Raw genomic sequence first — 72,089 nt, forward strand, 5'->3', positions numbered from 1 at the left:
CGCAGTAATCAGGAAATCCTTCTACGTGGCACACCTTATCACAAAAGGTTTCTCTTCCAGGAAAAAAAAGGTCATTGTTCCCCTCTACTCATCACTCATTAGACCCATTATAGAGTACAACACTCCTTTTGGTATGTACTTTACAAGACATCTACAACAACTGGAAAGGCCACAGAAAAACCTCCCAAAGAGGATTACCAGCCTCAAACAGATGCCCTATGCAGACCGTCTCAAAAAACTCCAGCTTTACTCTGTCGCATATCACCTACTCAGAGGCAATCTCTGCCTAACATACAAAGCTATGTCAAACCCAGAGCTGTTGGACATGCTCCACTTAAAGAAATCCCAATCTGTCCAAGCTACATGCTCTAGGGACCAAAACCTTGTCACCACAATAAACAGAACATGCTGTAGGGATAGATTCCTGTCCCAGAGACTTCCCATACTCTGGAACAAACTACCTATCTATATCAAACAAAGCTCCTCATTAGCACTCTTCAAGAAAAGTCTTGATGATTGGATGGGAGATAGGAAATTCACCCCGGGGATCACTTCTGTGGTTCTGCTTGACAGGGGCACAGGAAAATAATTTGCTTGGGTGGCAAAATCCAGGGTACTGTTTGGCTAGGCTTATATAGGCCTTAGGGCCAATAGCCTAGTACCTACCTATAAACCTATGAATCCATGCATAATTGAATATTGCTTTGATGTTAAAAACTTTTATTTACTTTATTTATCTTTGCATTCCTCATTATATTATTTTCTATTTCTTTCCATTACTCATTTTTTTTCTTATGTTATTAATTACATTTGTTTGGTTATGTTTATTTTTCCTTATGTTTGTATTTAATTTACTACAGCACAACAAGGTAGGCCAGTTGTAGGTTATCCACCTACCTTGGCTCCCCCAGTCGAGGCACCGGGAACCCGGAACATCTAGGCCACAGCCTGGTGGCACCCCCTTTGCTGACCCTGCACTACCTGCTTCATGGAGTAGTTCTGCACCACAGGCTGGGGGTGGTGCCCCCTCTAGGCGAGGAGGTGGAGGGAGTTCTTTTATCACCTGCGATGGACTGCCAATTATGGTGTGCAGGCTGTTGCGCAAAACTGTTGGTGCATGCCTACTCCAGATGGAGAGCATGCTGTCCATCCTGGTGGGGTAGTCTGGCCCCAGGTGCCAGAGTTGTCCGCTGTCTCCACAGGGGCAGTGATGGTTCAGTGCTGACACTGCCATGGGTGAGGACTTGAGTCACACTGCTTCTGTGTCTGACATCCATAGGACTGGGATTCCACAACACCCTCCCCAACCAAGGTGTTCAGCCCCCTCTTGTGTCACACACCAACCATGTCTGCCCCACACATACCTATGTCCCTTCCCCAACATTCCACTCTCACATTAAAAAAATGGACATCTGTCCCAAAAAAAAAATTGTCCCATACATAGATTTCCATTTCGCACACGTGTCCACTGGATGCACTTAATTTGGTCCAATTGGCTTAACAACACACTTATGCTGTCCTCACCCCCCTCTCTCTGGGGTTGACAGTCCAAATTCAGCTATAAAATCTGTTATAGTGCACGGTTGCTGCTGTATAAGTAATGGATAGCTACGGTTCTTTCCTACACCCTTCCTGCACATACCCAACTGCCTTTCACTGTGTTTTTCTCCCTGCGTGCATCCCATTTCACCACTGTCCTGTCCCCCCATTTTTCTTTTCATTAATGATTTCTTGTGTGGTGCTACACAATGTGCAGCATTGCTAAGGTAATTAAATGGTGGTATATTGATATATGTTTTAAAAATTACACACACAACATATTTTGAACCCTGGACCATTGCACCTGCAGAACATTTTATCAACCCACCAGGATACACAGCTGTTAATTAACACAGGTGTTTTAAGCAAAATATAGTAATTGTCATGTTCCCATCATTTAGTGTGTTTAAGCCATGCTGCGCATTGTGCCGCATCACACATATCAGCTATGAGATTAATAGAATAATAGGAATGTAACTGGACCTTTTGTAGAGAAATACATCACTATAAAGCCATACACATAAGACTAGCTCTACGTGTGGTACCTAATAGTAAGTAACTGTGCAATTATATCTACAACATGTAAAAATACACCTGTTACATGAGTAATGGAAAAATAGGAGTGTAACTGTGTCTCTGGTAGAGAAACACATCACTATAAAACCATACACATAATAATAAATGTTAGTGAGGTATGGAACCACATGCAAGTGTGCAATTATATGTACAACATGTAAAAATACACCTGATATAACAGTGACTCAGTAGTTTAATCTGTTAAATGCTATAAAAACATTAATTTTTGGTCCACATGGTCCTGGGTTAAAATACAGCTGTGTCTAGCATTTAAAATACATGTATCTGTACATTACCAGTATAAATTCTGATATGTATGACTGACTCATCATCTATTTATCCACCCAAGCAGTACAGTTTGAATGTCTACTTCTAAATAATGGCAGCCAGTCTGATAGGACTACATTTAAACTATTCCTATTACAACACCAGAAAGTGTAGAATGTCAGGTCATGCATCAGTATGAATTCCCAGAGGATTTAGAAGTATGTAATTCAAATGAGACACAGCTGTATCAGACTGCAGCCCTCAATGATTTGTTAGTGATATTACAGAGAACCACAGCAGCACAAGTTACATACATAAATGGAGCTCGTGCTAGAAGCAACGGTTGCAAGCACACATATTCCAGATGACTACCATGACATATCACATGACTTGGCAATTATTCTACTGGTTGACATAATAGTTAATGCATCCTCTACCTTGTTCTATGATACAACAACATGTTTCCCTTTCCTCTGTTAATGATATCTTTGGCTAACATACTTATCTTAAACACATTACCTTACTTTCCAGTAAGATGAGTTCTTTCAATCAGGCTTTGGCTGTAGACCAAGGCTGCCACAGGTCAAACAGTTTCTCTTAGGTTCATAGGTTCATAAGTGTATACTAGCCTAATGGCCCTGGAGATTTTACATGCCTAGCCCATAGGATTACCCTGACATCATGCCAACCGACCTTAGTTCCTAGTGCCTCTATTGAGTACAGCCACTGGAGTGATCCCCTAGGTGAATTTTCTATTTCCCATCCACTCATCAAGATTTCTCTTGAAGAGGGCCAGTGAGGTGCTCTGTTTTACATGTATGGGAAATCTATTTCATAGCATGGGCGATCTCTGAGTTATGAACCTGTCCGTTCAGCATGTTCTTTTGATTGTGGTAATGAGGTAGAGGTCTCTGGACTGTGTGGTGTGGAGGGATTGGGATTTCTTTAGATGTAGCATTTCTAACAGAGCTAGGTCAGACATGGCTTTGTAGTTCAAGCAGAGATCATCTCTAAAGAGGTGATATGAGACAGAGAATATTTGGAGTTTTTTTTTTTGTCTGTCCATATAGGACAAGTGTTTAAGGCCTAGGATCCTTTTTGTGAGGTAATTTTGTGGCCTCTCCAGTTATTGCAGGTGTCTAGTTTGGTACATGCCAAACAGGGCATTGTACTCAATGATTGGCCTAATGAGGAAAGAGTAGAGGGAGACAATGACCTCTTTCTTCCTGGATGTAAAACCCTTAGTAATGAGATGTGCCACATAGAAGGACTTTCTGTCCACAGTGGCAGTGTGGTGGTCAAAAGAGAGGTTGCTGTCAACCTGTGTTCCCAGATCTCTTATAATGCCTTCTGTGTTCAGTGGAAGACCATTGATGTGGTAATTCATGGGAACCAGGTTTTTCTCAAAGGGGATGATGACACATTTTTTGGCATTAAGCTTAAGGCCATGGTTCTGACGACAGTTGTTGGTCTCAGTGAGGCCTTTCTGTAGGATGTCAACATCACTTTGGGAGTTAATAATAGCTCCCAACTTACAATCGTCTGTGAACTTTGTCAGCCATAGTCCCTTTATGTTGGCCTGGACTTCAGAGAAGTAGATACCAAATAGGAGAGGACCCAGGACCAAACCCTGTGGGACTCCACTCGTGACAGATCGGCATTCTGACTTGGAGTCGGCTACTTTCACACTGTGGGTTCTGTGAGCCAGATTGCAAGCCACATAGTGATATACAGGTTGATGCCTAGCTTAGTGAGTTTTTCTATGATTCCTGAATAGAGAATGGTATCAAAGCCCTTGGCCAGATCAAGGCAGGTTGTATGAACCACCTTGCCTTCATCCAGAGCTCTGGTGACTGACTCAAAGAAGTCAACCAGGTTGAGCAGGCATGATCTTCCCTTCACAAAACTAAACTGTGTGGGCTCCAGAGTTTGGAGATTCCCTATATCCTTGTTTATTAGGTCTATGATGATGCATTCCATAGCTTTGCATATCAGACGAATCAGGCTAATAGGGCAATAGTTCCCAGGGCCTGTAATCACTCCTCCTTTATGGAGAGGGATGACTGTAGCAGTGCTCCATTTGGTAGGGACAAAGCCTGAGGTGAGGCTGTGGTTCAACCACAGCCTTACCTGTGTGCCCTGTTCAACCACAGCCTCACCTGTGTGCCCTGTTTAACCACAGGGAAGTATGGCTACTGTGGCTACAGTGACTGTCGACACTGGCCATAGCCAAACAGTTGGTGAGGTTCCATAAAGGAGGATTGATAGGGGTAATCATAGGATGTCTACTGTCCCTCCACCACCTGTTGCAGGTGTTTCCTCTCATGTAACTCAGCATATGTTTAGGGCAATCATGGAGGCACAGACACATTCAGAAAGGAACTCCAGATGAATGCTGAGGGTTATGGATGCTACATAATCTGACATCCATGACTATCTCCACCGGATTGCTGATACCCTGGATCAGTTCACTGAAGCAGTGGAAAAATATTGTCTGAAATAAATCACACACACTGCCTGTCTTGGAATATATATTGTCTGTGATGGAAGGTCTGGTTAGAGTTGAGCATTGGCCTCGTGGATGTAGTTCAACAACTACATCTGCAGAGAGTCAATGTGGCCATGCACAATCACGCTGCATTAGTGGCAGAACATAAAGCACTCCAAAGGGGAGTGTGCTGTCCACACCAAGACATGGCAGGCCATGGGCTCATGGTCCTGAGTGGTCCCATGGAGGATACATTCCCAGTAGACAGCAGTCATCCTCAGGTAGTAGCACAGCATCTGTCCTTAGGCTTGAAGGTGCCAGTGCAACTCCTGGCAGAGCTAGTTCACATGTTCGTGAGTGGAGACAATGAACTGTCAGCCCTACCATGCATTGCTCACAGCTGTCCAACATACAGATATATAGTGCCAGCAATGAGCTTGGCTGTGTACACTCAGACACTCACACACCACTGTCACATTCAGGTCACCTGCAGACACACACACACACACACACACACACACACACACACACACACACACACACACACACACACACACACACACACACACCACATTTCCATGGTTCATTCTGCCTTCATCCCTTCCTGACTCACACACAATCTTGCCAACCTATTAGGTCATCCTAGGCATCTTGCACCTCAACACAACACCCTGAGCAAGTGATGATACCTGTGCCACATCCCTCTCATCTCTCTCATGGATGCAGGGAAGTAAAGCTATGTGTCTGATGCACAGGGTGACTATCTACATTAATATGAATTTGTTGTAACTAATGTTGCTTTTGACATGCTACTTATGCCGTTCATTTTCAGAATTTGTAGACTGCCATTTATAATAACTATACAATAATAGTTTGTGTACATTATGATGGATGCTATTGCAATGGCTGTGTAGTCACACAATGAAAGGTGTCATATGGAAATGTTTGTCTCACTTTCAGGATTGTGTAGGACACACCTATGGGTATACATCTACAATTAACCTGTCAATGTCAGAGCACAGAATTGAATGTCAGCACACAAAACAAATGTCATCAGAAAGGTAACACAGTATAGGTTCCAGGGTTCATAGGTTCATATATGTTTAATAGGCTAACATATACAAAGGATTCTTTAAGCCTAGCCATGCATCCCTAAACACTGTCAAGGTGTGATGCCATTGATAAGTGTAAGCAGAATTTTGGGAGCTGAAGCATCTACAAGCCAGGGCATGGGGGCTGAACCATACACAGTTTCCCTCTGTCCATTGTAGATATTGGTCCACAAGCAGGTATGATTGTCCTGTTCACCAAACAATTATGTAACATGCACTTGACTTGGTTTGGGCACAAATGTGCTTCGCGTGGATGTGGAGGAATAAGTAAGGTAGAGTTAATATTTCTAAAGGAAGGATTGACGTCTCTGGGTTACACAGCTGTCTCTCCAGCATATCCTATATATACCACTGTCAAGGTGTAGGTCTGTAAACAGGTAATCCTGGTGTTACTTGTTTCATGGATATGCAATAGGCCCACAGTGGGAACTGACACCATCCTTTATGACAGGTGTACACCACCCCTCTGAAGCATGCATGAGACAGACTACATGGATAGGGCCTTTACGTGGTCTGCATAGAACATGTTATGTATACCATGTAATGCTTTACTGAGGAATCTCTGTGGATGTTACAGTTGTTGGATATGCCTGGCTAGTTACATACCAAAGGTGGCATTGCACCACTGATAGATCTGTCGAATGCCGATTACAGTGGAACAATGGCTTCCTTGGATTTACATGCCATACCTTTGTTTATAGGTTGTGCAACATAGAATGATGTCCACAGTATTACAGACATGTGACAGGCAAAGGCTAGATCACTATCTGTGCCCATAAGTCACTGATTACACAATCAAGTGTTCAAGGTGTGCTGGCATTATGATAGTTACCCGGGGTGGATGACTTTCCAAAGGACAGTATTGTGCATTTCTTGTTATTTAGTGTTAGTTCTTGACTCTGACGACAACTGTATGTCTGTGCCAGCCCCTCCTGGAGAACATTTGTGTCAGTGTGGGATTCAATGACAGCTCCTCATGTGCATGAAGTCAATAATGACTAGAATGTTGGCTTGTGTGTCGGCTTGACTTATGGTCTTATAGGTTGTTTCTCCATGACATGTTGCTCCATGACATGTTGCTCTATGTGTTGATATGTGTGTTGTTTATACAGAGTGCATATGGGGCTGTTGAGGATAGTTTTTATCTGGACTTTCTCTACGAGGTGTTTGTGATTATGTAGGTTACATGTCAGTGTCACAGCTCATGTCTGCTTTGGATTTTGCGCGATAGTTGCAGCATGTGTACTACTAACTACCTTATTGACATTAGGAGTACTTTTATGTGAGAGCTTTGCCTCCAGTGACATTGTGTATGTACATTTCTCACATACCATAGCAGTTTGTTTGATAATGAAGTGGTTGTCGGTAAACATGTTGTGATTTCTAAATTGCCTCAGGATGCTCATATCCACCAGGGTAGTAAAGGTCACAGTGGGAATCCTCATATCCATGCCAACAGATCCTTTATTATTGAATACACAGTTGTACAGTGAATATCACTCATTTTCACAAGTATCTGTTCTGCAACTATGGGGACAATGCTTGACAGTGCATCCTGGTTGTCCTGTGTGCAACTCAGTATTGGGGTTAATACCATCATGGTTTCCAAGAAAAATGCCACCCAAGGTGTCTGGTTCTGCACAGAACAATGCCAAGCACTGGTGGGGAAAGTAATATGTATACCCTGTAAAGTTAAGGATTCTGTATTTAGGCAGTCATTCTGAAATTATATACTAATCAAGCAGTGCATACTGGGAAAGAAGAATTACATTATGAAGAATGTTGAAAAGAGAGGAGTCACTTGAACTGGTACTGCCTGGATATTACTACTACTGGTCTTAACATAGCCTTACTGTGGTGGGATACAAAGCTCCTACTCTTTGTCTGTCACCAGAAGCAAAACGTTAGCACCAAGCTCAAGATAAGAAGTTGGCTACAGCCTGTTTGTTGATCCACACACTTGTCACACATGATGTAAGGCTCTGTAGGCTTATTGTAGCCTTTTCCAGGCAGATGCCTTATTTAGTAACCAGACTGATCATTTGCCCTTTGCATGTGTTTTACCGTGGGTTCTGAGGCTCATAGGATTTGACTAGGGTACTGACCTCATGGTGATTAGGAGCATAGCTGCTGCATCACAATATAAGGTTAAGTCTCAGGTAACTTAGATGTCCAAGGTTGATCCATCAAGCTTCACAGCATCAGTGATCCATGTTAGATGACAGTTTCACAGCAATTCATGCAGCCTGGCCTTCAAAAGCATAATGGTGGTGATCTGCAAGACATAGATGTGAGGCCTACTGCAGACAGGTAACCACATTTGGGCAACGTATCGGTCCCTTCCACATGTCCTAGGTAGTTCATACTGTACATTTATTTTCCTGGAACACTAAACTGTGTTCCCACATCATTTCACACAACATACATTTCCTGTCTAGTTGTTTGACAGATATTGTAGACTTGCAAGGCTAAACTAATGACAGAAAAGTTAGCCAAGTTGTCTGTGCATGCACGGACATACACATCTTCACCTCAAAGAGTGCCTACAAAGAGTGCGTTTGAGGCTGTGAACCCCAAGGTTGCAGTAGCATGTCCTTTACTTTGCTGGAGTTGTACATTGTCACATTTGTAAGTATGCTCTTGCAATCATGCCTAATAACAGGATTATGGGTCATTCAAGTGCCACAAGCCTGGCAAAGCAGTGTACTCAATCTGCCATGCTATCCCACACTGTCAGGTAGTTTTATCTTAGAACGACACCATAAAGGTAATAACATGTTACATGTAAGCATATGTCAAGCCACTGCCTAACCATGGCCTGTTGTGATGTATACACAAGCAAAAATCTATTGCTATTCGCATTATATATGACTGTTGCAGAGATGTGGACAGTGTCCCCAAATGTCTACTCCTACTCCACACAAACACAATGTGTGAGAGATGCATCTACATTAAAAACCTTTAATCTATGCTGTATCACACACCTGTTAGTACATATGACAATGAGCGGGGTGCCAACATGTCAACCTCACCTCCTACTCCACCCTAACCCACATTGCAGATACCTACATATGCAGAGGTCCATACCAGAAACATACCTAATCATCAGATAGCTCACAAACAGAAATGCAAACATACTACAAATAATACTATCTCTGAAGAAAACAGTACACATAGTAGCTAATGCACCACTGTCTCACTGGACAAACTCTTACCCCAAAACACAAATTCAAACATATCAGCAAGGGCGCCCGCAGGCACCCCCCTGGATTTTAAGAAAATGGTGGATCTAGGCAAGCCAGCCCCTTTTAAGTTATAACTGATGAAAAAAAAAAATCTTCCCAAAGAACCCCCGTCACCAAACATGTCAAATGCATCACGGATGAGATTGGAGGTTTCGGTCAGATGATTTTTTTCATAATGGTCCTCCAGCTGCATCTCTGTAATTTTAGGCGCTTGCCACGCTTTGATGAGAAGAACTGTCACTGTCTGTTTGTCAGAAATTTAATTTTAAAATAGTGGGGCTAACAACTTTGAAACTGCCCTGGGAGAGTGAACGAGTAATCTACATTGAGGTGATGCTAATTCTTGTTGTTGTATTTTATTGACTGGTGCCAAAAAAAGCAGTACATTTTTCTCTGGCAGAGTACAGCTCTCTGTATTCTTTAATTGACCATGGGATAGTAGTGATTTTCTTAATTCTCCCCTTAAATAATTTATATATCCATTTTGAATTCTATGATGATTAAGTGGTGCTGCTCCGTGACTCCATCGTTTATACCATTTTCAGAATTATATGAGTTACCATAACAGATCCAATAAGCTTGCTTGGATTCAATGGGTTGTTATTCTCTATTATTTGCAACAATGCTATATTGAGAACTGGCGGGTTATAATTGATGTCAGAAATATAATGTGTAAGCACAAGCCCTGAAATAAATAATTTTAACAGCTAGGGAAAAGGACTTCTTTCCAAGAACTTTTTTTTAAATAATTATGTAGTGATGTTTTCAAGCAAATATATTCTGTAGTGATGCTTTCTGGAAAGAAGGGTCCTACAGCAGCACATTTTGTCAAGTCAGATTTGTAAGGAGGTTGCAAAAAGGGGTAGTCTGCATTGGAGTAGTAATTAATATTCATTTTTCTCTGGTCAGCCTTTCTTCGTGGTGATTGTCGTTTTAGGCATTAGTAACATTTAAAGTGGTAATGCGGTTATGGAGATGTCTCATGACCGTTTATAACATATTTATAAATATATGTGTGTTTATCATGTAAAAATACTCTAGGTGTGTGTTATATGCTTGCGTATTTATATACGCTTATATATTATGTACTTTTTATAAATATACACGCGTATATACTCGTGTACATGTATTATATAAAATACAAATGTACATACTTAAGATTTATTTTATATAAAATATATAAGATACTCATGTGTTTTGTGTGTGCGTGTATGCGTGTATGATATCCATATAAGAAATGCAGATTGTATTGAATTGTTGGCTATGTTTCTTTTGGTGTAGATAAGACCAGAAGATGGCAGTATGTAATGTATGCACATTTGTGCAGAGACCGGTACAAGAGACTGTGCTAAAGGGCTATATTTTTGTGCATTCAGAGAACTGTGGACTTGCAACAGTTTTAACTATTTTATGTTAATTATCACATACTGTTATTGTTTACTTTGCTTAATAACCCAGCAAAGCATGTTACCCTAGCTGTGTGTGTATGTGTATAATATCTAGACACACTTTTGTTTGTTTATTTTGGATTGACATTAGCTATTCATTTTTGGTGCTGCTGCCTGCTGACTAGGCACAACGTCTGAACATGGTAAACAAAGACTGGAGCAGCAGTCAATAGCAACTGTTTAGAAAGTGCAAAAAATACACAAGTATTAATGCCCCAACAGAGAAGGTTGGTGGTGGTGGGGAGTGCTGGACCACTCAACGTCTGTAGTGATTTTCTTGAAGAAGTGGTATTCTTCAGTATTTCCCAAATTTGTGCTTAGAAAATGAGGAAATTGTAGAAAAATAGCTTTGGTTTGATTTTTTTTTTTTTTGTATGATATTGTTTCTTTGCATGGTGAGCTGAGAAAGACTACAATAATGCAGTGTATTTAATGATTTACTCTAATGTGGTAATATTTTGGAATAATGCTTTTTTGTATGAAATGGTTTCTTTGCATGGTGAGTCTAGAAAGACTACAATACTGCAGTGTATTTAATGATTTACTGTAATGTGATAATATTTTGGAATAATGCTGTTAGCATTTTAAACAGAAATTGAAGTGTATGAGTCATACAGGCTTTTAAACCCTTTATTTCAGAAATGATATCCACCTCCTTATTTGCCAAAGGAAGGCCAATATTTAATTGGCATGTGCAAAAATAAGCATTTTTTTTTCCAAATAATGGTGACATTGGAAGTGATGAGTAGCACAGGGTGTGGATGGCATGAGGGTACATGACCCTCCCATACAACAGTTGCATTCAGATATATATCCACTTGCAGACTTTTTTTTATTCCAGTGGTATGTGTTCAAGCAGGAATGTTAACTGCTTGAGAGATGCCATGCAGACATGGGTGCTATCAGGCATGCCTTGCACAGCATAGCATGCACATTTTTACTCAACCTAAGGATACTCTCTCTCAATTTCATATATAAAGAATGAGTTATAACCAAGGCTTTGTGTACATCACACATGTGCTTCTTTGTATAGTTGCATATTTGCATGACCTAAACCTTAAAACAGAGCAGGGGGTAAAGCTGCATTTAAGCAGTTGTACACCATTTTCCAGCCTATGACCTCCATCCATCCATTCTCAATGCACTCCTAAATGTGCTTTATATGTTGTAAACAAATTCCAGATGGTGTATATCAAACTGGAGGGGTGTGGACTGTGTGTGTGTGTGTGTGTGTGTGTGTGTGTGTGTGTGTGTGTGTGTGTGTGTGTGTGTGTGTGTGTGTGTGTGTGTGTGGCGGGGGGGGGGGCAGTAGTCTGGAAACTGGTGTTTAGTTAAAAAAAAAAAATCTGAAAACATCCTTTTGTGGGTAGGTCCATGTATTTTCCTTATCTTAACAGCTCATATAGACATGCCTGTAGCTATGACTGGAATCAACAAAACATGTTAAGGTATTTGGTTAATTAAACTGTTGATTGCATTTATGTCATTTTGTAAAAGCTGTGCTAGGGCTGTAGTTCTGACAAGCATTCTGTAGCCAGTAGATTTCTAACACGAGTAGGGGATACGGACAACCACCGGTATTTTGTTTTTAAGTGAAACCGATACAGGCATTTCCCCTGTCTGACTGTTAACATAGGAGAATGAAGTCAAGGGAAAATGCCCAGTTAAAATGAGCAATTTCTTTCCTTACCTTAGAGTTGATTCACCTTCCTGATTGTATTAAAGAACTTTTGCATGGTCCTAAAACATGTGCAAGGGGTCAATGATTTGAAAACAGCCCAAAGGTAAATTTAACCTGCCAATGGGCAGATGCATTTTCTTTGAATGTAGGTTTCAATGCTGTTTCAGTTAATGTGACTTTCAAAGGTAGAGAAGTTTTAATGCCAAGTCTGTTTTCATTGTCAAATGTCTATCAGTGTTTGTGCTAAAAAATTGTAAATTAAATTGAAATATCTGTAATATTGTAGAAGTAAAGCATAAAACAGTATGCACATAGAGTTTTGAAAAGTGTGTTTGGCAACTGGGGAGAAATAGCCAAGTAATGGGACAATGAAGTGGCTGTGTGGAGGGGGCGGGCTGCATGGGGGGGTGTGGGCAGGGCTCTGGGTTTGCACTCCTCTGCAAAAAATCCTGCGGGCTCCCTTGCATATCAGTCATAGGTGATTGCATCATGAGTCACATTGGTGTCCCTCTCACCAGGCTAGATAAGGTAAAGGTCACGGTCAGCTGTCTATGAGGTGTCAGGATATGACATATCACACATACAGTCAAATCTGTCAACAACAGGTGCTGTTATGACTACTTCATAGTTTCTGTTGTTGTGTAAGACTTGAGACGTACCTCTCTGGACTTTGTGAAGTCAGACATGACTGAGTTCTTGCACTATGTGTCTCAGGCTGGTATGCCCTTGGCCATCAGCTGAATTTTACCTTAAGCTATGAAGATGCCTCAATACAAACAGAAGATGACTACTTTCAAAAATAGGCTTAGCATCTGGTGTCAAGTCTAAGAGAATCCACTATCTGTCAGCCTGGGATGACATACTCAAAAGACCTCAGTGCTTTCCACAGATGGTCTTCATCTGTCACCCCTGGGATTTCAGATACTGGTAAAGGCTACTGTCACCCCCATAGTGCCCTTTTTAGATGGTGTGTTAAGGACAAAATTTCCAATGTAAAAAACCCATGTACAAACAACCTCAAGGTTATGCTGCTAAATGCTAGGAGCATCAGCCGTCAACAGGAGACGGCACTCACTGAAAGCTGTCCTCATCTTAGAACACCCGTATCTTTGTGCAATCACAGACCTGACTCAAGGCTGTGGAGAGCATCACTCTAACTGAAGGTATGCAAACTAATGTTGGTGATGTATAAATATTCATTAAGGATGCATACACACCCACATTGGTTACACAGTATGATGCCATGGATACAATTCAGGTGCGATTGACTGTTTATGGGGCACCTATTCAAGTCATTGCCAGCTACAGGAGCCCCTCCATGAATCAGGACACCTGCTCTGCTTATTTGGATCTACATGAGTCTATCAAGAGACATCTGGATACCATAGTTTGAGGTGACTTTTACTACCCACCAACTGGGTTGATTAGTCATGCTGAAGCTCACTTGCCCAAAGGTTACTCAACTTCATAATTTCCAATGCCCTGGATCAGCTGGTTGCCACTCCCAAAAGGAGGCTCTAACATACTTGATTGGGTGCTTACTAATACAAATGACAACTATAGCACCCCAACTGCGAGGACCCCCTGGTGAGATCTGACCACAAATCAGTCTCATTAAAAGTAGGTATCACACCTAATACCCTCCCCCTTGCAACAAATACACTAAAGGCATTCACCAAGCCAGGTTATAACCCCTTATGGGATGGTATAAATAGCTTCCCTGCACCTCCTCCCTCAGATGTAACTGGCAACTATGCAGAGCTCTACATCAATGCTTTATACAAACACCTGTATTATTACATTGACTCAGATATATCTGACATGAGCTCAGCAAGCTCCTCATGGAGAGGCAAACCTGCCTGGTGGACAACTGCCAGTAACAGGCTTTACAATAATAGGAAGACATTGCTGTCTAAGGTTAGGAGGGAGCCCCCTAAACTGGAAATACTCCCTCCTCAGCTTAAATTAGCAAATAAGTGTTGCTATGAAGTCCTACAAAACAAAGCATAGGTCCATATTATCCTCCTCCACAAAGGACAATCACAAGGCATTCTATAGTTACATCTGTAACCCAAAAGGAAAGACCCACATATGTGCTGAACTCATAGTTAATGATACCTCATATACACAACCTGTTAACATAACTAACCTGTTGGCCTACAGGTTCTGTGAAACCGTTACTCCCCTGTCCCCACCACATGTACCCCATGACATCCATATCATCTGTCCTCTACCTTGTATCTGTAAAGAGCAGGTCAAAAATGGCCTCTATATGGACAAAAACATAGCATCTATGGAACCTGATAACATCACAGGCTGAGTCCTGCATGGAATCCAACATGGAGTACTACCACCATTGGGAATTTTTTGTAATCATAGTGTAACCACCGGCTTTGTCCCAGCTGAATGGAAACAGCCACCATTATCTGTTTGCACAGAGGTGGTACGTCCACTGACCCTGGAAACTATATGCCTATTATCCTGACTAGCCATATCTGCAAGGCATGAGGCAAATCATCATGGACCTTATCAACAAAGATATAGGTAGTCTCCACACAGTTGATCCTACACAGTTTGGATTTGTTAAAGGGAGATCATGCCTGTTAAACTTGGTGGACATCTTTGCGACAGTCACCTAGGACATGGATGAGGGGAAATCTGTGCATAGAGCCTCCTGGACTTAGCCAAAGCATGTGACACTACCCCCCACTCAGCTGTAATTGACAAATGCAACTAACTAGGCATCGACCCTTATATCATTAGAGGGGTCATTCACTGCCACAGTGATAGAGGTCATATAGTCAAAATAAGGGAATCCACCTCCAGTAGTCAAGATCTAACCAGTGGTGCTCCATAGGGTTTAGTCTTGGGTCCTCTGCTGTTTGGAAACCGTTTCTCCAAAGTACAAGCACATAGTACGTCTGCAGCTGACAAGGTTTGATGATGCCTGCAAACTGGGAGCGGTCATAGAATCTCCAAAGTATGTCAACATCCTACACAAAGGTCTTACTTGAACAAATGATTGTTGTCAAAATCATGGCCTTAAAAGCAATGCAAATATATGCATTATAATTTGCTTTCAGTAACAGTGATGTTCCTGCTAAGTACCACATTAATATCAACACCTGGCATACATACTCAGGGGGGAGACCTGGGCATACAGATTGACAGCTAGCTTACCTTAGATCATCATGTCTCTGTGGTGATAAGAAGGACATTCTATCATGCTCATGTAATAAGTGAGGGCATTGTCTCCAGAAAAAGTAGACATCATAACCTCCATGTCCTCTTCCCTCTGCAAACCAATAGTTGAGTGCAATGGCCCTTTTGGTATGTACCTTTCAAAGCACCTGTGGCAATTGGAGACCACATAGTTTCCTCACAAGGGGAATTCAGGTCTTCAGCAGCTGTCCATGGTGATCATCTGATATCACTGTCACTTTAGTGTGTGTCATACAGACTACTCAGAGGTGATCTCTGGCTTGCATATGAGGCAATCTCTGACCCTGCTGTATTGGAAATGCTGCATATCCATAAGTCAAATGGTACATGGGTTACTTGCTGTATAGACATTAACCTGGCATGTAACATTACTACAACCTGCTGAAGGGAGAGAATTGTCTACCAGGTTTAACATGCCTTTAGAACAGACTCCCACATCATGTCAAACAGAGGAGTTCATTGGCCCTCTTTAGATGCAGTCAATGGATAGGTGACCATAATTTCACCATGGTGGTTCCACCTGTGTCTCTCTTGAACAGGGGCAATAAGTGCTGATCGTGTACATAAGGGGAACAACTTGGCTAGGTTTTTAAGGGCACTGGGGCCATTAGCTGAGTAAATTTCAATGAGTGGATGAACCCATAGACAGATGTAAAATGCTCTAAAACCCACATACGCCAACTTCGCTGCAGTGAGACTAAAACCTCTACTTATCTAGTCTTACACAATACAGATCACAACACTTAACACACGCACCACAGCTAGGGTTGCCAGTTTTCTTTGTGGATTAAACCGGACTAAGGTCACTCCCCTCGCATCACCCATAACTCCACCCATTCCCACCCCCTCTCCCATCCATGCTCCACCTGTTTTGTGACATCACCATGACATCAGTTGATGGGAACGCCCTCTTTTTCTGTTCCGGATGCCTGCTTTCCGCCGATTTACTATGCTTTTCTGTAAAAAAGCATAGTAAATCAGCCAGTTTAACAAAGAATGATAGTCTGTTTCCTTACCATTCACCTCAGAAGCCTCATCAAAATGCGCTACAACCTGGAAAAGGTTTGCATGACACACTGTTCTTAACAACTGTCACTTCGGCACAATGTTAAAAAATCTGTTGCAATACTGAAGCAGCATTCATTAAAAAAATCATCTACAGCCATAAATGTTTACTAAAGTGTATCACAAATTGTCAACAGGTATTTAATAAACTACAGTCGAGTAACACAGCCAGAGAAGTAGTGTTGACTATTGACTGTTGCCCTAAGTGGTAAGCATCATACATGAGTTGTTCAAGTTGCTTCAGGCAATCAAAAAACAAAAATTCTAATGCATCAAAACTTCACAAGTCAACTCATTTTTTCATAAATAAAACACTATTCCAACATAGAAAACTAATACACTGCAGGGACTGCACAGCTGAACCTGTACTGTTACTTTGGCACATTTACACAAGACAAGTGACTAAAGCAGTACTCGAAAAGTACGTGCAGCCCAAATAAGTGTTATTTCTGCTACAACTATGCACATTAAACACGTTTGCATAGGGGCATGTGTCATTGATACTGCTCCTGACAAATATTCAGCTTTTATGTTGCAGTAAAAACTATCTACAATAAGGTGTTTTAGCAGGTACAAACTATGTTATGATTTCTAAACCATCCAATGCTTTTGACCAATAACTTACAGAAAGTTTTCCATTCTGATGCTTACTAGAGACCCTTCCATAAATGAGCTGTGTTGTTGAGAGACGCTTCTCGGCTCACCACGACTATGAGAGGGTGCTCCAGGCAATGCCCCAGCCATCATAGCTCTGAGTTGCTTCATCTGTGGACTGGCTCAGGTAGTAAGTCAATAAAGATATTTGAGAACATTTCCTTCCTTTCAAGTTCACTGCCATTTTCAGTTGTCACCGAAACAACTTATGTAAAAAAGATGCAGACAGCGACAGTCAGAATCATTTAGTCTTTTGATTTTTTTTCACTGTGCCAGGAAGCAGAGGGGCAGGCCTAATAAGTTAATCTGCTTTTATTATTGGCTTTTGTTGTAGGAGGCGGAGGCAAAGGTGTAACCGTCCATAACGGTTTGTGTGTTCTGTTTTGAGAGCGTAAGCTTGAATTGATTACCGGTAAATAATGTCTTCGTAAGTACTCTGTCAAATATTTGAGAACTGCAGCCAGGGATGTAGAAAGCAGATTCCACATAACCCCTCTTAGACAAAAGTGTACATGTCTCAAAATGCTGAACCCAAGCACAGTGTTGCATTTGAAAGGCTTTCAAACAATTGTGCGGGGTATTTTGCGAGGGTGCCCTTGCTAGTGATATTATTTACTTAACATATAAGAAGGATTTTCTTACTTACCCCCTACCCTCTAGAAGTATTAATGTTGAGAACTGTCTAATAGTAAGCAGGAAGATCAAGTGAAGATCGCTACTTAATAGCATCCCCATAATGCTTGAGACGGTGGCAGCCAGTGGCACAAAACCCGGACTTCACATGTCCGGTTTTGAAGGGAATTTGTAACCGGACAATTTGTCAGAAAACCGGACAGTCCGGTCAAAAACCAGACAGCTGGCAACCCTAACCACAGCAAGTCTGACATTAGCATGGCTTTAGGTAGTCTTATGGTAAATGACATCAGCAGGTCTGATAGGAGACAAGAGTTTGGAGGCTTGTATCACCTGCTAGGCCCAAAACAGTGCAAAACACTGTTTATAAGTCAGTGTGAAATTTGTATTTGTTTTGAGGAAGTTGCACATACACATGTGACAACAGCCCCCTTATCGGGCAAATGTGTCTGTTTGCATTTTTCTGGGCAAAGTGTAAATGATATGTTAAATAGGTAGTCCTTTGAGCCACAGAGGCTGCATGACAGACAGGGAATCATTCATCACACCATTACCTGCACAAATATGTACCATGTTATTCTCAGTTAACTAACACATAATATGTAAGTTCAAATTGTACATTACAGTTCTGATGCTGTGTGGCATACTAACTGTGTGAAATGTTCATACAGCATAGATGATTTATCGTTATGGCAGTTACAAGGGGACACTGCTGTTTTGAGGGGTGCTGGAACAAAAGCCCATATTCTCCTAGGACACACACTAGTCTGACTATCATTTAACCTCACTTTCTAACATGTCCCTTGAATGAGGTACCAGTAGTCTGTTGCACCAGGAAAGCATGAATATTCCATGCATGAGGCCTATTGAATACAAATAGTGACCTGTCATTGGAATAGGTGTCTGTAGTTCCATGTGGATGTAACTTCTGTCCTAATTGCCCAGTATAATAACCTGCATAATTTATCTGATCCATAGCTACAATGACATAACATAACAATCCACTAAACTACAGTGTAGGTTATGGACTTACCCTGTAAGTGCAGCAGTTGACACAACTGTAATTCAGGGCTAACTCTGTCTGATGCAAGCAGTATATGGCCAATACATGAAGAGGTAGAGGATGTGTGATTTGGCTGGCATCAGTTTTTTATATCTATATGTAAGTAGGAGTAAGGCATTAGTCCCTAGGATGCTAGGTTGTCAGTGAATGTGCTATGTGTTCTCTTAGCTAAAGCCAGGGTGTACTGAGCATGCTTACTTCTGCCTACAGTGTGTAGCTAGTATCCTAAGGTCTGTGTAGCTAGTATCCTAAGGGCTACACATACCTTAGTTTCCACTGGGATGGGTTATCTTATGTTAATTCTGGTTCTGAGTTGAGGGTGGCAGAGTTCACTGAGCTCATGTAATATGGCCCTGTCCACCCTGTAGCGCTCTACAATTTCCAGCTCATGTAGCTCCTGCAAGGTTACCCTGGGCCTGAACACTCTTCTCCTTCTTGGCCTAGCCCTATTGTCAGCAGCACCAGCAACACTAACTTCAGCATCTAGCACATACAGATGTAGAAAATCTGCAGCAACCCCTAGCATTATCTCAGTTAAAATGTCCAAGTCTCTACTCCAATGGTTCAGAGTATAGGGGGAAAATCAGAATGTAGGATGTATGCATACTTTATACAGCTGTGGTGTAGGTCTAGCATGTGGGATTGGCTAATTATAATGCTGTCCATCTGCCTAGGATGTAAATGACATGATTTAAATGTCCTACTTTATTGGGCGACATTGCACTATATGGTGTGTCCTGTAGTATAGCTTATACAAAAGTATATATTATTACTTGAATATAGATGGTTTTCCTTGACAGATGTCTATGTCATCACTGTCATGTGTGTAGTCTGCTTGTGCAAACATGCTAAGCTATGCAGCTCACCCTGCAAACATGTGCATTGAGCACTACAAAATCCTAAAAGTAACACAGTGGGAATATCCAAACCATGTAGGAGCCTACACAAATGGGATATATGGGCACGGTTGCTCCTTTCAGCCATTTAAAAATGGAACCTCACTAGCATACATATTTGTGCTGACAGCCTGGAAACTTCATGGTTTTTAGCCATGTAAGCTGGGTAACACCATTGTACAGATCTGATGTAGGGTGCTACAATACATTTCTGTAAACTACATTATAGATGCTATTTTATTTTTTTTTTCTGTTAATGTTTGCACAATGTGGTGCACAGCGCAAACATGCAAAAATTATTAAGAAAATTGTTATTAATTTTACATATCCCCCTTCCTTTTACAAACATCCACAATGTATGTTTTGTACATGTATGTATGTGATCTACTATTTTCAGGGGAGTTATATACATATTTGTGGACTTTTGCATCCCCTTCTGTCCGTATAGACTCCTATACATGGAAAATTTCTGAGGACACTATAAACACATGCACAGAGACTACACAGATGTCTTTCACCTTGTTGGATCACTCCACCTGCCTCATTTGCATAATATTCACCTGCTTAAGCAGAAATTTGCATTGCACAGAAGTTTTCCTGTTTGCGCATACTTGCGTACCGCTAAGAGACGTTTACTGAATCTAAAAATGTTTGCGCTCATGTACGCATTGTGGTTCAATGTGTACACTGAAAAAAAAAAACATGTAGGCTTTACTGAATTCCCCCCAATAAATGTTCAGATTCTTCCGTAAAAGAACTGAAAGCCGGGCAGAGTTCTCCCACTTCCACCACAGGTACACTGAAAGTGATGTGACATTAGCTGCAATGTTAAGGCTGAATTAATCAACTGCACTTTTTTGTGGGGGTTGTATAAACAAGTAAAAGGGAAAAAAAAGAGAAGAAAAAATAGATAGGTGTGTGTGTGTGTGTGTGTGTGTGTGTGTGTGTGTGTGTGTGTGTGTGTGTGTGTGTGTGTGTGTGTTTAAAGATTGCATCTGTCTCATCCAAAGAAAAGAAATAGAAGATTAAGGCAGTAACATTAAGGTGAGATGATCCTGTGTATACATTTGGTTTTGCTCTCTGCCCAAATCTGTCAGTACTACTGTGACAAATTCCCTCAGCCCTAAAATGATGTGAACTTCCCATGTGAAGAATCGTAACTTTTGAATTAAATCAGCATGTATCTGTAGCAGTAGGGAAATATTGATATTGGATCTGGCAGATTTATTCTTAACTGAAAAAAAAAACTCTCCAACAATCCAATCCAGTGAAAATGATGTTTCCTTTATTATTATCATGTGTGGATATCATCAGCCTTCCCTTTTCTATAAAAATCATGAGTTTGTGCTGTTGCTTCATGGTGTCCTTTAGACTTGGTTTGGATATAGTCACACATGAGGAATTACTAACTGGTGAGTTACACAAGAATTGTGTCTCTACAACTTAGGTATTTGTTATTATTCATAACAAACACAGATTTTCTTTGACTTTGGGCAATAAAGTCTACCACATTTTTCTAAGATAGTCATGTACTTCTTAAAGTATTTGATCTAATTCCCTCTAGTACTGAAGCCTATTAACATCTCATATTTGTCATAATTGGAGAACGAGCCTTAGACCACCCAATCAGTTAAGGAGATACTTTCCTGACCACAGGCTAGTCAGCAATTACCTGGAAATCATTGTATAAAATAATGAAAATAGAATAATTAAAAAATATAGAAATGAAAAGTAAAAAAAAAACATCTAACTATATACATATATATACATATCAGTGTACTTCAGAAGACTGAAAAATCAAAAGATTGATCCCAAAAGACTGAAAATTCAAAACACTGAACCCATTTTTAATGCAGGAAGCAAGACCTCCTGCACCCCTCATGTGGGGAGTTGTACCACCCCCTGCTAACTATATATATATATATATATATATATATATATATATATATATATATATATATATGTATACCAACTCCAAGATTGCACAACAGTGGAGAAGGGGCAAATTCCATCATTCAGTATTTGGGATTCAGTCTTTTGGTTTTTCAGTTTTCTGAAGTAGACCCATATATATATATATATATATATATATATATATATATATATATAGATAGATAGATATAAAGAGAGAGAGAGAGGTCTGCTTCAAGTCATCAAAGTTTCAGAACTTCAGTAATCTGGTCTTCAATCACATGATGCTCAATATATATATATATATATATATATATATATACATATTATATATATATATATATATATATATATATATATATATATATATATATATATATATATATATATATATATATGTGTGTGTGTGTGTGTGTGTGTGTATGGATATGAAAAATCTAATTAATCTTGGCACTAAATACTGCAAATTCAGTATAGCAGTTTGGTCACACTACTGTGCATGTGTGTGTGTGGTTTGCCTTTCAAGCAGAGTATGTTTGTAGGACACAAAGCAGCGTGTACCACTGGAGTTGGATGGGTATAGCAGTCATCTCTGCGACCACCAGTGAATTGCAATTTGATCCCTAGCAAGGGAGAGCTTGGCATAATGGTTAAGGTCTTCACTTCACAGCCACAAGGAGCAGGGTTTGACTCTACTATAAGGTTATTGGCTTAGTTTAAAATGGCACTTCAAGGTAGTTTGCCTAGAGTCCCCTATGAAATAAACACTGTCTGCATATTCCTCAGCCTCTACTATATCTGTAATCACTTTTTGGCCTTTTGGCAAAGATCATGTGAGGTATGTAATGTCCTGCTCAATAGAGATGAGAAAAAAAAAAAATCACTGACAGAAAATATATATGGTAGCAGAGAGGAGCATGAGCTACATGAAAACGGCTAGGAAATTTTGGAATCTTTTATACACACACACACACACACACACACACATATATATATATATATATATATATATATATATATATATATATATATATGGCAAGTGCCTAATAAATGAAATTTATTCCCTAGTTTATGGTGTTAGTGAGAATGTTGTTTTGGACAAACAGTCTGCACCTGCATTTACACAAGGTTTGGGAGATGTACCGCCTTGATCCATCTTCTATTTGTGTCCTGACATCTGACTACCTCCAAATTCCTTCCCCAGACAAATAAGGCATTCTTTTCCCATTAGGTAAGATTCAGAACATATATTCTCAGATATCAGAGAACCTTGTGACTCATTTTTTTCTATCGGCCTGGTAGGATCCTATCAGCCCAGTCATTCACAAATAAGTTAGTTGTCCAGCATGGAGAGAGACTGCTGTTTTGAAGGGGTGTTCCCTAACTAGCAGATCTGTCTTTGCCATAGTTATGATTGCCTGTGTTCCTTTCAATGGAATACTTATATGGGCTAACACAAATGTAGGTCCTAGGTAATGTTGGCAAACCTGCAGAGCAGATGCAGTCATCGACTCCAAAATGGACTATTCACAGCCCCCCCACAGCCATTCAGATTCTCCAGTGGTTGGGTCTGCTAATCAAAACTGGGTTGTGTGGTATAAAGTCAGAGATGTACCCTCGTTGCTAATGGATCTGGCTGCATGCATGTTCATATTATAATTAGTTCCAAGGTAAAGAAGAGTCCTGTATGAAATGTAAAGTTCAATTACTTGAATAGTTTCATAATACATTCATTATGGCATAGGTCTGTTGCCCTGTTGTCAAATAAAAGATGTAACTGATCAGTTTGCAATCATTTACAGTTAGTCTTAATGTATTTTTAGGTGCTTGTCAGGTAAGTGAACTAGGATTCCTCTAACCACTTATACAAAATCACCCAAAATTGAAAAATCAAAAGCTACAAAAATTGTACAACGCTGAAGGTACTGCATGAAGCCCTTCACTCCAACAAATCATACTTTTCTTCATGCACTTATTCCCAAAGCAAGTACCCCACTCCATAAATTACTGTCTCACCATGTTTTAAAAAAATATTACTAGCAAAAGGAGTCAAACATCTACTCAAAAACGAATGTCAACTACAGTCATTTCTACCACACATCAACCCAAATTTCTTCATCTAGGCAGTAGTATTCTATTTAAACATTTTATCTAACACCTGACGCACGCACTCACAAACATATGTGTGTGTGTGTGTGTGTGTGTGTGTGTGTGTGTGTGTGTGTGTGTGTGTGTGTGTGTGTGTGTGTGTCTGTATACATATATATATATATATATATATATATATATATATATATATATATATATATATATATAAATATATATATATATATATAGTTTCCCTGCATGCAGTAAAATAATATTTTATCAAACCATCAAACCATTGGATTACTAAGGAAAAACTGACTGAATCTCATCATAGCAAAATTCTCAGATGATAAAACAGAGTACAGCCCCCATTGCAGGTAAAGTGCAGTCTGGAGTTACAGGACACCAAAAGAATGGGGGATAGTGAACCTGTCCTTGCTGAAGTCATGGTAAAGCTAGTTTAGGAGTTTCTTTAGAGCAAGATTTGACAGATTTCACCCAGTGATCCATGGGTCACTGAAAAGAGATTTTATTGCTTTGTACATACTCATGTGTGGGTCTATATTAGAACATCGAAGTTTCAAAACTTCGAATGTTCTAATATGAAATCCTATTCAGCAAAAGCTGAAATATCAAAGGAACAGAAATCCAAATTCTTTCCTAGGGAAAGAATTTGTTTGTCCGTTTCTGTTGCTTCGGTATTTTCAGCACTGTGGTGGAAAGTTACGGGTCGGGTTCAGTTAAGTGTGCGATTGAGTGGACATGCAGGTTAGGGCGGGTTAGCTGAGTTAGGGTTAGGGCACGGGTCAGGTAAGTGTGCGATTGGGTGGATGTGAGGGTTAGGGTGGCATAGGTGAGTTAGGGTAAGGACGCAGGTGAGGTGAGTGTGTGATAGTGACGGACCTTAGGGTTAGGGTTTGGGTTAAGGTAAGTGGATAGTTAGTGGTGTGTGTATAGTTTAGTGTAGGGTTAGGTGTAAGATTTTAGGTGTATGTGTGAGGATTGCTGTTTGTTTGGTGTGCTTGTGTGTTTGTGTTTTGGAACAGGAAATTTTTGTCCCTAGGAAAAAATTTGCTGTTCTGTATGTTCGATGTTTTCAGCTTTTCGCTGAATAGGGTTCAATATTAGAACATTCGAAGTTTTGAAACTTTCATGTTCTTATATAGACCCCTCATATGTGTATGGATAGGTAGACAGATAGTTGGATATCGATAGATATCTTGTTTTCAAATAGGCGGTTGAATGGCTGGTTTGTTAAATGTGTCAGAGATAGATTAGTTTGATCAAACATGAATTTGTGTTGAATGGAATTACATAACATTATTTTGACAGTGGGTTTCTATGTGGTCTGTGTGGCTTGTGTTTGTTCAGTGATGAGGTTATAGTACTGGTTGCTGCTGTGGCTAGTATTAGGAAATGCTGGTTTGATCACCAAATGTTGGCTTCGGTTTGTACCAGTATGTGTTTGTTAAAATGTCTGTATATTACAGATTGGGACTTTTAACTTCCACTGATGATGACTAATTTCGTCTTTGGTATATGGAAGTTATAGGTTCATAGGTTCATAAGTTCATAGGTTCATAGGTAGGTACTAGGCTATCGGCCCTAGGGCCCATACAAGCCTAGCCAAAAAATGTACCCTGGCTTTCGCCACCCAAGACATTTATCATGATACAAGTAAAATTGATATTCCCCTATGCAAAAGAAAAATCACAACTTGATTAAGGCCCTTGGCCTAATCTAACAATACCTTTTAAGTGGACACAAGTAAATAAGAGAATACTAAATGCAAAGAAAAGCTTTGCTTTAGCAAATAAATGTTCACAGTGCAACATGAGAAACTTGAAGGCAACTGTGTAGTTGGATCTCATGTTTCTATGGAGACAAGCTGATAAAAGGGCAATAAAACAGAACACTTTTTCTTTCAATGGCTAAAAAATGTTTTCTGAAAGCATTCAAGTTGTTTTCTACATCTGGAAGACAAAATCAGACAGCGCTTAGTGTATGTAGAAGCACAGTTTGTACCATGCATCTCAGCATGGAAAACCTTTACTATAGGTCAATTAAATCCTGTGAATGCAGCTGTCAATGTGGAACAATTGTTCCTATTAGGAGGGTTAAACTTCATTCTTTGAATATGTGCATAGTTTTGTGTGTTTGAATTAAGTTAACAGGTTATACGGGTGTTCTGGGGGGGTTGAGAGTTTTCATTAAAACAAAGTGTCTTGTAAGATGCGACATACTTTCAAATGGATATGATATGAAAAGAAACAACTGTATAAAACAACAACCTACCAAGCATTAGCGGACACATGTAACACAAAAGCTGAAACTAGACATTTAAAAAACTGTTACACACAGCAGGTAGGAATAACTTCTTATCATAATGGCAACACTTTCCATAATATCTTTCAATATGTATGATCTCACAGGTATATACAAAAAAGAAAGAGTACTGAACTACATTAAGAAATGTAGAGTGCAAATAGCTATGCTACAGGAGATGCATCTGGAAAGAACTGAGCATGCGAATTTGATAATAGGATTTCAGAATGGTTACTCAGAATATCTGGGACAAAGAAAAACGGGAGTACTTATATTAATTGCTAGAGGAGTTCCAATAATGACAGAAGAGGGGCGAAAAAGATAATGCCAGATTTGCAATAGTAAGGGGCTATGGGCAATGGAGGAGGATTATGCTGGCATATTTGTTTATTTTACATTTGTTGACCGGGAAAGTCCGACTGGGTATATGCCTATTTTCAGCGGAGGCCCGGGGAGAAAAGCTCCATGTATTCAGACATATGAGATTTACATAATATAAAAGAGTACAATCTAGCATATCAGATGAAAAAAAGAAACAATATAATTATAGTAAAGACACAGTTCAGCAGGAGAAATAACCTATATGTCAGAGTATAATATCACAAAGAAGGCTCCATATATTCAGACAAACAAAATTTCACATATTATAAAAGAGTATAATCTAGCATTTCAGTGGGAAAAAAACAGCGTATTTATAGCAAAGACACAGTCTGACAGGTAATGACATATGTCAGAGTATAATAATATAAGGTGCAAGACATTTGCCTAGTAGTATTAATTTCTCACATAGAGAAAAGAGTAACCATCGTACTGCAATCATCTGCTAGTTAAAGGATATGAAATACTGATAACCTGTTGACAGCTAATAGCAGAGCTGGCAGCTAATTAGTGGTACAGGAGAAAGTATATTCCACCTAAAACTGCTACAATGGAGCTTAAGAAAATTCTAGTAGAAATCATCAGCTTTGAACAGGGAATATTACTTATAGGTGGGGACTGGAATTTGATTTGCAACAGTGAGGATGTACCGGGACCTACAAGGGAAAATATAACAAAAGAAGGTAAATTTTTGACAAAGTCGATGAAAATATTTGGTATGAAAGATGTGAATTCAGTAGCAAGACCTTGGAGAGAATTTACATATTATTCCCCAAGGTACAAAAACTGGGGTACGCTAGGCAGAAATTACCTCCCAAGAACATGCGCATTTAATTACAAGTTTTGATACACATCCGGTAACTATTTCGGATCACATTCCAATAACTAAAATAAAAATGTAGAGTAATTAAACAAAAAATGATACACAGGCACTTTCCCACCTATCTGTTAAACAAAGAGGAAATTTAAGGAATGGGTAGTTGAAATTATTCAGTAGTTATTAGGGCAGATAGAAATTTCTTTCGAAAATATAGCTGGGGAGCTTAAAAATGGGGTAGAAATTACAGAACAAATGTGATATGGTTAACAAGTAACAAAAATTATTTAGAGAGTGACAAATGTTAATAATGGTTAATAAGGGAATCTCACAAAACAAGAAGAGGCGCAACTGCAGATTGCTAAGGAGAAAATAAAAAGGAATACCGGGAGAGCTGTCTGTGTATTTAATATTTAGGTTGTAGAAGGCTACAGGTGTGTCACAAAATTATAAATGTTGAATGGAATGGTTGAATGCCAATTTTCCTATGTGCTGCATACCTCTCCACCTCTTAGCACAAGAAATCTGGACAAAGATTGACATAATGGGGGGAGGGGAGTACCAAAAATTGGGACATATTTTAAATATTGCACTTATAAATTGAAAAAATTACTAGAATAACAGGGCTTATGTTAGCATGCATTTTCTGAAGGATATGAAGTCTGAAACTGAAATGCATATCATTATTTAGTGACTTTAATCCTTAGATCATCCCAGTGATGAGTAAAAAAAAATACAGTTTTTATGAAGAACAGACCAAAAATATGAGGCAACAATCTGGACATTCAGTGAAAATCTATACAGTTGAGAGGTGTATGTTCTGGTGTTTGTTTGAGACTGCTGTGCGATGAGTACTGGTACTTTTCCTTTTCTCAGAGTTGTTATATAAAGAGGGTTTTAGATTTGCTGCCATTCTAAAAAGTATGTATTTTATGTTTAGCTTTTCTGTTGGAAGTTCTGGGTAGTGAGAATAACTGAATTGTTTTAGTTGTGAGGTGAGTGTTATGTAAATTGTAAATGTTTTTTTTTTCAGAAGTTGTGTTATATTTATAGGTTTATAGGTTCATACTAGGCTATCTGCCCTAGGGCATTTATAAGCCTAGCCAGAGTGTGTTTGTCTTTCGCCACCCATTTTAAATTAATTTTCCTATGCCCTTTTTCGAGGTTAGTATACTGTGCCTCTGTCTAACAGTGACACAGAAGTGATACCCAGGGTAAACCTATGATCTCCCATCCACTCATCAAGATTCCTCTTGAAGAGAGTCAATGAGGGACTCTGCCTAACCTGGACTGGGATTTTATTCCCGAGTGAAGAGAGCCTCTGGGTTATGAATCTGTCCCTCCAGCATGTCCTATTTATTTCAGTGCTGAGGTTCAAGTCTCTCGAGCACATAGCTTGATGGGATTTGGATTTTCTGAGGTGCAGCATGTCCATTAATTCCGGGTTGGACATGGCTTTATATGTCAGGCACAGATCGCCTCTGAGCAGGCGGGTATGCCACTGAGTAGAGCTGGAGTTTCTTTAACCGGGAAGCATATGCATCTGTTTGAGCCCTTTGATCCTCTTGGTGAGGTAATTTTGGGGTCTTTCCAGTTGCTGCAGGTGTCTGGTAAGGTACATCCCAAAAGGGGCATTGTACTCAATTATGGGCCTGATGAGGGATGAGTAAAGAGGCACGATGACCTCCCCTGATCTAGATGTGAATCCCTTCATGATTAGGTGGGCTATATAAAATGTTTTTCTAACCACTTTGGCCATGTGGTTGTCAAATGAGAGATTGCTATCAACTTGGGTCCCCAGGTCCCTAATTACTTCTTCCGTACTTAATGGATTACCACCTATGTGGTAATTTCTGGGCACTTTGTTTTTGCCAAAGGGGATGACTATACACTTTTTGGCATTTAGCTTAAGGCCATGGCTCTGGCACCAGTTGTCTGTTTCTATGAGGCCCTTTTGGAGGATGCTTGTATCGGCTGGAGAGTCGATTATGGCGCCTAGTTTGCAGTCATCTGTGAACTTGGTCAGCCACAGTCCTTCTGTGTTGGCCTGTACCTCTGAGAAATATATACCGAACAAGAGAGGTCCCAGGACTGAGCCTTGTGGGACACCACATGTAACTGGTTTGGAGTCTGACATGGCTCCAGCAATTCTAACTATGTGGGTTCTGTCCTTGAACCAGTTTGCAACCCATCTAGTGACATAGGGGTTTATATTTAAGCTGGTAAGCTTATCTATAATGCCCGAGTGGAGTATTGTATCGAAGGCTTTTGCAAGGTCCAGGTAGGCTGTGTGGACAACCTTCCCCTCGTCAATGGCCTTGGTGACTGTTTCAAAGAAATTGACCAGGTTTAAGAGGCAGGATTTGCCCTTAACAAAGCCAAACTGGGTAGGATCCAGTGTTTGTAGGTCCCCAATATCTTTATTTATGAGGTCCATGATGATCCATTCCATAGCTTTGCAGACCAAACTAGTCAGGCTTATGGGGCGATAGTTTCCAGGATCCGTTGAGGCACCACCTTTGTGGAGAGGGACCACTGTTGCTGTATGCCACTCTTTGGGTACATAACCTGTAGTAAGGCTGAGATTGAACAGTAGTTTTATATTTGGGTTTAGCTCTTCTTGGAGTACATGTAGGACGCAGCCCGGGATACCGTCTGGTCCCATTGATGCTGTGTTTTTTGCTTTGGAGAGGGCGGCTCTTATCTGAGCATCTGAGATGTCAGGGGGGCAGCACTCTGCTGGGATAGATATTTGCCCTTTTGGTGGGGGGGGGAGAAGTTTGTGCTGAACCTGTCAGCTAAGATGTTGGCAATGTCTGTGGGTTCGGTGTATTTTTTGTCATTTTGGACTAATTCTGAGCATATCTGGGAATTCCCACCCAGGTTCCTAACATAACTAAAGAAAGCCTTGTGATTATCCTTAGTGTTCTGTGCAATTTTCCTCTTGAAGCTGGCCTTAGATGATTTTATGAGTGCCCGTAGTTTTTTGCTAATACTGATCAGAGATGTCTTCCCTTTTTGGGATTTTGCTCTATCATGTAGTAGCTTCCTCCTTCTATTGTATAGTTTGTTTATGGCTGGGGTCCACCAGACAGGATGCCTGCCTTTGGAGGATTGGGTCTTGGTTTTATTTGGGATTGCGTGATCCATGCATTCCTGAAGGTGTTCATAGAATGCGTTTATAAAGGATTCTGCGGTCTAGGCCATATTTTCCACAGGCCTGGGGGCTTTGAAGGATTCCACCTCGGTTTTGAGGAGTGTGAAATTTTCTTTAGAGAAGTTTTTCACTGTGGTTTTCTGGGCAGGGGGTGGGGTCGGAATGTGAATATCCAGTGAGATTAGTTTATGGTCTGATCTTACCAGTGAGGGATACACTTCTGGTCTGAAGCATAGAGTCCCCATGTTGGTGATGATCAGGTCCAGTATGTTTTCCCCTCTATTGGGAGTGGTAACAAGTTGTTCCATAGCATTTGAATTTATAAATTCTAGGAACCTTTGGGCTAGGGTGTTGGAGCTAGAGTAATGCTCCCAGTCTATTTTTGGGTAGTTGAAGTCGCCCAATATAATGGTGTTTGGAGAGACCTTCATATTTTCTAGTGTTCTCAAGAAGGCCGAGTGGGGTTCCTGGGTTTGGGAGGGTGGTCTGTAGCAGGCTATAAAGTGGAAGGCAGTTTTACCCACTGTTAGTTGCACATGGATAGTCTCTGATGCCTCGTGCTGTGCCACCAACCTGGAGGTGTGGGTATCTTTGACGAATATTGATACTCCCCCTCCTTTTGTGGTTCGGTCCAAGTTTTGGGGCCAAAAAGCATGGTATGAGGTATAACCTGGTAGTGCTGGGCTGCTCTCGGGAGCCTTGAACCAGGTTTCTGTTACTGCACAGATATCGATGTTCTCCATGCCAAGGAGAGTTTCGAGTGCATGCATCTTGAGGTTTAGACTTCTGGCGTTGAGTAGCACTACTCTTAGTGTCTTATCCCTTGTGATACCTATGGAGGTGGGTTTGTCTTTTGAGCCTTGCCTAAAAAAGGCACTATGGGGGTAGCAAGAGCCTTTGCCAATATCCGAAAGCCCAGGGGTGATAGGTGCAAGCCGTCCCTAGCGAAGCATCGTGGCTTGTCGAGCATGCCATCCCAGGCTGACAGGCATTGGATCCCCTTTGAATGACACCAATACTTAAGCCAATTGTTGAAATTGATCATCTTGTCTTCATATTGTGGCATCATTCTTGGTGAGGGTAAGATGCTACTCAAGGTCAGGGTCATACCAGCCTGGGCTACATGCTCAGAGAGCTCCTCTATGTCTCTTTTCATGTAGTCCAGGGAGGTACATCTCAGGTCATTCACACCAGCATGGACAATGACTGAGTCATATTTCTACTTGCCTTGGAGTGACCTGAGTGCTTGTGTTATGCGACGGATCCTAGCACCCGACAGACAGCTCACCATGACCTTCTCCTTGTTCAGCCTGGTGAGCGGGACGTCAGTGTGCCTGATGATAGAGTCACCTATTACAAGTGTATCAGGTGTGTTGTTTAGCCTTAAGGGCTGTGACTGTTCAGCACACTGGCTTTGTGAGCTATGTGTTGTACGTGTTTTGTTTTGGGGTAGCAGTTGCTTGGGTGTCTGCTTTGGAGGTCTCTGCTGCTTAGGCAGATTTTTATTTAGATCCTCCGAGTATGTTTTTGTGTGTTTATGTGTTTGGTTTGCTGTCGTGGTAGGTCTATGTGAGAATGGAATTGTAGTGAGTGTGGTTTCTTTCTCCTCCTGACTGGTTACGCCAGTACTGAGTTGAGAGAGCTTAGCCTCCAGTTTGGCTATATGGTTGCATCTCTCACATGTGTTGGAATTTGTTGGGAGGAGGAGAGGGTTGTCTGTGTACACGAGGCAGTTGTAACATTGCCTCAAGATTCCCAGATTCACCAGCTGGACCGGAGAGGAGATTGACAACTGACCTTTGGACATGCTAGGATAGTATTGGGAATTCCTTTATAATTGAAAAAAAGGGCCAATGGGGAACAAGGTACTCAAGGGGAGTTTGTGAGGGTGTAGTGCTTTTAATTTTTTAGTGCTGACTTATATAATTGCTTTAGTGAGCAAGTGCCAGGTAACTTAAATGCAATGTGTTACAGGTAACTTAAATGCAAAAACGACAAACAGTAACTTTCTTTCAAGTGAAACAAGGAAATAACTACAGTAAGCAATGCAGATACAAGGGAGCCCGCAGGATTTTTTGCAGGGGGGTGCAAACCCAAGCCCCACCCACACTGCCCCGCCCCCTCTGCTGCTCCGCCCACTTAGCCCCACCCCCACCCCTGCCCACACAGCCATTCCAGTGTCCCAATACTTGGCTATTTTTCCTCCTTTGTCATAGACACTGTTCAAATCTCTCAGTGTGCATACTGTTTTATGCTTTACTTCTACAATGATTATAGATATTTGGATTTCATTTACAACTTTTATTTCAAATTTTATAGCACAAACACTGATAGACATTTACTAAACCTAAACAAAGCAAAAGTCTTACAATGAAGAGAGACTTAGCATTAAAACTTCTCTACCTTTCAAACCCACACTCACCAAAACAACATTGAAACCCGCATTCAAAGAAAATGCATCTGGCCAGTGGCAATTTACCTTTGGGCCGTTTTCAAATCATAGACTCTTTGCACACATTTCTATAACCATGCAAAAGTTATTTGATTCACCTTCCTGACTGTATTAATTATACTATATAATAATTGACTTGTATCCCTTGTATAATACAGCACCACTTGTTAGAGTGTGTTTTAAATTTATAGTTCTGAACATTTTTCCTTTAAGCAATGAAACAAATCATATGAACCAATAATGACAACCTGCCCAATTCAGAACATTTCAACCATAAAGGGCCACTCTACTCAAACTTCTGTCATACAATCCACCAATATCAATCAATATGCAGAATCTTTGCAGAAGTAACTCATCTGAATAATTCCACATTAAAGAGATCTGAAACCAGTGAAGAGGTTGTTGCTAGAAAGCAACTTTATATTTCAGTGTTTCATCTACAAATTCACTGCCTGCTGCCCTTGAAAAATAAATTGCTTACGTTATATTAAAAAATGGTAAGCTGGTATATTGCAATAGGGAATGGGTGGCAAGCTGAAAAACAAGTTAATAGTTATTAGGCATCTCATCCAAAGGAGGACATACACCCCCTTAAAATACAAATCTACATGTTGTGGGAGTAGAACCTACAGCCCTCTGTATCAAGATGCAAGTATGCTACCTGCTGTGCTGCTTGCAAAATTCCATACCACAACAGTGATACTATTTGCTAAACAAAACAGTTGCACATTTTAAGTAGGCTTAGCATGAACAGCAGTAAAACTCTCTTCCCCTGAAGCTCACAATTACTTGAAAATGCACTTGAAAATAAATTCCACCTGCTAACTCTAGGACATTTCACTCTCTTTAACACACACCTCAACCTCTAAGTGCAAGAAATCTGGACAAAGCCTAAAGTAAATAGGAGCAGATTATAAATATTGCTCTCATGAACTTAGAACATTGCTAGAATAACAGGATTTATGTTGGTATGCATTTTTCTAAAGGATATGACATCTAAAACTCAAATGTCTGTCATTATTTAGCAACTTCAATGCTTTTTAGGAGGAATATGGGGCAAAATCTGGACATTCTCCAAAAACCTGGACAGCTGAGGGGTATGCTTTCTCCTCCTTATACATACATACATACATACATACATACATACAGACACACATACACATCATACCTCTCAATCTGTTAACACAAGAAATCTGGACAAAGACTGTTATAATGTTGGGGATAAAGGCCCAAAACTAGGGACACATTAGACAGTTGCTAGAATAAAAGGATTTATGTTAGAATTGAATTTTCTGAATAATATGAAGTCTGAAACTGAAATGCATGTCATTATTTATTAACAACTATATTCAGATATAGTTGGTTGTCTCAGTACTCACCGTGGCTTGCATTTTCTCCTCTCTTGAAAGGCCCGCCACTCTGCTTAACTTGTGTATTATTTCCTCAGTCACTTCACCGTGGGTTGCAAGGCAGCTTCATCACTAGTGTATGCACAAAACATAATGCCTTCAATGAGTCTTGCAAGAAATCACATGCAATCATCATGGCACAAAGGTTCTACTGAAGATGCTTCCAATTTTTCTTATACACGAACATGACAGAAGCCAGAAACAGCTGTTATTCCGCAGCTAGATGCAGCAGTAGCAAAACAAATTGCAAAGAACCAAAATAAATTGGAACCAATTGTATCTACCAGTATTTACTGTGCAACCCATGACATTCCTCTCTGTGGAAAAGAAAGATCTGGTGGAAATTTGTGTTACTTGTTAGATTTTCGTATTGAAGCTGGTGGGACAATACTGGAACAGCACAGTGAAACAGCTGCAGGAAATGCTTGGTACACATCCCATAGGGTGCAAAATGAGCTGTTGGCAGAATACGAACATGTACTTTAAAAGAAGATTGTTTGTGCAGCAAACAGGGCAGTTGGATTTAGTGTATTGGCAGATGAAACTGCAGATATATCTTAGACATTGAGCAGTTGTCATTGGGCATTTGGTTTGTTGATGATAATTGTATTCGAGAAGAGTTTGCGGTTTTTGTTCCCGTTGTTGTGAGAGATGCACAGTCTGTATCAAATGTCATTGTCAGTGAATGCATAAAGTGTGATCTAGACCTGGAAAATTTACTCAGACAGGCTATGATGGCTGCTCCATAATGGCAAGCATCCAGAATGGTGGTCAGGCAAAGATTTGTGAAAAGTATCTAAAAACAGCCTTTATCCACTGCGCATCTCACAGACTAAACCTTGTAGTCAATGATGTTCCTGAAATATGTAGTGCTGTTGGTGTTATCAAGATTATTACTTTTGTCCATGACAGTCCAAACGATGAGCATTGGTACCAAATATACCTCTTCTGTGTGAGACATGATGGACCGAGAAATATAAATCCATTCATGTGTTTAGTCAGAACTTTGAGAAAATATTTGACTTTCTTCAGAAGAGCACTGCTGGTGAAACCAGACAAAATGCACATATGATACTCAGCGCTTGCTCTTCGTGCACGTTTCTTATTTTTCTCTTCATTATTGCAAATTACTCATCAGTTCTTGAGCCTGTTGCTCAGATGTTTCAGTCTGTTCAACTTGATATAGTAGAGGCTCAACAACACATCGACAGACTCAGTGAAATATTCAAGGAGCACCGCAACCATGCTGAAGAACACTTTCGGAATGACATTCTCAGTAAGGCAAGATCAATAGCAGTTAAATTTACTATTGAGTTAGTGTTGCCAAGGATTTGCAGTCGACACACCGAGCAAACATAGTAGGCATGGATTTTGACAGTTATTACAGAACAAGTATTTATATTCCCTATCTTGACTCATTAGTTTCTTCACTGACGTCTCGCTTTTCCACCATTAACACTGCTCAGTTCAACTTATTTTATCTGCATCTTAAAATGATGCAAAACCTACAATGTGAAGAATTCTGATAACGAATTGCCGTCAGTAATAAACTATATCATATTGCTACTATATCTGAATGATCGCTTCTTGTCTGATGCATTGACTTTGAAGTTATAAGACAACCTAAAGAATCCAATGGGCTACTACTACCTTTGTAGTCAATATCTTGCAGATCTTCTATCAATGATGTTACTGAACAAAAACAAACAAAAAAGTGTCAGGTATGGGATAAAAAAAAAAAAAAAAACATTTTCTGATGTGTTTCAGCTACACCAATGATTAACACATGCATCATGCTAACCTGGACAACAAAAAATAAATACATAAAACTAGTTGATTTTTGCTTGTGTACATGTTTATGCAAAGAAAACTTAATACTGCAGTAAGCACCATTGTACCTCTCAACTGAACAGATTTTCGCAGAATGTCCAGATTTTTGCCTCAAATTTTTTGTGTTCTTCCTAAAATCTGTACTTTTCTGGCAAATAGCTGAGGACTGAAGTCATTAAATAATGATAAACATTTGAGTTGAAGAGTTCACATCCTTCAGAAATTTCATGGTAATGCAAAACCTATTATTCTATCAACTTTCTAAGTTTGTAAGAACAATATTTAAAATCTGTCCCTAGTTGTTCCCCATCATTTTAGGCTTTGTCCAGATTTTTTGCTCTAAGAGGTTGAGACTGAGGTATGAATTATGGATAGGAATATATGTTTTATGCACAGTCTTCACAGTTTCCCTTAAAATGTCAATGAACCTCACATGAACTTGTTTATATTCTCCTGCTTTGACAATCTGGCTAGTGTTTTTTTAGTTTTCCTTTCTTGTCTTATATTTAGTACATCTTCAACATTATCTCTACTAAACATACTGTATGAACAATCATATGTTACTACCTACTATACTTTTAATTGTATGTCTAAACCATTATGCTTATGTAAATATCTTATGCAATCATATATCTGCTATATTTTATAACTGTGTAAACCACAATGCTCACATAATATCTTATGTATAGTATGTTAGCAATTGTTCTGGAGCTTTTCTCCCTGGGCCTCTGCTGAAAATGGACAGCTTTGTCCAGTCAGACCTCCTCGATAAACCAATGTAAAATAAAAAAACAAATCTGACCTTTATGTGGATTCAAAAAAAAGAAAAGTACATCATGTAACAGAAACCAAACAATGGCTCTCTGTGAATTTACTATACTATTCTGTAACTGAATGCACATTACTTAATGTTAACTGATAAAACAATTAAATAAAAATACAGTACGACAGGGGAAGAAGATAATGCTTTATGATTTGTAAACTGCTCATAACTTGTCACAATCCTTGAAGGGTATAAAACACCTCTTTTTAACCTTTGGAGTCTGGAAAAAAGCTTTTCTCGATAAGCAGCAATAAAGACTCCAGCATATAATAAAAATGCATACAGACCAGAACATAACAGTTAAACATACTGTGCATGTCTCTCTGCATATCTGTAAATTAGTAAGCCATGTCTTTTTAAACCTGTAGCAAATGTTATGTTCTCCATGATAACGTTATATATGTAGTTCTTTGCATACTCTCACCTTAGTAAACATCCTGTAGTGACAAGAACACTGTCTCTTTGGGAGTTACTTTGCAATATGCTTAAATCAAAACTACTTGCAGAAGACAATGTTAATCCATCCTGAATACGACCAATACAACACTTTATTAAAATATCTATTAATCTACTAAGAAAACAGATTTCTGCCTCAAAGTAAGTAGTAATTAAAAACAGTTAATAACAACAACAACTCCCCTCTTTGGTCTGACGTCCTGTGATTTGAAATTCTAGCTACTCTCCAAAAAAATATTTGTTTGGGACTTCCTTATCAATTAAGGTAGATCACCGGCAAAAATCAGCACTCCTTGAAGATGTGACAACAATGCAAACAGCACAACATAATTCTCCTGATAAGTACTGCAAAATATTCTATTTGCCATTTCCTATTTAACCATCTGCATATGGGCAGAAGCTGGAACACAGAGGTGAAGAAATCAATACCTTTATTTGGCCAAGATGGGTTTTACAATGCACCTACTGGAGCTTCACCTTCAACAGCGTCAGGCAACAATTACTAAATAAACAAAACCCTGTGTTTAATAAAATAAACAGATCTAATGTCACCACATTTCATATTTTGAAAGTTTACTGTTACAAATACTAACCCATCTCTAAACTTGAGTACAGTGTGGTATTCTAAGAAAATAAAATCTAAAATTTGTCACATCAGGACAAAGTCCAATAAAAAGAGTTCCAAATTTCAAACCAAATTATTTATACGTAGCACAATTGAAGTTAGACACTCCCAATCCCACAGTGTCTGAAAACTTTTAAACTTAGGGTGCATACATACTTTAAATAAAAATACTAATAACTACATGTAAACATTTGAAATATGCACAGATAGAAAACAGTAGCACAACTCAATCTGGTGCAGGCTTGTATTTCAGCAGACAGCAAAAAGTTCAGGTGTACATCATAACACTCCAGCTGGAACTAATTGTTAATAGTTGTGGTACAGCTCTCTAACAAGGGGTAGACACAGGAGCAGAGCAGAAGTACTACATACTACTACAGAAATAATGGGTGACGTCTGACAGGCCAAAATTAATTCAGACAGCAGTTATACCTTCGGTAAGGCCACCTCCAGGCAGACAATAGTTAACATGGATGCAGATGCCACTCTGTCCCTAATGGGTGATAACAACCCCATAAAAAAAAGTAAAACGGACAGTATCGTTCTCTCAGAACATGCAACACAAATGTGCAACAGGCAACTAGGACACAACTCTGTTCTAGTTTCAATTGTTAAAACATATACAAGGCTCCAGAGAGCACCCCTGCATTACCAGGCTATAATTCATACCACAACCTTTGTCCACCTAACCTGGACCGAAACACTAAAGGTAGAGGTGTGTCCATATTCATTAAGGATATCCACACCTCCAGGCAAGTTGCTCAGCATAATGCATCCGAGATTATCCAAGTGCAGGTAACTTTGGGCAAGACCGCAATCCAAATTGTAGCTTGCTACAGATCCCCCACCATGCCCCAGCATTCCCACTCCTCATTTCTTGATACACTGGAAAATATTAGGGCACAACATAACACCCTAATAATGGGCGATTTCAACTACCCCACCATTAACTGGGAAAACTACTCATGTACCAACTTATTTTGCTCAACGTTTTCTGGAATTCATAAATTCCAATGCCTTGGATCAAATTATCCACACCCCCACTAGGGGCAGCAATATCCTAGACCTGGTCATTACCAACATGGGCAACCGGTGTTCCACACCAGAGGTCAGTTCATCATTGGTCAGATCCAACCACAAGCTAATCACCCTAGACATCCACATCCCAACCCCCACCCCCTATTAGGTAAACCACCATAAAAGATTTCTCCCTGCAGCCATTCCAATGTCCCATTCCTTGGTTATTTTGCCCCATTTACCATAAACACTAATGTGCATACTGCTTTACTTCTGCAATTATTTAGATTTCCATTTGAAAGTTTTATTTTGCATTTTACAGCACAAACTCTAATACATATAAGTTAAACAAAGCAATGCAGTCTCACAATGAAAATAGACTTAACATTAAAACTTCTCTGCCCTTGAAACTCACATGCATTGAAGCAGCATTGAAACTCACATTCAAAGAAAATACATTCTGCCAGTGGCAGATAAATATTAACTCTGGGCTGTCTTCACAATCATAGGCCCCTTGAACATAACATACACATGCTCTTTGATACACCTTCCTGACTGTATTACATTACCTTCCTTGTACAATACAGTACAGTTGTCAGAGGGCATTTTAAATTTGTTTTGAATATTTTTCCGGTAAACAATGAAACAAAAGGCATACACCAATGACAAAACTGCCCAATTCAGAACATTTCCATCATAAAAAGTCTACTCAACTTTCTATAGTCCACCAGTATCAGTACAAAAATATGCACAATCTCTGAAGTAGTAAAATCCACATTAAGTCAGATAAGAGTAAATTCCACTGAAACCAACACTTAGGCAGGGTATATTGCTATTACAGCATGACTTGTATTTTCTGACCTGGTTCCACAACTAGCTCTTTAATAGATCACAAGCAGTTAGGTGACAAAATAATTTATCCTTATTTCTTCCATAATTTAGTGTCCCCCAAGGATCCATTTTGGCCCCACTCTCTAACATTTTCATCACTGACCTCTGCACAATCAAACAAAACTGTCTCCACAGTACAATATGTGGATAAACTGTTCTCCCTTCTTATCTGCTCTGTCAACAGCCTTGAAAGTCTACAAAAACTAACACAAGGCTACCTTTTTTAATAGTGACCCGGTTAACAAAATCACAGTTATTTCTCAGCCCCAAGAAATCCCAAACAACTAAATATTCAAAAAAAGCTCTCTATTAACTCTACAAATAATACTAATATTGAACTTGTCACATATTGCAAATTGCTAGGTGTAAGCATAAAAAAAAATCTGAAATTTGACTACCACATAAAACACAGTTAAAAAAATGTCAAAGGCTCCCTCTACAAAACTAAACCTTTCCTGAGCAACACTGCAAGAAAAGATATTGCTTTCTCTCTTCTTCTGCTCACAATCCTTAGCACCCTTTGTGGTGTATTCTCTCTCATTTTTGAATTGTTTGCCTAGATTAACTTATTAAAACATAGACTGTTATTATTTCACATTAATACTGCAAGTTTTTGATTCAGCAACAAATTTAGTAGCTATGTCTACCATGCAATCTATTTCCTTCATTACTAAACAAATTCAGATATCAGCAGGTAATATTACTTGGTATTTTTTTTTTTTCATTTAGTGCCAAGTATTTATCAGGTAGTAATGCCTGCTTGATTCTAAGAAATACCATGACCAAGGAGGAAAGGGTCCCTTAGTTAAGTCATGATAAACATGTTGGCAACAGGTGGGTCACAATTCATAGCCTTCGTGCATGATTTTATTAATGGTCACAATCTAAAGTTTATGTATTGAATGAATTTAAACCAAAGTTCCAATGTGTAACAATGTTGAGCTTTATTCAGATCCTGCATGGAAAAGCAAAAAAAAAATGTGGAATAACTGTGGCAGTGTGGCTAATGGTTATTTTATGCTTAACAAATGACATTCCATATTATAAAGCATAGCCTCCTCAGAAAATTATATGCTTGCTATATATATTCTCATCATCATAACAAACTTGAAAGAAGTCTAAGGGCCTGATCTTTTCTCTCTTTATGTGAGATTTGTTAAAACTGACTAATAAGTAAGTGTTCAGTATTTAAATATATTTTTTTTCCTGTCTGATCGCTGACTTAGATATGCGACATATGAAACAGCTTCTTAATTTGTTTGAGGCAGGTGGGGAATATAATTAGATAACGCAATCCTGTATGCATGAAACTATAAGGTGTTCATTGATTATATGATCAGAAGAAGCTGATGACAGTCAGCCAGCTCATTCATTGTCAGCAAACAGGAAGTGGGTTACTTAGGCATCTGGCATTTTGTTTTGAAATTCTGGGCGTTAAACATAAGAGGGGGCAGGATGCATTTTTTGAGAGCAAGCTTTCTGTCACTGATAAATACAGCTGAAGTCTTCGCTCCACAATAAGGCAAGGTGGGATTTGTGTGAGAGAAATTCCCAGAAGAGGATCGTAAACATTCTATGGCTGCTAGAAGTATAAGGATTCCCCAAGTTGGGCAAGACAGTAGGTGTTCAGCACCTGCTGGACGAAAGAGAAAGAGACATAATGCAATTTACACACTCAGCTCAACAAACCAAAACACTGCGACACACACACACACACACTTACTCTGAAAGTGTCCCATCTTCCGCTCGTTTCCTCCCGCTTGCGAATCCGTCCGTCCGTTTCAGTTCCCGCGGCGCTCCTGGTCCTATTTTCCGCTTGCGAACCCCAAAACCGTCCATCCATGTGAGTTCCCGCCTCGCAAAACTCGAAAATTTGCGCGCGATGATGTCAGCACGCCCGCGACCGTTCTTCTTTCTTCTTAAAGAAGAAAGTCAAAAAAAAAAAAAAAAAAACTTTTTTTTTAAATTTAAGTCAGCCGATTCGATTCCAGGGGGGTGCAAGTGCACCCCCTTGCACCTGCCTGCGGGCGCCCTTGTGCAGATATCACTAGGGATCCACAGAAGCGCTGAAAAGCCGAGTTTTAGGTGGAATTAGCGTTTCAGGGAAATAACAAGCAAACAAACAACAAGCATACAAACAAAGCTAGATTCAGCAGGCCTGGATCTAGTCTATGCTACAGCAAACAAGGTGTACCAATTTCAGTAAGAAACAGTTCAAATATGCAGGCACTATAAGCCTTTAACCAGAAATTCCCAGCTCAGAAGGGCAGAGTCCAGCCTCTCCTTCCACGAGAGTGCAGACCACAAACCTTCTTAATGTAAAATAACTGGCCTGAAGCCCAAGTGCTTAAACCAGAACTAATACACTTTTAGAATAACAGACACTGAGCCCTCAATCAGCAGTTCCCAACTTAGAAGGATGTAAGCTACCTGTTCTGCCACCACAGTGCAGGCCACAAACCTTCCTAATGTAAAACAACTGGTCTGAAGCCCAAGTGCTTAATCCAAAAGACTTAGAATGATAGCTACACTTTAATCAAGTTACTACCAAGCAGTAATAAATACAATTGAATACTTTAAAGAATGCCTGGATTAGTGATCAAGTTATACAAACAAAGCTAGATTCAGCAGGCCTGGATCTAGTCTATGCTACAGCAAACAAGGTGTACCAATTTCAGTAAGAAGCAGTTCAAATATGCAGGCACTATAAGCCTTTAACCAGAAATTTCCAGCTCAGCTTTTTACTATGTATGAGTTGCTTTATTTGGAAACATGGATAGGAAGAATGTATTGACTAATGTCGACAAGGATGTATTTTGTATTTCAGTATGTTTGGTGTTTTCAAAATGTTTAATTCAATACTGTCTTTTAGTAATTGACCATAAACCCATATAGCTGTCTACCTAATATGTATCTATATATATAAAACTATATAACTATATATATATATATATATATATATATATATATATATACTCAAACAGCTATATCACTGAATTTCTTTGTCGTGAGACAAAATTCGCAAAAACGAAATACCTGATTGATGAATTTTTCCCAGGGCAAGTAAACACTTGCCCAAACTTAAATGAAACACACACTGGAGTAAATAAAACCCACCTAGGTGGGGGGCTATGACCCTAACCCCCTCCAATGTGGGGGGTTTCACTCCTCACACCTCCCTAACTACATATACCAACTCCAGGATCACACTACAGTATAGAAAAGGGCATGTTGGGCAAGTATTCACTTGCCCTGGGAAAAATTTGCCATTCGGGTATTTCATTTTCATGATTTTCATTTCACAAAACCAAAATTCGATGATATGGCCATTTGTGTATTTGAAAGGGATGTATGTATACATATATATATATATATATATATATATATATATATATATATATACTATGTTTAACACACTGGGAAAGTAGCTTAATGATGTAAGTGCAGTTTATTTATAGTGTAAATTATTTTACAGTGCAAGAAACTTAACTCAAACTTATTTCCACCAAAAAGAAAAGGTCATGCCAATGCTCACATCTCTTTATAGCTTTATTTTTTTGAGTCCAGCAATATATCCAGTGCTTTTTTCCTTTATGCTGCAGATCCCCATAGGTTGTCTATAACCTTTACAACATGTAGCTTTAGTCAGCCAACAGATGCACTTCTGTTAACCCGTATCTAAATCCATAGCTTCTGCTACATCACAGGTAAATCCTGACTTCAGGTTATCATCTGTTCTCAGAGACTTCATTCTTGGTTTGGGAATTCTTCTATAGCAGACATCAATGCCTCTGTCACTGTTTTTTTTTCTTGTCCATTCTTTTTATAAGAAGGGTGTGCCCCACCATTCCTGACCCATGCGTGGGGGATTTTGCTCCCAGAATGCCCCATCATTATACTGCCATACTATCCACAGCAGTCATCAGGGTACACTGTATTACATTTGCCCCGACCTCAGATGTGTGGGAAGGAGTAACATTGGCAAACCAGATCCTACCTTCCTGGCCCATAAACTCTCTGCTAGTGGGTTCATTGTTCTCTGCATAGACAGTGACTGGCAAAATATCCAATATGAGAAAAGTCACAGTATTGTGGTCTTCTATGTACAGCCAGTCCTCTTTTCTATAGATTCTGTTCTTCTGCATCATGAAGTATCTCAGTAAAATGCATTGTGTTTCAGAAACAAATGGGAACACTGGAGATGAGGATAATGTGAACAGAATAAAATTCAAGAGAGAGAGAGAGAGAGTTTTCTCACTGAAAGACAAGATTTGTCATTTGATTCATGCCATGTTGTTATTGCCCTGCTAAGAAAATCAAAGTTATCTCCAATGCTCTCATATGTGTATGAAACACATTGCAATTTACTAAGACACTATATGATGCAGAAAAACAGCTTGTTTTCACCAAAGGATTTCTCTGTTAATGTATTGTCAGCTCTCATTGCTTGACCTGCATAGGTGTCACTATTAGTTGCATAGTCAGTTACTAGGCTTGCAGTCCAATGAGGAGCCTAGCACAAATTCTCATTTGCCCCCAAGCACTATGTGGTTAAATGAATGCGGGCTGTGGGAATCAGACCCTGTACCACAGGAACTGCAGCTCACAGCCTTAACCCCCTTTGCATCATCAAAGAGACATTCCATCTATGATTTGTGACAACACTAATTCCAGACAGAATTTCCTGCTGTGTATATATCCCCAGACAAGAACTCAGTTGTGCCCTTATAGTCTCCAGTTCAAGCCGTACAGTGGCAACAGCTCTTCTCCAATGCAAGAGTTCCTCAGCAGCTGTATGTTTACCTTTGCTTTCTACTTTCTTACACAGAAGTGCAGTTTCATGAAATTAGGCTGGTTGATACTATTATAATTTTGTTTCATAAGCTGTATTACTGTTTCTAGTTACCAAGTTTTCATTTTCAAATAGACTTTCCTTTTCACATTGCAGATCAATAAGTTAACCAAACTTGTTTGCGTGCTGTTTACTATATCATTAAGACTTTGATATCTGCAGGTCTTCCTGCAAACTTACATCACACATACCTAATAAGTATGTTGGACTAAAGTCAACATTAAATATATCTGAAGCATTATATATAGCCTAGTTTGATTTAGGTTCACAGGTTGTGTAACTGTTCTAGAAAAACATCGGGCACACATCTGATCTTCAACACAGTTCTGTTCAGTTGTTTGAATGCACTTCTGTACTCCATATTAATCACTTCTCAGCTTCAAGTTTCAGTGTCTTCGTTCTGTCTGAGGCAACTATTTTCCTCTTTAACTTTGTTACAACAGTATGATTTTGTATCAGCTTAGTATAAGAAGTGAAGTTTGAGAAACATTGCTTTAATTTACTAATTGCTTCCTCCAAAAATTTGCCTTGAGTTTTACTTTCAGCCACCAGATTTTTTACAGTTAGTGGTAACTCAAGAATAACATTACGCTGTTCACCCATCATACAGCATAGTTTTATTTTTATTTTTGCAGCACATTAACAAGGCTTTCATTCTTTTTGCATTTTTGTTCCAGTCCTGTATGTCTTAAATAAATGTATTTAAGTACTGTTATTGCATCTCTCTATTTCTTTACATACAATATTTTTAGTTCCTCATTAGTCATTGCCACTGTTTGTTTTCATTGAAATTTTCACAATTCTTTTATTGTAAATACTGGGCCAAACAAGGGTTAGCTGCATAATATGCTAATGACCATATAATCAATTGTGCTGCATGGTAATGAAGCAACAATCATGACAAAGCAATTCAGGAGCGTATAAAACAAGCACAAACATGTCATGCTCAGTTTAGCTCTGAATTCCAACACATGCTGGAATACAGTCACAGAAAAACTTTAAAAATATTAGGAAATACAGCTGCCATTATACACCTGTATCTGCAACAGGCTTTCATATAAGATGCTGCTGCCAGACATCACTCTAGAAGGTGTAGTGTTTTTTGATCATATTTAACCTACCATGGACTACAAGAAATTGAAATACTAGAGTGTTATAAGTTGGACAAAGACCCTATCCAGGAAACTGTGGACATCTGACAGCCCCGTATGAGGTCCTATATGAATCCTTGAGAACCATCCCAGTGAATACCAAGGTATGTATAGTTTTATGTATTTTATCCACAGGGAACCATTCAGTGACCTATGTATTTTATCCGCAGGGGGCCATTTAGTGACCTACAGGGGACATGGTGGATTTTCACAGTCCTCTGCCTCAGAAATATGCCATCGGTGCCTCAATAATATGCTGCAATGTGGGGAGCACATCTAGTTTCCACGTACTGTAGAGGACAGCGCTAGAACCATCTAAAAGTTCTATGCATAACCCATTTCTCTGAGGTACTGAGGCTATGGATAGTACTTCCCCTTTAAAACAAAAGCTCCATCTGTTGAACTGGGAAGGAGGCATATAAACAGAAAAGGGTATCACTCCACCAAGTATCAGGTGATCTCTAATGCACAAAGTATAATCTATAATGCATGTGCCACCATGGCAGTTTCCTCGACTCCAACATATGCAACACCTGTGGGTTACTTAAGGTTTGCAAGTGGTGACTTCCCACAAGGAAATCTACTGGGAGATGCAGGATATGTACTAAAATCCAGGCTTATGACTCCTATGACTTTGCACATGCCCGGAATAGACAAATCATAGACAATGTAGGCCTGCTCAAATCATGGTTCTGCTGTCTGGATACATCTGGAGGTGCCCTGCAATATAACCACACCATCTCTGTCAAAATAATGTGTGTGCCATCTTTTATAACATTATATTTAGAAAACAGTTATATCTGAGTGCCCATGACAGGGGCCACAGTTCACAGCACCACAGGAATTGGCAACCAACACAGATGAGGTATTAGATGAGGAACTGACAGCTGGGGACGAGACAAATGGAGGTGTGCAAATATGCCATGATACTAATTAAGAGCCAATAAATAGCATATACAGTCATCACTTGATTGAATATAAAAGGGTTAAGCAGATACAGAGTGTCATATTGATGCATACAGCCAATCCAGGCTTTGCTTACCCATGCAGTGACTCAATACTGTGAGTATCAGACATAGGCAACCCCATGCCTGGACATTAGCAGCAGCAGTAGCAAAGCCATCAAGTAAAAATCAGTGATATTTATGCAGGAATGACAAAACAATGACTGCTTATCAACATCCATAATAATATCATTAGAGATGCCAACAATAATGCATTCAAATACAATGCTCTTATTGCTTTCTTATGCATTATGTAACCACCCTGTACATAAGGCATATTCAGATTATGTCAAACAACCACACAGGGGATAGGGCAATGTCAGCATCTTTTGCACAGGTAGATGCACAAGATTTCTATACACTCTTGTAAGCACAGAATGAAAGCAGATATGTGAAGACACATCAAGTCACAAGCAACAGATTGTAATCCTACAGTACAAATAAAATCGTTTTGCCTAAATCATGCATTACCTGCTCACTATGTGCATCAGGAATGAGCAAACCAAGTCAGAAACACCTCCAGAGGTCAGAGACAGCACAATATAATCTGGACAAAGGGGTGAGCAAGCTGTCCTACACAATTATTATTGCTACTGTTACTATTAATACTGCTATTGCTATTACTAACACTACTACTAGTAATATTACTACTAGTACTACAGCCACTACTACTAGTATTATTACTACTATTGTTACTACTACCACTATTAATACCACTATTACTATTACTACCACTACAACTAGTAATATTACTACTACTATTACTACTACCACTACTATTAATGCTACTATTACTATTGCTACCACTACTACAAGTAATACTATTACTACTATTACTACTACTACTACTAGCAATATTGCTACTACTACTACCACTACTACTGCTACCACTATTACTAATAATACCACTACTGCTATTACTACTACTCTTACTGCTACCACTGCTATTAACACTACTACTACTAAATTTAAGCAGCTTAAATAAAAGAGAAAATTGTTAAGTATCCAAAGGAAACATGATCTTTGAGTAAACAAGCGTTAGCTAGCCACTCTGTATGTCAGACACAGGCAACTAAACATCCTTTCTACTTTTTACTAAATCACTAGAGAGAAAGTATGTCAAATCTAAAATAAAGTCTAAATAGGGGCCCAACTTCATGAGTAATACACTTGTTTAACCTTTTCCTTTCGGCTATTATTTTTTTAGCCTTACAACTGTCCTTTAGTTTTGCCAACATTCAAAAATCTAGGTGCTTGAAGAGTTTTCCAGTGCCTGGTGATGGCTTTTCTAGCTGCCATGATGAGCATAATAAAGGCAAGGATGTTGGATTTGTAACCCTGCTGAGATCACATAATTAGCTAAATGCTGTCTTTCAGTTACTGCAGTATGGTACCAATGCTCCACTTTCTCTCAGAATTATGAGCAAAAGGGGTATAATTGGGGGCTATCCCAAAAGATGTGTTCCCAGGATGGCTTATATTGCTCCATGTAACACCTCCAGAAAATGGGAATATCATCCACAAATCAATTAGGCAGGGTGTTTGCTGTCAAGAACAACCTATCCATGTACTTCCATGCAAAGAATTTCCATCTGGAGAGGAAGTGGTATTCATAGCAAGTTGCAATACTTAACAAACCTGTTTATCAATGCCCTAAGAGTCTGGTCCCACAGGATATTGAGATTTATACTACAGCATTAAGTCAAAGTAAGCTGAGCCTAGTACAAATGATATGGTAGATATGCTAGGTATCTTCAGTATAGTATATAGTCTATAGCACTGAGCAATAACTGGACTGGGGTGAATTTATATGCCAACTATCTCCTGCTGTGTAGATGCTAATCTTAATGTAGAATATATTTGATAGCAATGCACATAGTGTCTCTGTCAGATATTATATTCAGTCTTAGGTTTGGGAAATGATTTAAAGTAAAATTGAAAGACCAAGTTAAAATTATTATTCTACCATTCTTTTAAGGGGTTATTTTTTATATATTTTTGAATGGGTGGGTGATCTTTATCCCCTAGTTTCTGCACTTACTTGTACATTGATATATTTACTGTGTTTTCTGACGTGTGGGTGTGGCTGTTATCACAAAGTAGCATAAGTACATAATGGTGGGGCCTAATTATTATCATTTGCCATTTTTGTGTGCAAAAACTGCTGTGAATCTGCCTCTGGCAGCATGGCTGTACTGACTTTTGTGGAATGGAGGTTGAGAACAATGAGCGGAGGACAACAATAGTGTTATAGTCCTGTCTAAAAATGTATGTCACCTCTAGCAGTTTCAACAGTTCACCGACAACCTGGTGTGATGTTGCAACTGCCAGTGAAATATGTTGAGTGCCATGATCAAGGTGTTAGTATTTGTTGCACAATATTCAGTTCGGTAGTCATTTTCCAAAATGTTGTCAAAAACGCTTCCGATATGTACTTTGTCATCAGTGCATTATCTGTTTATCTGTAGCAGCATGAGCTCATACACCTCTACTGCTTTTCTTACAAAGGTACACAGGCTTTCTACAGATATACTTTGAAGCAGTGCTGCCGCACAAGTGTTGTGAACACGTCCCTTAGGGAGTAACATTGTCATAGGTGGCCTTGCTCTCACACTTTTAGTCCTGTCCATATTCATACTCAGATGTACATAAGGTTGGCAATGAACTGCCTGCACATGACTGTTTTCTGGCAATATTTCCATCTTAGTACAGGTTTCCTGACAAGTCCCTCATCTCCCATGTCCCTCCATCTTAGCTGTTATGCTTTACCCATTTGTCACAGTCGATGCATCATAATAATTTATTTTCTGTTCCACATGACATTTGTGTTTCTGTAGCATATCCTTGTGGATTGCAGCCTGGAATGATTTGTATGTGCTTTGCATCTCATTTCCTACACTTCACAGCATGCATGTTATGCCACAAGTGTTATCCATTTTCAGCAGTTGTAGAAACAGAATGCGCATGTGTTTCTTAATTTTTTACATTTGTCCATGCATTCATATATTAGCTTTTCCAGTATTCCAGGACTGGGAGTATGATACATGTGCCCATGGGGAGTTGTAAATTTTTGTTACCTGCACATTTTTTCCAACAAAGTGTTTTTCCTTCTGAACATTTATTGAATGTTTTTGTTGCTTACTGTATATAACAATACCAGTGATGTTCCACATGCCCATGACGTCAAACAATATGATGTAGAATAGTATAAACCTTATTTTTCCAGGTGTTGTTATACTTTCCCTTGATTTATGCATCCCTGAGCAACCTATCTGTTGTTGTGCCAGGCACATGCACTCACTTCTAGATATTGAGTTTTTTGTATACACTCCTTTGTTCACATCATATGCACACATAGGTTGAGACCTGCCTTACCTCAATGTTAATGCCCACCTGTGTGCGAGCATGAGCTGAGGCTGCTCATTGTATTGTTGGCCTTGTCTTCTTGCACATTTGATTAACAATGTTACTCATCAAGCAAGGACAACTGATCATGTTTGGTCCGGTGTGATGTGTACATAATGTTAATGAATCCCTGGGAATGTTCTAACTTGTACAGAAGATTCAGACAGCATTTTTTGTGAAAACAGCATTTTTTTGTCTATTTTATTTTGAAATCTCTTTTGATGGCTGTTGTCAGTCAACAGTTTTGTATGACTCTCTGCCATTATACTTAATTTTTCTGAATCACTTTTTCCAACACTGCTACCGATTCTTCCTGTTTTCTGTTTAAATGACCACTATGAGCAAAAGTTGAAGAAAACATATTTTTTTATCTTGCCATGAATTACTGCACCTCCCAAACCAGCCTGCAGCAAAATAAGTACTAAATAAGTACTAATTTCAGAATGCAATTCAAATTGAATATTTTACTTTGCACATTTTAAGAAATGGATAGATTGATGTGTGTGCTTTTTTTATAAATAACTCCAGGGAAATGCTATTCAGAAGTGAAGAGACATATAAGGGAACAGTTTTAGTGGCACACCAGGATGTAATTTGTTAGATGCCTACTGTCATGCAAAATTGACTAAATATTTGAATCTAGCCAAGCTGGAAATGTGAGACTTTAGATGACTGAAGGAGGGAAGATGGGAAGACTAACCTGGCTAGGAACAGAAACTTGCTAAACCGCCCTTTAAAAAAAAGTGTTTTTTATCTCAGTAATTTGTTGACGCTTTTGCAAGTTTCTTTCAGATAATGTATGTTACATCAGTAGGAACAGCATTTGTAAAACTCAGTGCAATGACACATGATCTGCAGACTCTCAAACTTAGCAGTTTTTTTCAGGTGTTCCATTCTAAATGAATATGTCTATGACATCAAATGGCAAAAAAAAAAAAAAATATATATATATATATATATATATATATATATATATATATATATATAAAACAAACAAAATTACTCATGAATCAAACCAAAACAGAACAGAAGCATCTAAAATGAACATTTATTGTGAGCGCTTTCATGGCTATCAATGCCGCTTCATCAGACAATCAAAAACCACTAATGTTCAAATCATTTAAATCCCCCCGGGTTCTCTATGCCTTGTATGATGTGCAGGATTAGTGCAGGAGCTCTAGCAGGCAGTATGTCTGCCGTGCGATCCGGGAACAGCCTGCAGGGGTGTGCATGAGTGCTCCTGCACTAGTCCTGCACGGGCTAAGCCCCTGTATGCAAATCTCTCCATTTACAGGAGAAATCCATGGAAATGAGGTGAATTTGCGATCCAGGAAGCTTGCGACTGGCTGTGAAGGACAAGTGCAATTTGCAGAAATGTACTCGTTTTTTTTTTCTTCTTTCAGCTTTTCACGGTTAGGGGTCGCCACAGCAGATAATCTGTCCGCTCATGACTGGCAGTGGATTTTTACGGTGTTGAGTTGCCAGCCCAGTGCCCAACCTTCCAGAGAAGTCATACACAAGCAAACAATCACACCTGTACTCGGTTAGTAACCGCAAATGGGATCGGGGGAAAATAACAAAATAAACCTAAATTAAGCATTCTAACTAAAATCACTATTATGCCATGCAAGTCAATGGCAGTCAGAAGACAACATGGCCAGTGAGTAGTGGTTGCTAAGGTGGGAGGCTCAGTGTGAGACATGTAAGTATGCATTAGCAGGCAATCCTATGCAAATGAGGGGAATGATAGTAAATCCCAGTTTTCCCCAGCATGCTAGTCAGGTCCTAACAGTGTAAAAGTAGGAATAGCTTGGTGCAAGCCTAGGAGTTAGCTGACATCATGGGGGTGTGTGTGTCAGGTATACTGTAAGCAGATTGGAGCCCTGTGGCTCGGGTTTGCTCCTAGTTTAGCACAGCTAAGCTAGGGGGTGTATCTGAGGCCGCCTAGCACTCTGTAAGTTGGTGTGCATGCTATGCACCAGGTATTAAAGGAAGAAAACAAATGTTAAACCAGGAAATAGCAGCTCTGTGCACATTTCAGCACTCTGTTTGCATGGCGTGCCCCCGGGCTTAAACAGGAAGGCAATGGGAAGGGAAAACAGTAGTAGGAAAGTAATCAAGGAGAACTAGCATAGCTGGCAGGTGAAATGTATCAGAATCAGACAATTACACAGGCAGCAGACCAGCCCAGCTCAGAACACTACTATAAACTATGCAAACACCTTCCTCTCTGGTTTTTCCCACACTCTACACCACCGGTGTATACAAATGGGGAACTTTTAACAAACAAACCTACAAAATGAGAGGGGCTACAGCAGGCAACATAGAGCAACATCTGCAAGAGGTTGAGGGAGGTGAGGATATGAATGCTGCCTATTAGCCCACAGTGAGGAGACAGAGAAGAGTGTACAGACTCAGGGTAACCTACCAGGAAGTACATGAGCTGGAGATAGTGGAGCACTATGGAGTGGACAGGGACCTCCTACAGCAAATTGTTGAGCTATGCCAGCCACGCCTGACACACCAAACTGACCGAGGGGAACCCATTCCAGTGGATACCAAGGTATGTGTAGGCCTAGGATTACTAGCCACAGGTACCTCCCAAAACTCAACTAGGGATATCATGGGGATCTCACAGGCATCAGCATCCAGAGTATTCCACCAGTTCCTGGATGCCATTTCAGCACATGCCAGTGAGCATATATATTTACTCAACATCCATGAGGTGTTGACCAGCAATATGCATCTCTTCCACCAAATAGCAGAATACCCTGAGGTAGTGGGTGCTATAGACTGCACGCACATATGCATCAAAGCACCACCCGTTGATCAGGGTAGGGCCTACATCATCCGCAGGTGCATGTCCTCCATCAACTGCCAGGTTGCCTGCGATGCCCAGGGCATTATAATGAATGTGTGTGCTGGCTGCCCTGGAAGCTATCATGATTCGCACATTTGGCATCTGACGCAGCTGTACCAGAGATTTGCTAATGGGGACATCCCCTACAGTCACCTAGTGGGGGATGCTGGTTACACACTGGAGCCGTGGCTGATGACACCCATCAGAAATGCACACACACCTGAACAAGAACGCCATAATGAGGCACACGCACAGACCAGACTTATAATACAGCATGTGTTTGGGATGCTCAAGTCACAGTTCTGGTGTCTGGACACATCCGGTGGAGCCTTGCAGTAGTCACCAGCTACATCTACCCAAATTGTTATGGTATGCGTCATGCTACACAATATGATCCTGTGCAAACAGCACCAGCAGGAACAGCATGGGGCAGGACCACACAGCTCTCCACCAATGCCAAGGCCTGCACAGGCACAGAGTGACTCAGAGGAGGAACAACCTGAGCATGCCCCAGTAGACAGATGGAGGCGTGCCCAGTATGCCAAGGCCACAGCAAAGAGACAACGCATAACACATACACTGATACAGTAGGGACCCAGGGAATGACACCTCTCTCTGACTCGCACATACAGTAAAAAGGATGCCAAACATGACACTACCTGTGCTCAACCATGTATAGGGAGTGTACTATGTGCATCCGACATAGGCAGCCCTCCAGCACCATCCTCAATCCGGGCACACCCACAAGGTAAGTCAATCAACCTACCAATTGCCAAATGGAATAGAATGTGTTGTTATCTGTATCTATGGTATGGATGTGAGCATGCAAGGGAATTGGGTGGCTGAATGTTATGGCAGCAGATAGTAGATACCCATTGTGGCACCATAACATCTGTAACACATATTGGAGTCACCATAGTAGCCAGTACTACACAGGATGACAAAACCCACTGCAGAAAATGTGCTGGATGACATGTGTGTCCATATGACTCACACGTGCCAGTCAGGGAGGTTCACATACCCAACAACAGTCTCAGCCAGCAGGGCAGGTGTAGACAAACCCAAACAGAGCCTGTGCTATGGCCTCTGAATGATGCCTATGGGTAACCCCCCCCCCCCAGGCCTACACAGACAGACTACAGTAGGTCAGGCAGTGGGATGTAAGTTCTGAAGGGTAGGAAGTCAGACACTAATATGTAGGGCAACCAAAGCTAAGACCTGTAATACACTGATATGCCACTAGTCAGTATGATAGCTTAGAATATAGAATGAGATGGAGTACCTGACATACCAGTATAGTCATAGCAAATGTGTGCATGTGCCAGGTGTGCCCCCCATCCTATGTAGCTATGTAGAAACAATAAGGTGTGCCCCCCCCCTCCACTCCCTTGTAGACATGTAGAAACAGTCAGGTATGCCCCCAATCCTCTGTAGAAATGTAGTGACAGTCAGGTGTGCCCCCCCAATCCTGTGTAAAAATGTAAAATCCATCAGGTGTGGCCCCCCATTCCCTATGTATAAATGTAGTAACAGTCAGGTCTGCCCCCCCCAGTCCTGTGTAGAAATGTAGTGACATGTACGAGTAGGTATAATATGAGTGTAGCACAGATAATCAGAGGTGGCCAAGGTAGCAGGATAGGTTGCAGCATTTGCACAATATGCAGGTCTGAGTGTGTTAGGATGGTGTGTGTTTCATAATGTGTGAAAGTGGTCAGTATGTATGTATGCATGTTGAGGTAAGACCTGGTGGCCATTGCCCACTACTGCTGATAACAGGGACAAGCCCTCACAACTGCAGTGCCAAAGACAATCCCCACCAGTATAACACATGCAAGCAGTAAGTCATTGTAAATGTATGGTGGTAATATGTGTCACCATCTGAAAGACTGACATGGCATGGCTGTTGGGCTAGATATACAAGCAGTACACAGGGGAAAGTACCCCAGACATACAGTATATATTGTGTCACTGTGAAATGATGACACCCTTGGATTTGTACATATAGGTATGCATCACAGTAACAGGACCAGTAGTAGGGGGTGTGAGGTCTGCCTGAACACCTGCAGATCACAAAGGAGGTAGGACTGATGTATTGGGAATCAGCTGATGTACCCGCACATGCCAGCATAACTGTAATGCCCCATGCATATCTGTGTGTCAGATGCAAGCAGTGTCCCTAGCACACATGCACTCAGCCAAGCAAACACCACCCACAAACACCTCTCTGGCAATATCCCTGCTGTGGGGAATGGGTACAGTATGACCCCACCTGTATATGGCAATAGATGAAGACTGCAGCATGCAGTGCAGGTGTCCCATGCAGGTGTGTTCCTAGCTGTAGGTAGCACCCTGCCAGCATCCACACCACCTGATCAAGACTGATAAAAGGTATTGCCATGAACAACTGTCACATCTACCCTGTCACCCCAGACGAATATACTGTATTTTGGTCTGGGACTGTAGGACTGACAGAATGCAATGGCCTGCCACATCTGGCCTGCATCAACACCTAATGCCCCACAGGCGCCTGCCAAAGGCCCGTGTCTCACACGTAGTGCCAATGCATGTTATGTCATGGACACCCAAATAACAACATAACACACTCCATTTAAGCCATATGCAAGGCCATGTGGACAAACCAGAGTAACATGTCTACCATGTCTCACTGCATGAACCGTGGACCAACACTAACACACACCTGTGATGTGGTGATACTCTTAGTGAAAGTATCAAAGAATATATTCATAATGTATGGAAGAGGTTAGAATAACAGAGGGTGGTGTGGGAGCATGGGCAGTATGGAATGTACATGGTCTGACACCAAGCTGTGTGCACACTATCCCTGGCTGCAAACACATAAATGGGTGGCTACACACCTGCCTGTACACCACAATAGAGTAAATGTCCTGAGCCATGTCCCCTGCCTCTGGATAACATGTGCAAATCTGTACAGCTGTGAGACATTGCCACAGCAAGATAAGACCATACTGCCATGTTGATGGGCGGACAAGTATGGGATTCTCTGCCAGCACTGTACCAAGTTGCAGAACTGGATACACAAACCCAGCATGAAGTGTCTGCAGCTCCCCCTCCAGAATGGCATAACTTACCATGAATACATAGTTGTCTGCCCACAATACCAGACACAGCTATAGTCACCCTTGTCCCACAAGTCATCACTGTGAGCAAGAATGTCCATCTGACAGTACATAAGGACAGAAAACATCACTGTGTCTAACAGTACACATGTCTGAATATCTCTGCTAGCAGCAGTACCATGCAGCTGAAGCAGCACAGACACAGTCACCTACAGTACATACTATCCCCTGCACAGTTTGTCCCCATATTGCCAAATGATTGACAGATACCCTGCAGAAACAGTATGCTACCTGTAGGTGTACAACACAAATGTCTGCACTGCAGTACAAACTACCTGGAATTGATCCACACATTCAATACAGAAGGGCATACTGGGCATGCTCACACACCTAGAGAAATGAGGGCAATGTCAGCCAACAACATTCCGAAAGGTCATACTGGGCATGCTCACACACTTAAACAAATGAAGGCCATGTCTGCAAACAACAGTGGGCCAGACATATCTGACATTTGCAGATGTTAGTGCAGACACTCCTCAGTATGCAGCACTCATGCTTTGCACCCACACTAGATAGGAATATAGCCATATATCCGAGGACAGCACACTATAATAAGCCAAAATTAGATGTACACAGACATATGGAATAGAGTGACTGTCACAAGGGGCCATCCATTATGAGGCCTGTTCCACCCAACACACAGCCAAATGGTTACAACCACATGAAGTTCAGATGTCACCCACTTTTGACCTTAGCCACTGATATCTGTCAGCATGATGGACTATGTGGTGCAAGTGCTAGCTGGGCAACATGACTGTACAAGGAAGTAGTCATCTAGCAGCTGTATACACGTACCTGTGGAATAAAACCTGTGTGTGCCCGCATGTGGTGTGTCAACCTCTAGATGAATGGTTTGTGGCCCATGCACACACACTGTCCTCCCCATAGCTATACTATGACAAACCTGCTGAGGTCATCCACTTTGAAATGCACCCTTGTGAAAGGTGTAGGCCAGTAGTCTCTGTGGTGCTTCTTATAACTGCATACTGCTGTAGTGCAATAAAAGAGTTAAGTAGGAGTTCTAATCCCAGACATGGCAACTGTGTGTGTCTCTGTCTGTGTAGAGTGCAATGCTTTTTAGGCTAGTCACACTCACTACAGTTCAAATGTCCTACTTTGTCAAGGCTGCTGATATCATACACTGTGAAATACACCTTTCGGAAAGCTGCAGCCCGGTAAACTCCGTGGTGCGTCCTATACCTGCATACTGCTATAGTGTAATAACCTAGTTAGGTAGGAGTTCTAATCCCAAACATGGCATATGTGTTTGTGTGTGTGTGTGTTTGTGTGTGTGTGTCACCATCTGTGTAGAGAGCAATGCATTTTAGGCTAGTCACACTCACTACAATTCAAATTCCCTACTTTGTCAAGGCTGGTGATGTCATACACTGTGAAATACACCTATTGGAAATCTGCAGCCCAGTAACCTCTGTGGCATGTCCTATACCTGCGTATTGCTGTAGAGTAATTAACTACTTAGGTAGGGGTTCTATTCCCACACATGTCGGTTGTGTGTTTTGTGTGTGTTTCAATGCCTGTGTAGGCAGCAATGCATTTTAGCCTAACCACACTTACTACAATTCGAATGCCCTACTTTAGTAATCCTGCTGATGTCATTCATTGTGAAATACACCTTTGGGGAAGGAGTTTTCCAGTAATCCCATGGTGTGTCCTATAACAGCTTCATGCTGTAGTGTGATATAGAACCCTGGTAGGGGTTCTATACCCACACATGTTGGTTGTGGATGTTTTTTGTGTGTTTCAATGTCTGTGTAGGGAGAAATGCATTTTAGCCTAGCCACACTCACTACAATTCAAATGCCCTATTTTGGCAATCCTGCTGATGTCATTCATTGTGAAATACACCTTTGGGGAAGGAGTTATCCAGTAATGCCCATGGTGCTTCCTCTAACAGCTTTATGCTGTAGTGTGATATAAAACTCTGGTAGGGGTTCTCTTCCCACACATGTTGGTTGTGGATGTTTTGTGTGTGTTTCAATGTCTGTGTAAGGAGCAATGCATGTTAGCCTATGCACACTCACTGCAATTTGAATGACCTATTTTGGCAATTCTGCTGATGTCATTCATTGTGAAAAGCACCTTTGTAGAAGGAGCTCTCCAGTAATCCCTGTGGTGCATCCTATAACAGCTTCATGTTGTATTTTGATATAGAAATCTTGTAGGAGTTCTATTCCCACACATATTAGTTGGGGATGTTTTGTGTGTTTCAATGTCTGTATAGGGAGCAATGCATTTTATCCAAGCCACACTCACTACAATTTCAATGCCCTACTTTGGCAATCCTGCTGATGTCATCCAATGTGAAATACACCTTTGGGCAAGGAGTACTCCAGTAATCTCTGTGGCACGTACTATAACTGCATAGTGCTGTAGTGTAATAAACTAGTTAGGTAGGAGTTCTAATCCCAGACATGACAGGTGTGTGTGTGCCTGTGTTTGTAACTCATATCATGTGTGGAGGTGGGTGTGAGTGTGTAACAACTGGACCCAATGTGGAGTGGGATTTGCAAATTTATTATATGGTGGCCCTAGAATATATCCCAATGTCCACTGTACAGGGATAACAGATGTGAAATAGCCAAGAGGCTGGGGTGCAAATCCATACCCATACATGTGTCATCAAGGCCAGGCAAACAAAGTTAGCAACCCTAGTATTACCCAAAGAACACTCTCAACCCATGTTTCATACACACACTTGCCTAGTCAACAGTCACTATGTTGGTAGAACACTGCATATTGCCCACTGATAGTAACTATGGAGTGATTGCAGTGGGCTACAGAGGTCATGGCACCCTGTCCATCTGTCCAATAGGCACGTACATGCAGACAGTGCAATTTCCCCATATTCCCAACTGGACACCTGCAACACCTGTGGTGCCATCAAATGTGACCCACAAAGGACATACCATGCCTGAAAACATGCCCTGTATGGACAGATGCCACTGTCACTAGGGAATACTGTTAGCAAGCTATCAATGAAGGTGCAGGGTAAACCTGCTGTCCATTACCAGTTCCCACCACATGAGGCCAGGACTGACACATCTGAAGATAATCCGTGTGCACAACATGTGTCAGACACCCCGGGTACAGTACCACATGTCACTGTACATGCATGTGGGAGGTGTGCACATCCCAGACACTGTCTATGTCATGGACTAAGGAACACATACATGGCAAGCAAAGTACAGCATTGGCCACATGCAATAGTCACCCAGGTGACTGGATGGTGAATACAATACCCACCTGTGTGGGCAAAGCCAGAAACAACACGCCTGAGCCACAATGCAGACCATTTTCATGTGGCCTGATGCCAAGGTATACCCATCACACAGCCTTGTATAGCCATCTGGCACAGTCCACCACTGCACACCCATGAAGTAATGCACCCATACATGTCAGAACTGGCACTGCGTGTGTGTGTGTGTGTGTGTGTGTGTGTGTGTGTGTGTGTGTGTGTGTGTGTGCGTGTATGTTGTATGATACGTATGATCACATTCACACCCACTACAACCCCCACTGGCATACTGAAGCATGTTGTCTGTTGCCAAACACCTCCCCATACCCTTTGCCATATAACCTCCATATGACCCCTGTGGTACATGTGATACCTGCACAGTGATGTGTTGTGGCAATCTCACTAGTGATGAGTTGTTTTCCCGGCCCTGTCAAGTGTGTCAGTGTGTGTGCATCCCTGTGAGAGTGTGGCTGTTTTGACACTGGCACCTGTTCATGCGGACAGGCACTTGTACTACACCTACTGTATAGCTACCATATCCCTGTTGCAGATGCCACTCACCATCACATATACGTTCTGAGGGCTCCTCAACATATAACCTATGTGGCACCTCCAGTAACTGCATAGAAATGTGATAGCCCTCCATAGTCATCAGGGGTTTGTTACCCTGTGCTGGTAGGTGTGTGACACAAACATGCTTAGGTTTTACTCTACCACCCCTCCCTGACTTGTCTTTGCCTCTGCCTGCCTCTCTCACTCCCTCTCTGGTGGATGTGGAGACCTACACCTGCTTTGCTTAGGCAGCAGCATGTGTATTTTAAGTGATGCTCATAATCAGTTGATAGCCTCTGCATGAATTGCAGCCCTTCTCTAGCTGATTGCATTTGGAACAGCTGTGGCAACATTCCCATAGCCAATTGCATGGAAACACACTCCAATATCTAGGAACATCATGTTGGTGTTGGGCCTTTTCATTCACTGTGAGCAGGAACTCAATCTGTTGTTTGGCAAACAGCATCTCAGATGGATTGGGGATTTACCTCTAACAGCATACACTGTGGAAACAGGGCAACACACAGGAGGGGGATGTGCCTGACCTGACTACAGACTGTAAGTGCTGCTATACTGCATTTGGAGTAATGTTGGTTTAACAGGGTGTGTGTGGATATGGCTGTCCTACATGCTTTAATACCTGCCATGTCAGTGCTATGTTTATGAGGAATCCCCATCTGTATGGTCATCTGCAGACTGGGCAGTATGTGGTGCCTTTGGTTTCATGTGTTACCCACAAAGCATCTATTTATGAACTGCAGAAGGTAATGTGAGGATTGCAGTCCGTAGATGGTGACAGCCGTGACAGTTACTGACTTCATATCCCTCATAGGTTCATAGGTAGGTACTAGGCTACTAGCCCTAGGGCCTATATAAGCCTAGCCAAATGGTACCCTGGCTTTTGCCACCCAAGAAAATTATTTTCCTGTGCCCCTGTCAAGCAGAGCCACAGAAGTGATCCTCGGGGTGAATTTCCTATCTCCCATCCAATCATCAAGATTTTTCTTGAAGAGTGCTAATGAGGAGCTTTGTTTGATATCAATAGGTAGTTTGTTCCAGAGTATGGGAAGTCTCTGAGATAGGAATCTATCCCTCCAGCATGTTCTGTTTATTGTGTTGACAAGGTTTAGGTCCCTAGAGTGTGTAGCTCGGAGGGATTGGGATTTTTTTACATGGAGCATGTCCAACAGCTCTGGATTTGACATAGCTTTGTATGTTAGGCAGAGAATGCCTCTGAGTAGGCGATATGCGACAGAGTAAAGCTGGAGTTTTTTGAGATGGTCTGCATAAGGCATCTGTTTAAGGCTGGTAATCCTCTTTGTGAGGTATTTCTGTGGCCTTTCCAGTTGTTGTAGATGTCTTGTGAGGTACATACCAAAAGGGGTGTTGTACTCTATAATGGGTCTAATGAGTGATGGGTAGAGGGGAACAATGACCTCTTTTTTCCTGGATGAGAAACCATTTGTGATGAAGTGTGCCACGTAGAAGGATTTCCTGACTACTGTGGCGATGTGATTATCAAAGGAGAGACTACTGTCCACCTGTGTCCCAAGGTCTCTTATCACACTTTCGGTGTTAAGTAGACTACCACCTATGTGGTAGTTCATGGGTACAGAGTTTTTACCAAAAGGGATGACAATGCACTTTTTGGCATTGAGCTTGAGGCCATGGCTTTGACACCAGGCATCTTTCTCAGTGAGGCCCTTTTGTAGGATGTCCACATCGTTAGGAGATTTGATTATGGCTCCTAGTTTGCAGTCATCTGCGAACTTTGTTAGACAAAGTCCTTCTGTGTTAGCCTCTACTTCAGATAAGTAGATACCAAACAGGAGAAGACCTAGGACTGAACCCTGTGGTACTCTACTTGTCACTGGTCTGAAGTTGGATTTAGAGTCTGCAACTTTCACAGTGTGGGTTCGGTCAGTGAGCCAGTTGGCAACTCATCTTGTGACTTAAGGATTTATACCTAGTTTAGTGAGTTTGTTAATAATTCCAGAGTGGGGGATGGTGTTGAAAGCCTTGGCGAGATCTAGATAGGCTGTGTGTACCACCTTACCCTCATTTACAGCTTTGGTGACCGCTTCAAAGAAGTCTATCAGGTTTAGGAGGCATGATCTGCCTTTTACAAACCCGAACTGGGTAGGGTCCAGAGTTTGGAGATTACCAATGTCATTGTTTATAAGTTCCATGATGATACACTTCATAGCCTTGCAAACCAGGCTTGTCAGGCTAATGGGGCAGTAGTCCCCGGGGTAAGCGGTGGCTCCCCTTTTGTGGAGTGGGATAACTGTTGCTGTGCACCATTCAGTGTTCACAAAGCCTGAGGTGAGGCTATGATTGAACATGGTACTTAGGTGGGATGCCAGTTCATTTTGTAGTTCATGTAGAACGCAGCCTGGGATGTTGTCACGTCCCATGGATGCTGTGTTCTTGGCTTTGGAGAGTGTGTGTTTTACCTCTGCAGCCATGATTACAGGTACTTTGCATTCTTCCGTTATAGAGATGGGCCCTTTAGGGGATGAGATAGGGGTAAAGATAGCACTGAACCTATCTGCCAGGATGTTGGCAATATCAGTTGGTTCTGTATATTTAGTGCCATTGTGCTGTAACTCACAGCAGATCTGAGTGTTGCCATTGAGATTCTTGACATAGCTATAGAATGCTTTGTGGTTGTCTTTAGAATCAGTGGTGATTTTGTTTTCGTAATTAGCTTTGGAGGATTTTATGAGGAATCTCAGCTTCTTACTGAGGCTGACCATGGAGTTCCTCCAATCATGGGATTTTACTCTTTTATGCAACAGTTTCTTTCTTCTGTTGTAGAGTTTGTTTATAGCAGGGGACCACCAGACTGGCTTCCTTTTTTTGGAGATAGGATCTAGGTTCTGTTAGGGATTGCATGATCCATGCACTCATGAAAGTGCTTATAAAGTGCAATTGTATAGGATTCAGCAGTCGTATCTCTATTGTCCATCAGCATGGGTGTCGTAAAGTTTGCCACTTCTGTCTTAAAAGCGTGAAGTTGGCTTTGGAGAAATTTTTTACAGTGGTTTCCCTAATAGGGGGGTGAGGCTGGGATGTGGATGTCTAGGGTGATTTGCTTGTCATTGGATCTGACCAATGAGGAATTGACCTCTGGTGTGGAACACTGGTTGCCCATGTTGGTAATGACCATGTCTATGATATTGCTGCCCCTGGTGGGGGTGTGGATAAGTTGATCCAAGGCATTGGAATTTATGAATTCCAGAAAACGCTGAGCACAAGAGTTGGTACATGAGTAATTTTGCCAGTTAATGGTGGGGTAGTTGAAATCGCCCATTATTAGGGTGTTAGGTTGTACCCTAATATTTTCCAGTGTATCAAGAAATGAGGAGTGGGAATCCTGGGGCATGGTGGGGGATCTGTAGCATGCTAAAATTTGCATTGTGGTCTTGCTCAGAGTTAGTTGCACTTGGATAATCTCAGATGCATTATGTTGAGCAACTAGCCTGGAGGTGTGGATATCCTTAATGAATATGGACACGCCTCTGCCTTTTGTGCTTTGGTCCAAGATAGGTGGCCGAAAGGTGTGGTATAAATTATAGCCTGGTAATGCAGGGGTGCTCTCTGGAGCCTTGAACCAGGTCTCTGTCACTGCACAGATGTCGATGTTCTCCATTTTAAGGAGTGCCTCGAGTGAGTGCATTTTAAGGTTTAGACTTCTAGCATTGAGTAGCATTACCCTCAGAATTTGCTTCCTTGTACCTGTTATGGTGGTGAATTTGTCATTTGAATCTTGCCTAAAAAAGGCACTATAGGGGTGGCAAGAGCCTTAGTCAGTATCTGGAATCCCAAGGGTGACAGGTGCAGGCCATCTCTGGCAAAGCATCGTGGTTTGTCGATCATGTCATCCCAGGCATACAGATACTGGATCCCCTTAGAATGACACCAGAAGCTTAGCCAATTGTTGAAGTCAATCATTTTATCCTTGTACTGTGGTATCATTCTGGGTGATGGCAGGATGCTACTCAGGGCTAGGGTCATACCTGTCTGGGCTACAAGATCAGAAAGCTCCTCCATGTCTCTTTTCATGTAGTCCAGGGAAGTACGTCTCAGGTCATTCACACCAACATGGACAATGACAGAGTCATATTTGTACTTGCTGTGGAGTGACCTGAGTGCATGTGTTATGTGGCGGATCCTTGCACCTGACAGGCAGCTGACAGGAACTTTCTCCTTGTTTAGCCTGGTGAGTGGAACATCAATGTGCCTGACTATAGAGTCACCTATGACTAGAGTGTTGGGTATGTTGTTATGCCTTATGGGCTGTGGTTGAGTGGCACACTGAGTTTATGGGCTATGTGTCATTTGGGTTGTGTTGGGGTGGAGGTTGCTTGCGTTTCTGCTTTGGAGGTCCCTGTTGCTTGGGTAGATTTTTTTGAGAGCCTCCACGAATGTAGGTGTGTGTTTTGTGTTTCTATGTGTGTGTTTTGGTGGTGTAGGTTTTGAGGGACTATGTGATGAGCATGGTGTGGTGTGGTGCAAGTGTTTACCTTCTCCTCTTGACTGTCTAGTCCAGTCTTGGGTGAAGAGAGCTTTGCTTCCAGTTTGGTTATATAAGTGCATCTCTCACAGGTTGTAGTGTTGGGTGGTAGGAGGAGAAGGTTGTCTGTGTACATGAGGCAATTGCTGCATTGCCCCAACATGCCCAGATTCATCAGGTAGACAGGAGAAAACACCGGGAGCTGACCCGTAGACATGCCTGGATAGGTGCTTATTCATTAAGTACTAAAAACTGTTTTTTTCTAGACAAGTGAGGAAAGTTCAGTGTTGTAGTAATTTGTAGCTTATTTAGTGCTTACAATGAGTTCTGAACAAGTGCTGAGCTCAAAGAAACAGATCTGAGTGCTGAAACTAGAAAACTGGCTAGTTCTAAGAAACAAAATTAAGCTAGGCTTCCCTCCAACACAACAAGGCTTGGGGGTCAGAAGCTTACAAACAGTCCTGGATACAGCAAATCTGTATCTGGACTAGACAACTTATAGGAAAGGCAGGAAACAAGCTTAGAACATTTTTTTGTAAAGGGGAAAGGAGGAGCAAAAGCTAACTGGGTTGGCCTTCTTAAATGTTCTCCCTGGAATAGGAAGAATGAGGTAATGACACTAGACTGGGAGGAGTGTCCCAGATCAAATTTACAGTAGGGGAGGGCAACTGCAAAGCCACCAAGTATAAAAACAAGATACCAAAAGGGAGGGAGGGTGGATAACAAAAATCAGAACAAACAAACGCAACCAGATGCTTAACAATTTCAGAAAATTCTACTTAATACCTCACACACAGTGAGTAAAATAAAAGTGCTATAAATAACTCAGAAATAAGCAAAAACAGGATACTTAAGGTTATATATCAGATTCGTTAGCTCAGAGCCCTTCCTCCGACTTCCTCTCATTAGCTCAGTGTGAAATATCCTCATAGGACATATGTTGCAACAGACCCTGTTACAACAGTAAATGTATGAGGTTATCACAGCAACATGTCAATATTGGCCCTGTGTATGTGCTTCCAGCCACAGCCCTGCCAACCTCTGTACATATGTCATGCATTGAGGTACATATGTGCTGTACACCATAATTAGTGACATCATATTTGATAACAAGCCAGTGAGATATCAGACTGCTACACATGTGATGTACAGTAGGTGTTATATTTGATGACATAACCTGGACATTCTGTGGTTGTGTGTACAGTACTGAGGTCTGTGTACTTATGGTGAATGTCGACAGTGTGTGTAATGTTAATATGTACTTTGGCCTGTGTACAGACTGTGGTAGATATCATTGTTCTTGGTCCCGTCCTATCTGATGTTACATGCTGCTCCACTGTATGCTACCGTATCAGCTTACATGTTTGTAGGGCCATACACACACATGTCCCATGCTACAGACAGGCATCAGACCACACTGTGTAGTGGCCCAGTATATGTATGGTTAGTGTGTAAGTGGCACATATGAGGATGGTGTTGAACAGATAGTCCATATACTGTAATATTATGCTAGCTTACCATATGTGGCTATGGCTGTGTTCACATTGGTTGTGATTATTCACTTTCATACAGGTGTATCTTACCCTATGCTGTGACATGCCTGTACCGGGATTCCCTTAACAGTCATGTATGTCAGACAGAGCAATGGGATGCTGTACAGATGTAGGTCAATATCTGGTGGGTAGTATGTGGCCATGGCATCTCTGTACCTGTGGCCATTATGTGTCAGGACAGACAGGGATGTGTGAATGCATAACCTATGGGGGTAAATGTATACCAGTCATTACATGTTATACCCATCTACATGGCTGTTAACATCCATATTGTCAGGCTTGGTCCACATGTTTTGCACTAAGGGGTTCTGTGTATACCTCTGGACTTTCCAGAGTGTGTCAGAATATCCACATATATTGGCCAATATCTCTGTTGTAGTCCACAGGAGCATTACATGCTAGCAGCGGTACTGTACTATGATGTCCTTAGGATGTCTGTCAGTAGCCAATGGTGCACATGTGAAAAGCAGATGTGACCTCCCACACACACCATGTCTGTAAAGACAATCCCTATTACAGTAGCAATAGTCTACTAATATACCTGCTATACATACCTGGCATCCACTTGCACTACGAAGTCGGGACTATAGGGGCTGATGTAGGGCTACACTTTATGTTATGTTCAGGATATATGGTGAAAATATATGTATATATAATTATCCAGATATCGATATAGATATATACACATATACATATCATGCTCTAGGGACCTAAACCTTGTCACCACAATAAACAGGACATGCTGGAGGGATAGATTCCTGTCCCAGAGACTTCCCATACTCTGGAACAGGCTACCCATCTATGTCAAGCAAAGTTCTTCATTAGCACTCTTTAAGAAAAATCTTGATGAGTGGATTGGAAATAGGAAATACACCCCGGGGATCACTTCTGTGTCTGTGCTCGACAGTGGCACAGGAAAATAATTTTCTTGGGTGGCGTAAGCCAGGGAACCTTGTTGGCTAAGCTTACATAGGCCCTTGGGCCGATAGCCTGTCACCTACCTATGAACCTATGAACCTATAAACCTATGAACACATATACAGATAGTGATACATATGCACATATACGTATTGATATCTACATATATATTGACAGTAGTAGGTATATCAGAATGGATATGTATGCACATATAGTTATAGATATCTACAAATATACCAACATAACTAGGCATATTTGTACACATAGGATGTGCATACATGTATAGCTATATAGACATATATCTATATATATACATATATGTATATCTATATATACACATATCTATATATACATATACATATATCTATATATACACATATCTATATATACATATATGTAGGTGTGTGTGTATATAAATATATATATATATATATATATATATATATATATATATATATATATATATATATACATACGAAGAGATGTGCACATGGCCATATATATGTAGAACTATACAGATGTGTATACAGACATATGTATGAGTATAAATGTGTATGTACATGTAGACATATATAGACCTATTATATGTATACGACCATATTCCTGCCATGAGTAAACATCATGGTTGTGTATACCCTCCCACATATATCTCACTGTATGTATCTGCTATGTGCACATTATGATAAAACAACATATGTGATGCAACAGTCATATTAATAACAAGGGCTACAAAATTTAGGAACTAGAGGCAAATGTTCAATACTACTCAATATGTGTATTGACAGCTATATTGGTAAACAACAGCAGTCTTCACAGTGGTCATGGCATAGTGGTTAAGTGCTGTGACTTCAGTGTAAAGGTTCCTGGGTTCAAGACCTGCAAGGACTGTTCATTTTGTTGCTGGGCAGAAGAAGAACTGTCGGACACAGAGTGGTTAATGCAGTTTTGAGTAGCTTTAAGTGTGTTTGTGCAGGTTTGCATGAAGCTAAGTGGTGCTAATCTATGGGTGAATGTACGGGCACTTACACAGTATAGGCAGCACTTACCAGTGTGCAAATCAACTTAGCTGTTATATTGCAGCAATGTTGATACTTGCTAAGCATAGCTTAGCCCTGGTAACCAGGACACACAACCCAGTCTGATAACTTGTAATGTGCTGTCATTGCAGTAGCAAGGGGTGTGAGTGTCAAGCGTGGGACGCAGACATATATGAGGCCTGTACAGTACTTTTATCCATGTGAATGTGTTACATACAGGTGTAGTAGCCCAGGGTACATGCTGTGACACTGGCATGTAGTGTATCATGGCAGTACTACTGTTGACAGTGCTAACCCAGGCAAGAGCAGAGTGCCTAATGTAGTACTGACAACAGACACACCTGCGAGCATGGCTCGACACTGGGGCCTCCCTGATGTATCCCTGGTGTGTGAGCTGTGTCACAGTATATACCCCTTAATGGGTAATGATCCATCATGTGGAATATAACTGTAGACTACCATCTGTACAGCATGTTAGTGAGGGCATCCGACATGTAGTTATGCATACATATTGTTGTCAGATGTCTGTCAATGCAGTCATGCTCTTGCATAGCTACTGGCCAAGCTGATGACTGTCAGTCCCTGTACAGATGTACAGATGGCAGGTATCCAGCTGCGATATGTACAGGCAACTTAAGCTTGATTGACACTGACATGTCTGCCCAGCTGTGTAAGAGGTGGCACATATAGGAGATTTCACCCTGTACGCACCACATGCCACAGGTACCTACACTACACTAATACAGTCAACAGAACATGCTTGGGTACAGGTCTACATCACAGACACTAACCATGTGTTGTAATGCATGTTGCATACATGTCATCTTGAGAACCTCAGTGGCCATGTGCAGGAGGCACCTGGAGGACTGGCTGATGCATGTCATTCTCACCCTGAGGGTCACAACAGTAGTGCATGTTAGTTGATTGCCTGCTGCCACCTGGCAGGTGGTAGGATAACATTGTACACACAACCCCTACACAACCCATCTTCCCTTGGACAATAGCTAGGTACACAGCTATGGCCACCTGCAGGGATGCACCCCTGTACTGACACATGTGTACGTGTGCATGACTGAGTATAGCAATGTCTGTGTGCTAGCACACCTGTACATGGGAATTCCATGAGGGCCTTCACAACCAATGCAACACCCATTGCCATAGTCAGTTGTGGCTGCTGCTGTATGGGACAGTACATGTACCCTGTTAAGTCCCCCCCCCATACTGACTACATGACCTTTGCAGTACCAGCACAACAGTGTTTTACAAATGGGGTGATAGGCATGGGATACCCATTGTATTCTGGCATGTGTGTGTAGTTATGCATGTCCATATATCTGGAGGGTACAGCATTCCAAGGCCACATACTCCTATTACAATACCCATTGCTACACAGTAGTAAGATAGTGTTGCTGCTGCCCATAGGTGAGGCATGACAATGTAACACCCTACTACGCATGTGGCATGTGCATGAGATGCATATCCCTGTAGTATCAATGTTGGGGTATACTCTGGGTTGTATAGCAGTCGTGGCAATGTGTGATGGTGGGTATGGCAGAGTGTCATCATGGGCTTCAAGGAGTAAAATATCCAGTGGGGGATGTGGGTGCTGTGTACACTGTTATTACACCAAGGTACACCCGGTATATGTCCCATGTACCACATTATGTTTACCACTGTTACCATCAATCATACAGGTAACTGTTACCACAATGCAAGCCAGTTATGCGTGTGATGTGTGCAGCCTACCTGTAACACATTGGAGACACGGTCAAGTTAGTTAGCAACGATAGGCCCTGGTATCTCAGATGTGTGTCTGGCTGTTATGTGTCTGTAAATGTGTATATGACGGTATGTCACACTATGTATTGTCAAAATACACCCATTACATCCCCTATTAGCATACTGTACATGTCAGGGGATGTTCTGCATGTACCATGTAACCTGGGACACACCTCACCCTAAACGCTGAGTGGTATGTGCAACACACTTCAGTATCACAACATAGCTAGGTAGGGGTCTAGTCCCAGTGTTGCCAAGTAACAGTGTGTGTGTATGTGGATGGGTCTACATCAGGTTGCAGGGTATACATGCCTCAGCTGGCCACCTGTCCACGTGGCACAGGCAATAACCTGTTTAGTATCCTGTGAAATGTGTTTGACTATACCCCAGATATGTTACAGCCATGGTGTTACCACAGTGACATACCCCACTGTGGAATATGACTCCAGACCATCCTCATGTTGACACATGTACACCAACAACACAAATGGATAACATTATAGGGACTGCAATCAACCAGTGTTACTAACAACTATAATACATCATTGCTGAATGGCTACACTACCCACTAGATATGCATTACACTCTACTCCCTACAACATGGTACACTGCAGTATTGTGGTACACTGTGGTACAGTCACTGTGTGCATCAGAACCATATCAGCCTGTCCCTGCATTAATGGTATGGGTGACAGGGATGTGGCACAGGTATCATCATATGCACAGGGCATCCTTGTGCTGACACATGTACACCTACAACACAAATGGATAAAATTATAGAGACCACAACCAACCAGTGTTAATAATAGCTATAAGGCATCATTGTTAGATGGCTACACTACCTGCCAAATATGCCTTACACTCTACGCCCTACAACATGTTACACTGCAGTACTGTGGTACACTGCTGTACAGTCACCGTGTGCATCAGAACTATATCAACCTGTCCCGGCATTGATGGTATGGATGATAGGGATGTGGCACAGGTATCATCATATGCACAGGGTGTGATGTTGGTTTGCCAGAGGCCGAAGGTGGGCCATACATTTGACACCATGTGTGTGGGTGAGGGGTGTACTGTTGGGAGCTGGGCAAGGTAATGTGGTGTGTGTAGGTATGGGGTTGCCCTAGGTGTGTTTAAATAGACTATGGGCATGCATGCACACAGTCCTACCATGTGTCTGACCTACACAGGTGTTTATGGACAACTGCAGACCATACCTAGCAGGGTGTGCAGTTCACTACCTCTGGTCATGGACACATGGACTGTGCCTGCCAGGGGTTCCACGGGCATGTCCAGGTACAGGCCTCAATGTGCTACTCTTACCTGCTGATGAAATGTGTCCGCTGGTACCAGGTCCCTCCTGGGACTGGACAGGACCACGTGCACATGGCCTACTGTGCTGTGGTGTGGACAGCACACCCCCCCACACTGCCAGGGCTGCTACTGCCACTACAGGAGTCCCTTAGTGTCCTAACATATCCACGTTGACTACCAGCTGTTGGTGTTGCTGGTCTACATCCACATGGCCGTCGCTGCACTCCCACCACATGTTCAAGCACAGACCACCGTCGATGAGGGCCATCATCTCACCAGACCATCTATCCATGAACTCAGTTAATCCAGAGATGGTACCAGCTGGTTCATGGGCATTGTCATATGAAGATGTGAGAGCAGCCCTCTGCAGCCTCAGGCCTTGCCTGTGGTAACATTCTATATGTGCCTGCGCCACCATGCCAGTCTGAAACATGCTTCTGCTGATACCAGCTATGTCGCCTCTGCCAGGGGCATGATGTCCAGTGGCCCTACCACAAGCACCCTGGGACATCTGCCTATGTGGTGGTCTGGTGGCCATCGGCTATGCCTGCTGCAACCGGACACAGTAGACATGGTTACCACACTTTCCTGTGCACTGCCACTGAGCGCCAGCTGTCCCTCCACTATGACCACTGGTGATGGGGTGTGTATAGGCACTGA

The sequence above is a fragment of the Protopterus annectens genome, chromosome 7.part1 (assembly GCF_019279795.1).
Source record: "Protopterus annectens isolate FY-2018-M chromosome 7.part1, PAN1.0, whole genome shotgun sequence".
In the NCBI taxonomy this organism is placed as follows: Eukaryota; Metazoa; Chordata; order Ceratodontiformes; family Protopteridae; genus Protopterus; species Protopterus annectens.